Below are 70613 nucleotides of genomic sequence, written 5' to 3'. Positions count from 1 at the left end.
GGCTGGTTCCTCCTCGGCTTTCATCGCCTTCCCCCGTGCGGTAGCGGGATCTCTCCGAGCGGCCGGCAACATGGCGGCTGCAGCGGGTGGGCTGGAGGACGCGGAGCTGCGGGAAGCGCAGCGGGACTACCTCGATTTCCTGGACGATGAGGTGAGGCTGGGGGGAGGCGGGTGATGGATCCTCCCCCCTCTTCCTTAGGGAGCTGGGGAGCGCGGTTCCCGTGCCCTCCAGCTCTGCGGGGATCCTCTCCCGGGAGGGAGGTGCGGGAAGGGGGGGGGGAGCGCGGGGGGTGTCTCAGCCGGTCATGCCCACTGAGATGGTTTTTGGGTGCTTTCCTCTTGCAGGAAGACCAAGGGATTTACCAAAGCAAAGTCCGGGACATGATCAGTGACAACCAGTACCGCCTCCTCGTCAACATCAACGACCTGAGGCGGAAGAACGAGAAGAGAGCCAACCGGTGGGTGCGGGGCGGTGGGGTTCGACCTCGGCACCGGGGCCTGGGTGGGGTTCCAGGGGTCCAGCCCTGGTTCTGCAGGCCCTTTGTGGAAAGGAAGGGATAAACCTTGTGCTGTGCAGCAGGTGGACTTGTGTTCTGCCCCCCTGACCCGTGACACCCACCTCATCCAAGCTTGTGATTTGGCAGAAGCCTTTTACAGCAAGCTGGGGTTTCATCCCAGAGTCACAAGGTTGGAAAAGACCTTTAAGATCATCGAGTCCAACTGTCCCTGTCCTGTGCTAAACCATATCCCTGAGCACCTCATCTCCCCCCTGTTAAACACCCCCAGGGGTGGGGACTCAGCCCCCTCCCTGGGCAGCCTGTGCCACAGCCCCACAACTCTGCCAGGGAAGAACTTTTCCCTCCCAGCTGAGCTGACCCTGCCCTGGGGCAGCTTGAGCCCATTGCCCCTTGTCCCATCTCCTGTCCCCTGGCTGCAGAGACCATCGCCCACCTCTCTGCACCCTCCTGTGAGGGCAGTGGAGGTGGGGAGAAGGTCTCCCCTCAGCCTCCTCTTCTCCAGGCTCAACACCCCCAGCTCCCTCAGCCGCTCCTCAGAGGATTTGCCCTCCAGCCCCTTCCCCAGCCTGGTTGCCCTTCTCTGGACATGCTCCAGGACCTTGATGTCCTTCTTATGGTGAGGAGCCCAGAACTGCGCCCAGCACTCGAGGTGTGGCTTCACCAATGCTCTGTACAGGGGTACAGTCACCTCCCAGGCCCTACTGGCCATGCTGGGTCTGACACAAGTCAGATGCTGTTGGCCTTCTTGGCCACCTGGGCACAATGCTGGCTCTTGTTAAGTCAGCAGTCACCCACCACCTCCAGGTCCTCCTCCTCCTGACAGCTCTCCAGTCAGTCCCCCCCAAGCCTGTAGCTCTGCATGCATTAATTGTGTGATATAAATCATCTTAGGATGCTCTGGGGGTATTCTGGACCAGGCTTGCCAGTCTACCCAGGGACGTGTGAGGTTTTTCAGATGTGGTTGGGTTTGGTTGTTGTTGGTAGTGGACCTGACACAGAGCTGTGATGCTCCTGCTAAGCTTGTGGAGCACGTTGGATGCACTGGAGTGTTGAGGAGGAGGGCAGAACTGTGCTGATCCATCAGTATCACCACCTCCCTGTCTTGCAGGCTTTTGAGCTACGCCTTCGAGGAGCTGATCGCCTTCCAGCGTGCCCTGAAGGATTTCGTTGCCTCTGTGGATGCCACCTATGCCAAGCAGTATGAGGACTTCTACATTGGGCTGGAGGGCAGCTTTGGCTCCAAGCACGTGTCACCACGGACCTTGACCGCCCGGTTCCTCAGCTGCATTGTCTGTGTGGAGGGCATAGTAACAAAATGTGAGTCTGGGGCAAGACCCAGGGGTTTTGGGTCCAGGTTTTTGCTCCACCAGGAGCTATGGTACGTCCTGGCAACCTGGGTAAGGGGAACAGGAAGCTTGGTATATGATCTTGAGGTGGTCCTTGAGCTCAGCAAATCCCAGCCATGGTTGACCTTGGGTTGTTTAACATGGCCAAGTGTAGAGTGCTGCACATGGGATATAACAACCCCATGCAACACTACAGGCTTGGGGGAGGTTGGCTGGAGAGCTGTCAGGAAGAGAAGGACTTGGGGGTGTTGGTTAACTGCAGGCTGAATATGAGCCAGCAGTGTGGCTGGGCAGCCAAGAAGGCCAATGGCATCCTGGCTTGTATCAAAACCAGTGTGGCCAGTAGGTCTAGGGAGGTAATTGTGCCCCTGTACTCGGCATTGGTGAGGCCACACCTTGAGTACTGTGTGCAGTTCTGGGCTCCCCACCATCAAAAGGACATTGAGGTCCTTCAGCAAGTGCAGAGAAGGGCAACCAGGCTGGGGAAGGGGCTGGAGGGCAAATCATATGAGAAATGGCTGAGGGAGCTGGGGATGTTTAGCCTAGAGAAGAGGAGGCTGAGGGAAGACCTTCTCCCCACCTAAAACTACCTGAAGGGAGGTTGTAGAGAGGTGGGTGATGGTCTCTTCAGCCAGGTGACAGGAGATGGGACAAGGGGCAATGGCATGAATCTGTGCCAGGGCAGGGTTAGATTGGATATTAGAAAAATATTTTTTACTGAAGGAGTTGTCAGGGCTGGAACAGGCTGCCCAGGGAGGGGGCTGGGTCACCTTCCCTGGATGTGTTCAAAAAAAGGGTAGGTGAGGTACTCAGGGATATGGTTTAGCTTAGGATGGGAATGGTTGGACTCCATGATCTTAAATGTCTCTTCCAACCTTGTGATTCTGTGTCCCAAGTGCAGTGTGGCACTGGGAGACCCTGCTGACAAGGGTGGGACATCCCTGCCCCTGACTGTCCTTTCTTCCATCCTCAGGCTCTCTGGTTCGCCCGAAGATTGTCCGGAGTGTCCATTACTGCCCAGCTACCAAGAAGACCATTGAGCGCCGATACACAGACATGACATCCCTGGATGCTTTCCCATCCAGCTCTGTCTACCCTACAAAGGTGAGGTGAAGCAACACTGTGGGAAGCATCAGCAGGTCCTTCTGGGGAGAACGTGCCAGCTTTGAGCCCAGGGTCTCAAAGCCCTCTGCATCCCTTCTCCTTCTGCCAGCACAGCCCATGGAGTAGAGAGAGGACACATCACACATCTGACAGTCCCAGAGAGCTACTAGGGGGATAGGAAGACACAAGGCCACCAGACCCATTAGTTCAGATGTTAATTATGATCTTTGTTCTGCTGGAGCATGGTTTCTTGGGAGGGTGTCAGCCACTCTTGTTGCTGTTGAGAGCTGGGTCAGCGTGGACATGCCTGCGCTGTCCTGGAGGCTGTGTGCACCCTTGGGTAGAGGGTTTGCTCTGTATTTGGGAACAGAGGAAGGTTGACCTGAGCTTTGTCCTCCTTGCACACAGCCTGCTGTGTGGGTGGTGTGTCACCAGTGCCTGCAGCAGGGACAAGGCTTGGAGAGACCTAATGTAGTGTGGTGGTGGGTATCTGCAGCTTTAGACTGAGGGTGCTGTGGAGCTGGTAAACTCCAGCAGCCCTGATCACACAGCCCTTTGCAGCAGTCTTGTTGGGTGATGCAGCCCATCTTCCCAGCCACCTTTTCTCTCCCTGTGCTCCTGGAAAATGGTGCTAGTCTTTTTATTGGGGTTCCCTCTCTAGGATGAAGAGAATAACCCCCTGGAGACTGAGTTTGGCCTCTCAGTCTACAAGGACCATCAGACCATCACCATCCAGGAGATGCCTGAGAAGGCCCCAGCAGGACAGCTGCCACGTTCAGTGGATGTCATTCTGGATGATGACCTGGTGGACAAGGTGAAGCCTGGGGACCGTGTCCAGGTGGTGGGGACATACCGCTGCCTGCCAGGAAAGAAAGGGGGTTACACTTCAGGGACTTTCAGGTGAGTCTTCTTGTGTCTCTGCTTCAGCCCTCCCACCCTTCTTAGTGGGGTCACAACTCTGGAAGATGAGGTCTAGGGCAGGCAGGTGGCCAGCACAGAGCTGGGTCAGACTTTGGCTTAAATCACTTGGAAGCTGTTTGCACCTTGCTCCTCAGCATCAGCCTGTAGCTGTGAGATCCAGCTGTGTACAGAGGGGGTTGGATGCTCTTAAAGATGCTCCACTGATGGCCCAGTGCAGTCAGACAGAGGGGGCTGCAGCTCTTGAAGCCTTCCAGCCCTCTCCAGGACTTCCTAGAGCAAATAGTGGGGAACTTTCTGCTGTGTTGTTGCTGTGACCCATGAGCTCTGTGGGGTTTGCAGACCTGATGGTGGCTGTGTCCCTTCTCCAGGACCATCCTCATTGCCTGCTACGTGAAGCAGATGACCAAAGACATCCGGCCCCTCTACTCTGCTGCTGATGTGGCCAAGATCAAGAGATTCAGCAAGAGTCGCTCCAAGGTATTTCAAGCTGTACTTCTAGAGGGCATGCTCATGTCCAAGTATGAGGTTTCAGCTGGAGCAGCTGTAAGGCTTGGGGTGTAGCTAAGGAGGTGTCTTGTTGGGTTGCAAGGAGCTCTTCAGCCCTCTTAGAGATGTTGCTGGGGTTTCCACTCAATTTTCATGGCATTTTCTCTTTAGGCTTTGACCAAGTCCTTGTTTTTTTGTGTTGCTGCTTCTGTCCCACTTAGCTTAGCATCCCATAGCTGTTGGGACAGAGATCTGTCTGTGCTGTGTGTGTATTGGCTCTGCCAGCTGGTTGCCAGAGAATTCCCTCTGCAGGAGAAGCACAACCCTCTTTCCTCTTCAAACCTCAACCCAAAATGAGATACCCAGGTCTACCCCAGCCTGGTCTTAGGCTCAGACCTTTGTTTTATAGTCTGGAGAATACAAAAGACTTGGTCTCACAGGGGTTGTTGCTTCCAGTGCTTGATTGGGTGACTATGACATCAGGATGGTCTAGGACTCTAGGACTTCAGGGCCCTGTTGAAAGGGAAGTCTAGTAAATGGTCTTCTCCTTTCTAAATGATTTCCATCCACGTGGTTCTGCTCTGATTGCTACAGTCCACCTGACCAGTTGTGCTCTTCTGCCTTTAGGATATCTTTGACCAGCTGGCAAAGTCCCTGGCACCCAGCATCCATGGGCACGAGTACATCAAGAAGGCCCTGCTCTGCATGCTGCTTGGAGGGGTGGAGAAGGTCCTGGAGAACGGGAGCCGCATCCGAGGAGACATCAACATCTTGCTGATAGGTCTGGAAGGGCTGGGCAAAGGCAGCCTCAGCTGGTGGTGCTGGTGGGGGGAGATGAAGGAGCGTTTTGCTGGGCTTAGTTTCATAGAGTAATTGAAGTTAGATGGGCCTCTGGTCCCACCATGTGTGTGGGGAGAGACTGTCACTGGCAGATCAGATTGCTGTGGGACTTCACAGAATCACAAGGTTGGAAAAGACCTTTAAGATCATCAAGTCCAACTGTTCCCATCCTGTGCTAAACCATATCCCTGAGTACCTCATCTACCCACCTGTTAAACACACCCAGGGATGGGGACTCAGCCCCCTCCCTGGGCAGCCTGTGCCACAGCCTCACAACTCTGCCAGGGAAGAACTTTTCCCTCCCAGCTGAGCTGACCCTGCCCTGGGGCAGCTTGAGCCCATTGCCCCTTGTCCCATCTCCTGTCCCCTGGCAGAAGAGACCATCACCCACCTCTCTGCACCCTCCTGGCAGGTCAGTGTAGGTGGGGAGAAGGTCTCCCCTCAGCCTCCTCCAGACTCAACACCCCCAGCTCTCTCAGCCACTCCACTTGTCTACTTAGTTCTTGAACATCTCCAGGGATGGGATTCACTGTTTGACCATGTGCTTTTTCTCCTGCCATCTAACTGGGATTTCTTGTGTTCCAAGTTGTCCCTGTTGCCTCTGGTCCCATCACCAGGCATGTCTCAAAAATCTTAACTCTATCTTTTCGATTTCTTCCTGTTGGGCTCTTGAGGAGGGAGAGAAGGTCTTGCTTTCTGAAGGCTGAACCAACTTTTGTCCCCTTCCCCCTGCCTGCCCCCAATACTCTTGCACAGCATTCAGGTGGTCCATGAGCAGTGCTGTGCTCTCATGGCCAAGAGACCAATGGGACCTGGTGGCCTTGAGAAGAGCTTGGCCAGCAGGTCCAGGGAGGTTCTGTTCTCCTCCCTCTCTGCTCTGCCCTGCTGAGGCCACAGTTGGAGGTGGGTGTCCAGTGCTGGGCTCACCAGTTCAGGGCAGACAGGGAAGTGCTGGAGAGACTCCAGCAGAGGGTATGAGAATGATGAGGGGTCTGGAGTATCTCTGATGTGAGGAAGGGCTGAGAGAGCTGAGGCTGGTCAGCCTGAAGAAGAGAAGACTGAGAGGGGGTCTCATCAACACTGATCAATATCTAAAAGGGGGTGTCCTGAGGATGGGGCTGGAGTCTTCTAGTGGTGCCCAGCGACAGGATAAGGGGCAACGGGCGTAAACTGGAGCACAGGAAGGCCCATCCCAACAAGAGGAAAAACTCCTTTACTCTGAGGGGGACAGAGCCCTGGGACAGGCTGCCCAGAGAGGTTGGGGAGTCTCTTTTTCTGGAGAGATCCCAAACCTTCCTGGACAGGGTCCTGTGCAACCTCCTAGAGGGGATCCTGCTTTAGCGGGGCAGGGGGTGGGGGGAGTGGAGTGGATGATCTCCAGAGGTCCCTTCCAGCTCCCACCACTCTGGAGTTCTCTGATGTGTGGTTATTAAAAACAATCTTCTCCATTTCAGGAGACCCTTCTGTTGCCAAGTCCCAGCTGCTGCGGTACGTGCTCAGCACCGCTCCCCGTGCCATCCCCACCACCGGCAGAGGCTCCTCTGGCGTTGGCCTGACTGCTGCTGTCACCACAGACCAAGAAACAGGTGAGGAGTGGGATGGTTCCCTGTGGGAGCAGTCAGAGGGATGCTCATAAACACCTGAGAGGGACTCTGCAAGGTCCAGGGCTGCTGTTCCTTCTGCACTGACTCTGGCAGGACTTGCTCCATCCAGATGCTCTGTGGAAATGATAGTGGTGGTTTGGAATGTTGATGCCTGTTAGTTGGTGATGTTCTCTCCTCCTTGTCTACTTGGTGCCTCAGCATCAACCAGCATCTTCACAGAACCACAAGGTTGGAAAAGACATTTAAGATCATTGAGTCCAACCATTCCTGTCCTGTGCTAAACCATATCCCTAAGTACCTCATCTACCCATCTGTTAAACACACCCAGGGGTGGGGACTCAGCCCCCTCCCTGGGCAGCCTGTTCCACAGCCCCACAACTCTGCCAGGGAAGAACTTTTCCCTCCCAGCTGAGCTGACCCTGCCCTGGGGCAGCTTGAGCCCATTGCCCCTTGGCCCATCTCCTGTCTCCTGGCTGAAGAGACCATCGCCCACCTCTCTGCACCCTCCTGGCAGGGCAGTGGAGGTGGGGAGAAGGTCACCCCTCAGCCTCCTCCAGAGTAAATCTTGTCTTCTCCAAAGTGTCCTCCTCCTGCTGTCAGGTTGGGTAGGAGATGGACAGCCCTCTAGGGTGCTGCTGCTCTTTGAGGCCAAGTCCCCAGGATGGTGATGCAGTGCAGAGAGGAGTGGCAGGACAGAACATACTAATGCTGGCTGCTGACTGGTGGTTGACCCTCTTCTTCTCCCCCTACCCCAGGCGAACGGCGCCTGGAAGCAGGGGCCATGGTGCTAGCTGACCGGGGCGTGGTGTGCATCGATGAGTTTGACAAGATGTCTGACATCGACCGCACGGCCATCCACGAGGTGATGGAGCAGGGCCGCGTCACCATTGCCAAGGCCGGCATCCACGCCCGCCTCAACTCCCGCTGCAGCGTCCTGGCAGCCGCCAACCCCGTCTACGGCCGGGTGAGTGCTGCTGTTGGCCAGTTCCCTCTGTGAGGAAGGATGTTGGGAGCTGCTTTGGTGGAGGAGGCACCTGGTGAAACTCAGGAGGTTCCTCAAAACCGGTGACTTGTTTCTTGATGGGACTGGGACACATCAGGCGGTGAAGACCTGGTGGGTGTGGTTGGTTGTTGATGCTCTTGGTCCTGCTTGAGCAGAGAAGGGCTTGGTTCTGCCTGGATATCTCAGGACAGCCCAGTGGACCTTCATCCTGGTGATGACCCTCAGTCTTGCTGTTTTAACTAGGATCACAAAAATCTGTCTTCTCCTTGCCAAGGAGAACTACAGACACCTTCCAGGGTGGGGAAAAGAGGCCTTCTTGCTGCAGCAGGCTTGATTTAGCCTGGTGCCTGGCTGCCTGGACATCCATCCTTTAAGGCCTGGCCTGAGGAGGTCCTTGCAGCTTCCCTGGCAGCCAAAACTGTGTCCCATGAAGGTCTCCTATAACCCCTTACATTGTCCTCTTGCAGTATGACCAATACAAGACACCCATGGAGAACATCGGCCTGCAGGACTCCTTGCTCTCCCGCTTTGACCTGCTCTTCATTGTGCTGGACCAGATGGACCCTGAGCAGGACAGGGAGATCTCAGACCACGTCCTGCGGATGCACCGCTACCGCAACCCCAACGAGCAGGATGGGGATGGTGAGTCACCTGTAACTGGGACCTCTTTGCTGCTCGGTGCCTGTCCTTCCTTGGTGGGCTGTCACCCCTTAAGCAGCTCTTTGGGTTCAGCATCCCTGGCTTTTGTTGAGGATTGCTTTTTGGTGGCTTATGGAAGTTGTTCCAGAGGCTTAAAGCTGGTTCTCTGTGACCCTCCCCTCTCCAGCCCTGCCCCTGGGTAGCGCCGTGGAGATCCTGGCTACGGAGGATCCTGACTTTGTGCAGGAGGAAGAACAGGAGCTCCAGGTGTATGAGAAACACGATGACCTCCTGCACGGGCCCAACCGTCGCAAGTAAGTCCTTCATCCCACATCCCCTGGAGCTCTCTGAGGCTTTCCAGTGCTGTGAGTTGATGGGTTTGGATGGATTGATTGGTGGTTGGTTCCAGTGATGCTCCAGATAGTCTGTGGGGAGGTATGTGGGGAAGCCAAGGGAGCTCTGCTCTCTGATGCCAGGCAGGTAGGGAACATCACCTGGAACTGGCTTCCTCATATGCCTGGATGCCCACCAAGGGTAAAAAATGGGAAGCTGACTTCTTCAAACACCCTTTGTCCTTGTGCATGCCCTTCCCCCCAGGGAGAAGATCGTCAGCATGGAGTTCATGAGGAAGTACATCCACGTGGCCAAGATGATTAAGCCTGTGCTGACCCAGGAGTCAGCGAGCTACATAGCGGAGGAGTACTCCCGCCTGCGCAGCCAGAACCAGATGAACTCAGACATTGCCAGGGTGAGCCTGGGGAGCTGCCCCCTCTAAGGCCAGGAGGAGGGAAACTGAGGCAGGGGGTCACCTCTCCCTGTATGGGGTGTTTTCCATCCCAGACCTTTTGTTCTGCAATGGGGGTCAGCCTCACAGAGTCACCTCTTTGTCTCCCCCAGACCTCTCCTGTCACAGCCCGTACCCTGGAGACCCTGATCCGCCTCTCCACAGCCCATGCCAAGGCCAGGATGAGTAAGACTGTTGATCTGCAGGATGCTGAGGCAGCTCTGGAGCTGGTGCAGTTTGCCTACTTCAAAAAGGTGTGTGTGGGATGTCCCTTGGCACTCAGGAAAACTCATCAGAAGGGGGTGGATTTGGTGCAGGCTGAACACCCTGGGCTGCTGGTGGGGCCCTTTCCAGCTGATGGTGTGGGGATGGGGCAGCAGTGGGATCTTGGGTCCCTCAGGGTTGGCTCTTGGAGAACATCTTCAGGGGAAAAAGAGGGCTGAGTCCCTTCTGCCATTTCCACATAGGTGCTGGAGAAGGAGAAGAAGCGCAGAAAGCGGGCAGAGGATGACTCAGAGACCGAGGAAGAGGAGGAGGAGTCGCAACCCAAGGAGGAGCGCAGGATCAGGAGGTAGGAGCCCAGAGCAAAGGAGGAGGGGAATGTTATGCAAGGAGCACCAGCCTCTCCTGAGGTTGCCCAGGCAGTGCTGGCCTTGGGGAAGTACTCCATGTCTTGCTCAGCACTGTGATCATCCATCCCAGTTTGTAATGGGGGGAGAAGAAGGCTCTGGGGACATCTTACAGCAGCCTTCCAGTCCCTAAAGGAGCTATGGGGAAACTGGAGGGGGGCTGGTGAGAAGGGCAGGGAGTGCCAGGCCCAGGGGAATGGCCTCCAGCTGCAGGAGGGGGATGGAGAAGGGCTGGAAGGCAGAAATCCTTCCCAGGGAGGGGGGATGCCCTGGCACAGGGTGCCCAGAGAAGCTGGGGCTGCCCCTGGATCCCTGGCAGGGTTCAAGGCCAGGTTGGATGGGGCTTTGGGCACCCTGGGCCATGGAACCCAGATCCTTCTGTCACAGTCCATAACCCTTGGGGCTGGTGCTAGCTTGGGTCCTGTGCCATGGGCAGGGCTTGTGTCTGGAGGGTCACTGGAGGTGCCCTGCTTGGTCTTGGCCAGATGTCTCCAGGATCTTGGAGTTCGGGGGGTTGTGCAACCTGAAATCTACAGTTCAGTTGGAGCAGGGGTGACCTCTTCTTCCCCCACCCAGGAGAAAGAAGGCACGCACAGAAGGTGGGGACGACTCCTACGACCCCTACGACTTCAGCGATGCCGAGGAGGAGATGCCAGAGGGTGAGTCTCTGGGCTTTCACTGGCTCCTGGTCCCTGAGGGTGCTGCTGCCTTCTGCCCTGGTGGGTCTGTGCCCATAGAATCAGACTGGGCTGGGTTGGAAGGGACCCCAAGGATCACAGAGCTCCAACCCCCTGCCACAGGCAGGGCCACCAACCTCCAGGCCTGGAGCTACACAAGGTTGCCCAGGGCCCCATCCACCCTGGCCTTGAATGGGGAGCAGTGATGCTTTGGGGTCCCTGGGGTGGCACCATCAAGCCCTACCAACCAAGAGGAATTTTTATCTTGCTTTTAAACCTTCCCTGACCATGTAGGATGTTTTTTTCTCCTGTCTGTCCTCTCCCAAACTGTTGGAGAAGTAGCAATGTTGGGAGGGAGTTTGGGATCACCCACCCCATCCTCAGGTCAAGTGCTTTTGCTCTCTGGATGCTTGGATAGGTGGAAGGTAACTCTCCTTTCTGCTCCAGTCCAGGCACACACTCCCAAAACACCTGAAGCCTCAGCCACTGGTGAAGCAAAGAAGACAGATTTGGCTGAGCCAAGGTGAGTGGGGCTGGATGTAGTGTCTGCCCCTGCATGTCCCACCCCACCCTGCTGGGTCGAATTGTCCAGTGCTGGTGGTTGTGGGTGCTTCTAGCTCTGTTTTCAGCTCTCCTGATGGAGATTGGGAAGAGTTTGAGGCACCCTGGGCTGGGAAGGAAGGGCAAGGACTGGTGTGTGGTCTCTGAGGGGGTTTGCTTCTCACCTTGCCCCACCAGGTTGAAAGCATTCAAGACTGCCCTCCTGGAGGTCTTCAGAACATCCCGTGCCCAGTCTGTGGGTCTGAAGAGCGTGATGGAGTCCATCAACCGCGACAACCCCGAGCCCTTCTCGCTGGCTGAGGTGAAGGTGGCACTGGGTCACATGCAAGATGAAAACCAGATCATGGTGTCTGACGACATCATCTTCTTAATCTGAGGCTCTTGAGAGGCAGAGCCCAAGTTCTTATGAACTCCACATCTGGAGACTCTCTTTGCCTTTTGACTTCAGCTCTCTCCTGAACGCTTCATCTGGCCAAGTTGAACTTTGGGGAACTCAAGTCTGTGCACTTTACAGTCCCTCCTCACTGCATTGCTGGTGCCAAAAAAAATAAGCTGGGAGCTCTGAAATCTCTCCTACTGTTGCTGCCTCCAAACTGGAGCATCTGGGAAGAGGAGCTGGAAGGAAAAACTTGGGTGCAAATTATCATTGCTCTTAGTGCCTTGGTTAGGTTATGGCTTAGTTGTCCAATGTTCAGTAGCATTGGTGGTAAGAAGCAACAAGAGAGCTCCACTCTCAGCAGTAAAGCTTTTATTTTTCCCTTTTTCCCCCCTTTTTTCCCCAATTTCATAGCCTAGATCTGCTTCTCTTATGGTTAAAGATGCCCGACACCTGTCCCTCATGGTTAAATATGCCCAACAGCTGTGAACAGCCTCTTCTCCCACTGATCGCCTACCCATCTTGGGCAGGAGGACTTCTGGTGATGGTGGGGCACATGCAGCCTGACCTGCTCCGTTGCCTGTGGGTCAGCTTCATTTCCAGATTTCAAAGCCCCTTGTGGGGAATTTTGGCCCCAAGGACATGGGAAGGGCTGGACTGCTCAGTAGTGCCCAGGAGATGTGGCCCTGGCACTGTGGGGCTTTGGCCTCCAGCTGCTTCTGCCTTCTCCACCTTGGGGCTGTGCCAGCATGAATATAATGGGACCACCACAAATAGGAGGAAGCCAAGAAAGGTCAAAGCTGCTGGTAGCTGGGATTCTACATCCCTGCACATCCTGCCATCACCACAGATCTTCCTGCATCCTGAGGAAGGTGACCACAAGCTACTGAGATGGTAAAAGCCTTCCCTTGCTCTTGAGGAGGTGTTGGTTGGACCCTGTTGCTTTCTGGTGACACATCAGTGACTGCTGCTTGGAGAGAGGCTGTTCCTAGAAGCCAGCAGGCTCCCATGCGTTGGGATGGGTGCAGTCACACTGGTCTCACCTTCTTGTGACACCAGAGCTGCTGAAGGTTTGGGATGGGTTTAAGTTGGGTTTCTTTTGTTGCCTTTTTTATTTGGTTTGGTAATTTTAAGGTTAAGCTTTGGGGAAGACCCTGATCAGCACAGGCTGTTTGCTGGTGTCCATGCCCATCTCTGGGCACCTGCATCATTCATGTGCCCTTGTTTCTGGAGGCCTTAAATACCCCTTGGAATAATAAAAACTTCAAGATACTCTTTCTCCTGTGACTTGCTGCTGACTTGGATTTAAACCTCCCACTTCCTGGGATGCAACTGTGGTCTTACTGGGACCTGTGCAGCTGTGGGAAGCCTCCAGGCAGATACTGGCCCTTTTGGGCTCAAGGATGGGGTTAGATGTGTCATTCCACTGCGGATCAGGTGCTTGCAGAAATGCCCTTGGTGTGGGTGGGTGGGGAATGTGGGCATCCTGCCTCTCCCACCACAGCTATATGGCCTCTGCCCACCTGGAGCTACACAGCCTGGTGATGGAGAGGACTTGGTAGCATCTCACTGCATGGGGAGTGGGGGAGTAGTGATGGTTTGAAGTTGGTTTTAAGCTGCATCCTGGGCTGCATCACAAGGAGTGTGGCCAGCATATCAAGAGAGGGGATTCTGCCCCTCTGCTCTGCTCTGGGCAGACCTCACCTGCAGTGCTGGGTCCAGCTCTGGAGCCCTCAGCACAAGAAGGACATGGACCTGTTGGAGCATGTCCAGGGGAGGCCACAAAGATGATCAGAGGGCTGGAGCAGCTCTGCTGTGAAGCCAGGCTGGGAGAGCTGGGCTGGTTCAGCCTGGAGAAGAGAAGGCTCTGGAGGGACCTTCCAATACATGAAGGGGCCTGTAGGAAGCTGGGGAAGAACTGTTCCTGAGGGCATGGAGTGATAGGATGAGGGGTGATGAGTTTAAACTAGAAAAGGGGAGATTTATGTTGGATATTAAGACAAAGTTCTTCCCTCTGAGGGTGGTAGATCACTGGCACATGGTGCCCAGAGAGGTGGTGGAGGCCCCATCCCTGGGGACATTCAAGGTCAGGCTGGATGGGGCTCTGAGCACCCTGCTCTAGTGAAGATGTCCCTGCTCACTGCAGGGTGGGACTAGATGGGCTTTAAAGGTCCCTTCCAACCCAACACATTCTGTGACCTCAGACCTACAGCTCTAGTCTGGCTCATGAAGCTGCAAGGATGGGTGCAGGTGAGTAGAACACCCGTGGTTGGAGTTGTTCTGTCTCAGTGGTTTTATTACTCAGTCCTGAGCTTTGTGGGGCTGGGGGGGAAGCTGGGCCAGCATGCTCTGCTCCTGCATGGCCACCAGCCTGGTAGCTCCTCACTGCAAAGCCCCCAGGCAGGATGGGCAGGTCAGATACACCCAGGCACCTTTTGCAGGGTGTAGGTGTTGGTTTCTTACCAACCCAGCAGTGGGCAAAGGAACCAACCTCCTTCTTCTGGAAAGATTTCTGCATGCTTATTAAAAGCTCCCCAGCACTTCTGTTCCCACAGTGCTGGTAGAGGAGGGGATATTATCACCTCCTCCCTCGCTCCCAGCTTCTACTTGGCTTTTGGAGGCTGTTTCTCTTTGCAGGTCACAGCAGGGAGCAGTGATGGCTTTTAGCCAGGGTGGATTTTGGAGCCATCTCCTATTCAGCTGAGTCTTGGTGTTTTCCCTCTCCTGCCAGCTGGGAACTGCTAATACCGCATTTCCCTCGGCAAGACACCAGGAGGAGCTCCAGGGTAGGTAAATTTCTGGTTTAGTTTACTCTCCTATAGCGAAAGATGTAGCTGTGGCCACCACAGAGTATCCTTTGCAATTGCCCAGACCCTTAGGAGAGGGGTCTTTGCCGACTAGGGATCAACAAAGCCCTGGTGCTGGGAGAGAAGCTGACCTGATGACTCTGAGGATGGTCCACAGCTTGCTGGATGGTTTCTATGGGAACCACAGATGCCAGTGGAGCAGCTGCCTGACAGCCATCAGCTCCTCCAGCATCCCTGCTCCTGAGTACAAGGGTAAATCCTCGTTGTATGAGGGGTCAGGGATGAGCCTGGGCAAAAGGAACTTGTAGCTTAGGGAATGGAAGGTGTCAGATAGAGGTTTGTGAGGATGTGTGGGCAGAAGCACCACACAGACAAGGAATGGCCATGAAGGCAACTCCATTTAGTTCCTCTCTGCCCCCCCTGGGCTCATTTAGAGAAATGAAATGTACCTCCCCTACTAAGAGAGGCTGAGGGAGCTGGGCTTGTTCAGCCTGGAGAAGAGAGGGCTGCAGGGGGACCTCAAAGATCAGAGAGCTCCAACCCCCCTGCCACAGGCAGAGCCACCAACCTCCAGGCCTGGAGCTACACAAGGTCACCCAGGGCCCCATCCAATCTGGCCTTGAACACCCCCAGGGTTGGGGCATCCACCCCCTCTCTGTGCAGCCTATTCCAGCACCTCACCACTCTATTAATTTGCTAATATTCACTAATATTTATCTAATTCTATTTGGTTTTTCATGTCACTTCCAGGTTTCATTATTGCTGATGGGAAAGAACTGATTGAAAATTCCAGAGTGGATGAAAATGATGGTGGAGTTGGTGGTACTCACAAAGAAAAGGAGACTGTAGAAGATTGTCATTCTCAAGAAGCTCATCTTGAGTGATGTTGGGGTTTGGTAGGGGAGATCCCATGGGAGGACAGTCTGGAAGAGGATTAGTGAATCTTGAAGAAATAATATCAGACTCAGAGTTGGGTTCAGTCCTGTTTAATATCTTCATTGATGACCTTGATGAGGGAACAGCATCCACCCTCAGCAAGTACCCGATGATCCAGAGCTGGGAGGAGTGGCTGACAGGCAGCACACTGCGCTGCCATCCAGAGAGACCTGGACAGGCTGGAGAGCTGGGCAGGGAGAGACCAGATGGGGTTCAACAAAAGCAAGTGTAAAGTCTGGCACCTGGGAAGGAATAACTGCTGGAATCAGTACAGGCTGGGGGTGACCTGCTGGAGAAGAGCTCAGTGGAGAAGGACCTGGGGGTCCTGATTGATGACAGGGTGGCCATGAGCCAGCAGTGTGTCCTGGGGGCTGAGAGAGACAATGGGATCCTGGGGTGTATCAGGAGGAGTGTGGCCAGCAGGTCAAAGGAGGGGATCCTCCCCCTTTACTCTGCCCTGGTCAGGCCCCACCTGGAGTATTGTGTCCAGTTCTGGGCTCCCTGGGATAAAAAGGACAGGGATCTCCTGGAGAGAGTCCAGAGGAGGCTACGAAGATGATTAAGGGCCTGGAGCATCTCCCCTGTGAGGAAAGGCTGAGTGAGCTGGGGCTGTTCAGCCTGGAGAAAAGAAGATTAAGGGGGGACATTATTAATGTTTATAAATATCTTAAGTATGGGATGCAGGGGGAATCAGCCAGCCCCTTTTCAGTGCTCTGTGGGGACAGGACAAGGGGCAATGGCTGCAAGTTGGAGCACAGGGAGTTCCACACCAATATTGGGAAGAACTTTTTCACAGTGAGGGTGACAGAGCCCTGGGACAGGCTGCCCAGGGAGGTGGTGGAGTCTCCTTCTCTGGAGAGATTCAAGACCTGTCTGGATGCCTATCTGAGTGATATGTCCTAGGGAGCTGCTTTGGCAGGGGGGTTGGACCCGACGATCTCTCAAGGTCCCTTCCAACCCCTACAATTCTATGAATTCTATGAATGTTGGATTCCTTTAGGTTAAGATTCATCTGATACAGACAGGATGAAGTCTGAGCATCAGCAGCAGTTCAAGATTCATTTGGATTAAGATCAGTTGTGGTTTCAATGTGCCTGTTTGCACTCTGCTGAATCTGAAGCAAGCCTGGATCATCAAGCTCAGGGTGTCTTTGTTTTAGGTGACACACCAACTTGAACCAGCAGATTGGATTCCTCCTGGGAAATCTTGGAGTATGGGTACAGAAAACTGGCAAGGTATTAAAAAACATAAGTGGGAGAAAGCAAAGGAGAAACCAGGGAAAGACATTGTTCCTAGAGAGCTGCAGGGACAGGAAATCCAGCCAAAGCTGCACTCAGTAAAGCGACAGCAAAAGTCCCAGGTAAATCAGGCCAAGCCAAACTCATGCTGTTCCTTGACAGGATTTGTGGCTAGGGAGTGATTGTAGGTGGGTTTTATCTTGATGTTAGAAAACCCATGTGCCTAAATTGCACTTAGCTCTCTCATAAGCGTGCTAAAAAGTGGTCTAGAAATGAAATGATGAAGTGGTGGTTGGCTCTGTGATTGGAAAATACCTACTTAAAGAGTCGTTGTGGTATGGGGAAGGTAACAGAGCAGCACTCCCACAGGAGGTGTCTTCAGTCCAGCACTGCTCACCCCTTTGATTAGCAGGCTGAGTAATGGAGCAGAATTATCTTCCTACTAATCCTGGCAGGTGATGGCCAATTGAGAGGGCCAGGTTGGAATTGAGGAAATAATATGAAATAAATAGTATCCAGGTCAATCAAGGTGTGTATAAACCTTTGAAGTTGGGGAACCTTCTGCCTTGGTCAAAGACTGGAGACTGACAGGGAGAGAATAGTCCTTTTGGAAGAGATTTGTCCTTGAACAAGAGGATCACATGCTAATTGTGAGCCAGTAAGTGTCATGTTGGTGTGTAGATCCTCATATGTTGGGATGTATAAAATGTTGTAGAGTCTGAAAGGCATTTTAGTGTCAAAGAAAAAAAAAAAAGCACCTTTTTTTGCCTTGGTCACAGAAGAGAATGATGAGCTTAATTGTAGTTCTTCAGGAATGGATTAGTTTATGGTTCATGTAGAGGTGCTGTGATGTTGGGGCTGAGCAAGAGGTCATAGCTGCACTAAGCTCCTTTCTAAGATCCCTGGCTGCCCAGAGAGGTGGTGGATGCCACATCCCTGGAGGTGTTCAAGGCCAGGTTGGATGGGGCTCTGGGCGACCTTGTGTAGCTCCAGGCCTGGAGGTTGGTGGCCCTGTCTGTGGCAGGGGGTTGGAGCTTTGTGATCCTTGGGGTCCCTTCCAATCCAGACCATTCTGTGATTCTATGATCCCTTCCAGCCCAGTTTCCTGCAATGCATAGTGGAAAATGTCACACAGGATACTGAAGGATGTGATGTTTCTGTAACTCTAGTTTGGCTGTGTGATGCCATACCAAAACACTATACCCTATCAAGACCTTGGCCAGAAATCTCTGTCTTTGTGGCCTGATCTATAGAAGACCTTCCAGGCAGCAATGTACAGGGTGTGAATGCAAATGCAGGCTACATCACCTGAGGAACAGCTGTAGGTGAGTGAGGGGCAGCTGGGCTTTCCCCAGAACAGCCCTGATAACGTGCTGACTACAACTTGCCTTGCTGGGAAGGAATGAGGTAACAAATTGGTCACATCAGCATGACCCAGACCAGCACCTGACTCTTTAATTGATTCCTGGAAAGTAGGTGAGTCCTTAAACTCCTGCTGGGAAATGGGGAGGGTACAGCCTCTATTGAGGGACACCATTCTCAGCCTGAGATTGAAGCCCACAGGTAATAAAAATGATGATGTGGGCACTGCAACTTGGGCAAGCAAAGCACTTAGTCTCACGTTCCCTGTTGCCTCCTCTCAGGTCGTGTCATTAATAATTTACCCAGTCTCATCCCCGTGGTGTGAGAACAGAAGCCCCAGGTCTGTCCCTTGTTTTGGGTTGGGTGGCCTGAATCAGGGAGTTTGTTTCTATCAAAAAGCCTTGTGCATCACCCAGCCCATGACCAGGGCTTGATCTTGCACTCAGGTATCTCCCTGGTGCCTTATTTAACACACTGTGACTTTGCATTGTGTTTTTTTAAGCCTTTATTTCCCCCCTGCTCTCTGCAGGGCTATTGATGCTGGAGATGAAACACCCCATTAATCCACCTTCTATGGGATGGATGAGCACCCAGGATGCAGGGACTAGGGGTAAAAATCCCCACACCAGCACCACCCACACCAACTAAATCCCTGCTTCCCACTCAACCCACATCTCTGGCCAAAGTGTGAAGCCAAAACAGGGGTTTCAGCCAAAGATGAGGTTTACCCATGGCCCATAGAGGGAGCCCGGAGATGCCTCCAGTCAAGCTGTGGTGGCTGTTGTGCTGGAGCAATGCCTGTCGCCAGCCCAGCGCAGAAGTTTCTGCTGCCAGTATCCATGGCACACTCAACCAGTAACATTTTCCCTCAAAATTTGGTCTTTCCAGTTTGTATCTCTTGGCTGTGGTCTGCATCGTGGGTCATGAGTCTCATCAGTGTGACTGAGTGCTGTGGGTAAGCATGGGGTGTGTACAGTCCGCTCTCTAAATCAGAAGGCAGGTGATATGGTGTCCACACATCATGGAGTGAAAAACCTGGCGTGGCCAATGAGGTGGGAGTCAGCTGCTGGAGGTTTGAGCCCAGCCCTGGCTTGTGCTTCAGCTGATCTCAGTTCTGTAATCTTTGTTTGTCCCCAGCAGCCAGAGATTTTGGGGGCTGTGATTTCAGCCCCATCACCTGCTTTGCTGCCCCAGGATGCGAAAGGTCCTCTGATGCTCTTTGGCTGGGCTGGCGCAGACACCTGCCCCCAAAATGCTGCATGTTTTCCCAATGGAAATGGTGGTGGTTTGATGGGATGCAGGGACCTCAAACACCCAGGCTGCACAGGGGGGTGTGGAGTCTCCTTCTCTGGAGAGATTCCAGCCCCGTCTGGATGCCGACCTGTGTGCCCTGTCCTAGGGACCCTGCTTTGGCAGGGGGTTGGACCTGATGATCTCTGGAGGTCCCTTCCAACCCCCACAGTTCCCTGACTCTGTGACACAATCCGGCTGTCCCAGGGTGTGAGGCCCCGGCAGCAGCCACACGCTGGCAGGGTGCCTGACGGGCCGGGGCTGGGCCTGAGGGGAGGAGCAACATGGCGGCGGCCCGTGGTGGGGATAGGCCGAAGCGCCCTCAAATCCCTACAAACACAGGGTCAACGCTCGCCACAGCTCCCGGGGCTGATCCTCTTCCATGCTGAGGGTGATTCTGTGATACTGGCCTCAAAGGTGGGGAAGGCTGCTTGCTCTGCCCAGTAGCAAAGTCAGTGCAATGCAGGTCACTGCTCGGTGCCCGGTGTTTGTTCCTGTAGGCTCCAAGGCATCCGAGCTCTTTTGATTTCTGCTTGCTCTGAAGTTTTAATGCCGTGTTTCCTTCCAGGCTGCCTCCTGGGAGGTGTGGAAACTTGTCACGTCCCACCAAGCAGACAAAGCAAGGAGATTCAGACTGGACCCCTTTGCTTTCTACCTCCTCCTCAGAGAGGAGTCAAGATGCAGCTGGACCCTACCCTCCTCTCAGAGCAGTCCCATCCCATTCCAGATGGGTGCGTGTGGAGTTACCCAGGAGTAATTAACTCTCTCAGCTAATCTCTTTTGACAACCACACCACTGAGATTAGCTTCTGTAGTACTCTGCGATACTCAGGAGTAACACAGTTACCCAGGAGGTCCAAGCAAAGCACAAATTCACTTAAAAGCAAATAGGATCATTAAGCTTGCAAAGGAATCCACCACACACGACATATTCAGAGTGGAGGGCTATAATTAGTAGAATTTAGCAAAATTAGAAACACTGTTAATCTTATGTGCCAAGAATAAGGTAAGAGATTGAGAGAGAGAGAGAAAATGAGAAGGTATAACCACCCAGGGGTCCAGTGCTGGTGGGCATAAAGTTGTGTTTCTTGGATGGTGGGTGTGCACCAGATATCCCAAATCAGCATCTTTTATGCTTCCTGGCCCCACCCTTCTTGGGGCGACCCAGCGTATCTTGCTCAGTATTGAGTTGTAGATGTTCTGGAAATGAGTCAGTGGGGAATGGGGGTCCCAGGTGGTCATTTGACCCCTGCAACTGGGCTGATGGAGCGGTGACCCCATTTGGTGGCCTTGTCAGGACTTTTCACAAGAAAGCACTTGACCTGTCCCTGTTCCTCATCGGATAAGGATGAGGAATATCCTGCTTATCGGGGTAGCCACTGTCTGAGGGGCTGTCCTTGCAGGGACTGTGGCTAGATGGTTTATAGAAAGAGGAACCCACCTGATCACAATGTCTAAGAGGGGACCTGATCGATAGTTATCAATATCTGAAGGGTGGGACACAGGGGGAAATGGCCAACCTCTTCTCAGTGTCTGTGGGGACAGGACAAGGGGTGATGGCCTCAAGTTGGAGTACAAGGAGTTCCACACCAATCTGGGGAAGAACTTCTTTCTGGTGAGGGTGAGGGAGCCCTGGGCCAGGCTGCCCAGGGGGGTGTGGAGTCTCCTTCTCTGGAGATATTCCAGCCCCTTCTGGACGCCAACCTGTGCGCCCTGTCCTAGGGATCCTGCTTTGGTAGGGGGTTTGGACTCGATGGTCTCTGGAAGTCCCTTCCAACCCCTATGATCCTGTCTGGTTTGTCGGGGCAGCTGCCTTGAGACCACGACTCCAAAGCCTCTGTAAGATGAGGTCCCTGGTCCACCAAAGCATCATCGTGCCTCTGTAGGTTCTGTCATGTCATGCAAGACAGATCGTTTGAGACAAACTGCTCATTCTGGGAGGGAATTTAGTATTTGAAGCAATACAAAGCTGAAATATTCAGAGAAGCTTAGAAGAATGTGGCATCCAAGCCCAACCTGAGATCGGGCATGTGTCATGTTGTGAAAACCTAAACCTAAGTATGTAATGAATCCTGGGGTGCAAACGGTGGTTTTCTTTATAGTAACTCAAGTGTAGAAGAGTTCTTGGTGAACTTAAAAATATCTCTTTGATTTCTAAGCCCCCATCACTGCTCCAAGCCCTTGCTACACGAGATCTTTCTGAGGTAATGAGTATTTTCCTCCCTTTTTGATGACTCATTCTCAGTGACCTCTTTCTGATTGAATTTTCAGCGAACTTCAACTCAAGTTGCAGGAAATTGCAAGTCAGAGAGGGAATCCTTGCTGAAGTTATAAATTGCTGAAGACAGCAGATGTGAATGGAAAGCGGTGGTCTGGGCTGTAATAAGCCAGTATATGGTGTGATGATGTCACTGCTTCGTTGCACTAAGTTTCCATGTAAGTACTTGTGAAATCCAACCCATTTTCATGGCAATGCCCTCTTCCTTTCCCTGCAAGCCCTCAGTGGAAAAAAAGAAGAAAAAAAGGGTCATTTTCAGGGCTATAAAAGTGGATTTCTAGTAATTCTACCCTCTCTTGATGTTCCACACCCTTGTTTCAGTTGGTGCATTCGTGGATTTATAGATGTGAACAGTCAGAATAGGACTGTGCTTTGCAAAATGGATGTTACCCTCAGGTGAACTTAGTAACCTTAATTTTAAAAAAAAAAAAATTATGTGAGATGAGTGGCTTGTCTCTGAACTGTCAGTGGAATCAGACCACAAAATCATGACAGCATCCTGCAGTGACATAAAGCGCGAGTCGATGGAGATTTCTGCCCCTGTTTCTCAAGAGAGATGACAGAGCAGGGACTGGGTTAGTCCCTCCTCATTGGAAAATGCCATGAATCAGTTAATTTTATGGAGTACTGAAAATTGTGTGAGGAGCCCTATGCTCCTATACCCCTCTGCCAGCATGGAAGAGGTTCCTCTTTGGGAGAGGCTCCTCCAGGGGTTTTTCTCAACAAAGAAGTTGATCAAACTGGTTACATGTGGGGTTTTTTTGGCAATAATAATAGTGTTTACTCCCAAAAGAGAGCTGCTGGTCCTTCTGGACATGTACACTGGTCTTTCCTCTCTGCTTTTTGGCTGATCCTTGCTGGGACACAGACAGCAGAGTCCTTGCTCCTGCTTCCCCTTTTATTTTCACCGCTCTCTCCCTCAGTTATGAAATGGGGATTATTCTCTTGGGTGATTAAAACCCATTGTTTTCCATGAACACAAAGAAACAGAGGAGAAGAACCAGGTAGAGGAACCCAAATAATGTGTTGCCCCTGACCCACAGGTCTTTCAGGGGTATCCAAGGAGGATGGTCAGCCCAAGTCCAGATGTGAGACCCACCACACATGCCAATGGGGGAAGCTTTCTCTGCATTGCCATGCTGGCTACAGGGATATGGGACTTGTTATGACACCCTGGGAAGAGAATTTTGGGATTGTGCAAGACTTATTATGGGATGTTTAGAAGGAGGGGGAAATTTGGGGAAAGGAAAGGATTGGGATGGATCCTAGAGAGCCTGCTTTCTAGGGACCCTGCTTTGGTGGGGGGTTTGGGCTCAATGATCTCTGGAGGTCCCTTCCAACCACTAAAATTCTGTGAATCCATGAATCCATGAATCAGTGAGGAACAAAGAGGAAAATGAGAGGGAGGGACGATAGAGGCTGATCACACATAAGTGGGATGGTGGTCAGCATCTTTGTCTGGCTGAGTTCTGTGCCTGACCACCCCAGTATGCCCTCCCTTCTGATTAATTCCTTTTCTTATCTTTCCCCACCTCTTCTTTTTTGGTGTAATTTCACTCTTTGACCTAGATGCAAATGCTGTGAAGTCTAAGGGCCAGCAGCTAGAGGTCTGGTGCACGAGCATATTGTGTGAGTCTGTATGTCAGCATGGAAATGCAAGACACACCAAACTGGGCTAGCTCCAGGTATTGGGGTATCTGTAAGTCTAGGAAGGACACTGGAGAGACCAGAAGGTCTTTAAGTTTGCTATTGGGGATACTGGGAGGTCTAGATGAGAGATTGTGGGATCTGGGGGTTGGTTAGTTGGTCTTAAGTTTGGAGCAGCTGCCATGGGAGAGACACTGGTGTGTGTTTGTGTCTGTGCATGAAGCAATGGGAAGACTGGGGCACCCAGCTACTCAAGAGATGGTCTAAGGCCAGTCACTGGAGAGATCCATCACCTCTCTGGGCAATCTGTGCCAGCGATCTACCACCCTCACAGTGAAGGACTTTGCCTTAATATCCAACCTAAATCCCTTTTTCTAGTTTAAAACCATCACCCCTCATCCTATCGCTCCATGCCCTCAGGAACAGTTCTTCCCCAGTTTTCCTACAGACACCTTTCAGGGACTGGAAGGCCACTATAAGGTCCCCCCTGGAGCTGCCCCTGGATCCCTGGCAGGGCTCAAGGCCAGGTTGGATGGGGCTTTGGGCACCCTTGTCTAGTCAGAGTGTCCCTGCCCATGGCAGGGGGTGGGATGAGATGGGCTTTGAGGTCCCTTCCCCCCAAACCAGTCTGTGATTTGATGATTCAATGATTCTATGCATTGCCCTGGGCACCTACTCTTCCCCTACCCGGTCACCACAAGACATCACCTCATCTACCAAGATGAGGTAGAGTTGGGCAATGCAGTTGAAGCAATGGGAGATTAAACTGTAAAGTTCCATGTCCTACCCTGATTTTGAAACTGTCAGTGGGTATTTGACTTTGCACCTTGCTGATCTCTCTGCCAGTGGGTTTGTGTGAGGCATGTGGAAGTGCATCTGCAGATGCTTGTGGTGAGGATGTTTAATACTAGAAAGAGGGGGTGGGAAAAAAAAAACCAAAACCCTGATTAAACAGGTTTTTTTCCTCTCCTTTCCTTCCCTTATCTTGTCATCTGCCTGAATAAACTGTGCTGGCTGATATGGGATTCTGATGCCCTCTCTTTTTCTTTGGGTAGGCGGAAGGAAGTGGAGTAGATCTCCTAATCTCAGGTCAAGTAAACCAGCAATACGCTGCAATGGAAAGGCCAGCAGCAGCTGAACACCATAAAAAGGAGCCCACAGCTGGCTTTGAGACACAGGCACAGTGGGAGAGTTCTCAGAGGAGAACATCTCTTGTGCTCTCAGAGAAGGACATCTCTTGTGCTCTGTCACCGCGTGTGCCTGCCGACAGCAGCAGAGGGTTTGCCATGGCTTTTGCCACCTATGCTGTAGGGGTGAGTACTTATATTTGGCATAAGTGTTAAGGTATATTTGGTGTAAGGGTTAAGGTGTATTTGCTATAAGACAAAAAGTATAGTGCAGATCTTAGGATCATAGAATCACAGACCCGGTTTGGGTTGGAAGGGACCTCAAATTCATCTGGTTCCACCCTCTGCAGTGGGCAGGGATATGTCCCACTAGCCTGGGGTGCCCAAAGCCCCATCCAACCTGGCTGTGAACACTTTCAATAATGGGGCATTCAGAACTTCTCTGGGCAACTGGTTCCCATGTCTCACCTCTTTCATGGTAAAAAACTTGGGTGATACAGTCTTTTTTGTCATTGCAAATGTCAGTGATTTAAAGTTTCAGCCTGGGTGGTATTTGCAGCACTCTCAACTCTTCTGATTTTCTGAACAGCTTTGCATTTATTTGTCTTATCTTCCTTAAATCCCATCTCCTGGAAAAGACCTAAGAATCTCAGATTTCTTTGAGAAAAGGGTTGTTATGAGCAGTCAGCATGATTTCACCAAGAGGAAGTCATGTTTCACCAACCTGATAACCTTTTATGAAGACATAACCAGGTGGATAGGTGATGATAGGGGAGTGGATGTGGTTTACCTTGGTTTCAGTAAAGCATTTGGTGCTGTTTCCCACAGCTTCCTCATGGCTAAACTGAGAATATGTGGTCTGGAGGATTGGGTAATGAGGTGGGTTGTTAACTGGTGGAAGGAAAGAAGTCAGAAAGTTGTGGTCAGTGGGACAAAGTCTGGCTGGAGGCCTGTGTCTAGTGGAGTCCCTTGGGGGTTGGTACTGGTACTGTTCAGTACATTCATTGATGACCTGGATGAGGGAACTGAGTGCACTGTCAACAAGTTTGCTGATGACACAAAACTGGGAGGAGTGGCTGACACACCAGAAGTCTGTGCTGCCATTCAGTGAGATCTGGACAGGCTGGAGAGCTGGGCAGGGAGAAATTAATGAAATATAACAAGGGCAAGTGTAGAGTCTGGCGTCTGGGGAAGAACAACCCCCAGGTACCAGTATAGGTTGGGGATGGACCTGTTGGAAAGCAGCACAGGGGAAAGGGATCCGGGAGTGCTGGTGGACAACAGGATGACCATGAGGGCACATTGCTGTCCCCTCATTGCCAAGAAGGCCAATGGTATCCTGGGGTGTAGTAGAAGGAGTGTGGTTAGTAGGTTGAGAGAGGTTCTCTTCCCCCTTTATCCTGGTGAGACCACACCTGGAATGTTGTGCCCAGTGCTGGGCCCTCAGCTCAAGAAGGACACAGAACTCCCTGAAAGAGCCCAGCACAGGGACACCAAGGTGATGGAGGGAGTGGAACCCCTTCCTCATGAGGAGAGGCTGAGGGAGCTGGGCCTCGTTAGCCTGGAGAAGAGGAGACTGAGGGGTGACCTCATCAATGTCTATAAATATGTAAAGGGTGGGTGTCAGGAGGATGGAGCCAGGCTCTGCTCAGGGATGGTAGTGACAGGACAAAAGGCAATGGGTGCAGCTGGAGCAGAGGAAGTTCCGTGTGAATATAAGGAAAAACTTTTTCCCTGTGAGGGTGATGGAGCCCTGGGACAGGCTGCCCAGAGAGGCTGTGGAGTCTCCTTCTCTGGAGACATTCAAACCCCTCCTGGACATGTTCACCTAATCTAGGTGATCCTGCTCTGGTGGGGAGCTTGGATTAGTTGATTTTTTGAGGTCCCTTCCAAGCCTCAACATTCTGTGATTCTGTGATTGCCAGCAGAAGGTTGCTGTGTGTCCAGCCTTCCCTGTCCTGAGAAAGCATACCACTTACCAGGTTTCTAAGCTTGGGCATGGGGTCAGCTGAGTCCTCATCCCACCTTGTCAATCATAAGACATTGCTGCTTGACTGCAGAGGGGAACCTTTCATAGCTTGTTGGAGAGATGCTTTCCCTGAGGCAGAGCCAAGTATGAGTCAGAACTTGAATCAGAGGTTAGCACCCATTGTGACCATCGCCCACCTGTAGAGAGGTCCCTTCACCTGAGTAACAGGAGATAGGACAAGGGGCAATGGCATGAAGCTGGGCCAGAGCAGGTTTAGATTGGACATTAGAAAAAAATTTTTTACTGAAGAGTTGTCATGGCCTGGAACAGGCTGCCCAGGGAGGGGGCTGAGTCACCTTCCCTGGATGCGTTCAAAAAAAGGGTAGATGAGTTACTTAAGGATATAGTTTAGCTTAGGATGGGAATGGTTGGACTTGATGATCTTCAAAGGTCTTTTCCTTGTGATTCTGTGAGGAGTATTATTAACATTGTACTATTTGCTGATGGTGTTCTGTCTTGCCTAAATAGAAGTATGAAGATGGTCCAGTGTAGTCAAGACTTGGGTCTCTGTGCTCTCTCTCTTGACTGAACCGAGCCAATGGCAACTTTCTCTCTCACAGTTCAGATCACTGCTCTTGGTGCTGGTTCTAGCACTCACCGTAAGGAGCTCACCCCATGGGAGAGCAGATCGTCTTCGACACAGAAAGGACGCTGGTTCTATGAGGCTTCATGAAAACTGTCTGAACCAGAAGGATCTCAAATTCCCTGCAATGGTGAGAGTTGACGTGCGTATCAGCAATTCAGATCATGCCTTTCAGATGATCCATGACGTCAGGAACCGGTCTCTGTCTCCTTGGGATTACAGGTAACTCTTTAGTTGTTATCTAAATTGCAATACCTGCACTACACACGTTTGCTGTGGTGAGCAATGGCTGATTCTTGTCATATGCCTGGAGTCCTGTGACTATGGCAAATACTTCTTGACATGCACTTTCATGTTGATGTCAGCTGAAATTTCTCTGAGTAACAGTTTGCAGTGCAAGGAGATGGCATTGGAATGATTCCTAATCATCTTAAGGAAGGATTATTATGCCAGTACATTTTTATTTTACATTGTCCTAACTGAAAGAAATTTTTGAATGTTGAAGTTGAAAGAAAACCAAACAAAAATGAATAGTTCACTCTCAACCAGTTCTGTATTTCACCCAGCTCCGTTCCATCTCCTAAAGAATGATATGACATTACTACTCTCCCCAAATTCACAGAATCGCAAGGATGGAAAAGACCTTTAAAGATCATCAAGTCCAACCATTCCCATCCTAAGCTAAACCATATCCCTAAGTACCTCATCTATCCTTTTTTTTAAACACATCCGGGGAAGGTGACTCAGTTGAGTCCATTTCCAGGAAATTATTAAAAAACCATTGAGGATAGGAAAATTCTTTGGCCCCATCTCATAGTGAGCATCCACAGGTAGATACTATGATGCTTCCATGGCGATAAACAAGAAGATCCTGCCAAACCATGTTGTCCTTGTGCATAAAACCCTTTTGTGTCCTCATCCCCAGGCTCGACGAGGACCCCAACCGCTTCCCCCAGGTGATCGCTAACGCCGAGTGCCGCTTCTCCGGCTGTGTAAACCCACTGGGACAGGAGGACCACAGCTTCAACTCTGTCCCCATCCAACAGGAGATCCTTGTCCTTCGGCGGGAGCAGCGGGGCTGCCTGACAACCTACCGCCTGGAGAAGAAAGTCATCACCGTGGGCTGCACGTGTGCCACTCCGATTGTCTACCACCAGTCCTAGGAGGGATCGGTAGGACAGGCAGCATTGGGAAGAAGAAACTCCCTCTCTGAACATCCCTTTGGAGAAAATGGCACAGTCACCCATCTGGCATCCCAGAAAGCCAACGTGCCATTTCCTTTCCAAATCTGAGCCAATGACCTCCTGAGAGTCCTGGCTCTTGCTGTTGTTTATTTATGGATTTTAGAATAGGAATCACTGACAGCTGGTGATAGAGGGGCAAGAGGGGGATGGAGAAGAAGTTTCCTTAGTGACTCTATGCAGGGAGGGAGTAAGGTAGTGCTTTTCTGTTGGTTTGTTTGCTTTGGTTTTGGTTTTTTGGGTGGTGGGGTTTTTTTTGTTGGGGTTTTTTTTTAGCTGGGTTTTTTTTTTGCAGCTTATATAATTTTGGTCAATCAAATTACGGCTTCAAAAGTCATCATTGGCAGTCAATTGCCCTAATGTATACATGCCAACTAGCACTGCCACAAAAAATCCCTCTTCCTGCACCTTCTTCGTCCATCCCTCCCTTCCTTATCGCTCAGCCCCTTTTGCTTCTCTGCCCATCACTGCTCTGATGTAAAACTGACACAAGTGCCTCCAGGTCTGATTCTCATTGCACTCTGGTTTTATGTCACTCCATGGGGAGCAGTGGCTGACTTAGTCCAGAGCAGTGTGGGAGAGAATTGAACCCCCTTGCGCTGAGCGTTAAAACAGTGAAGAACTACTGAGTGTTTATATTTCTATTTATCTCTTCTATTTATATTTGTGGATTTATGTGTGCTCAGAGTATCCCAAAATGATAAGAGAATCACAGAATCACAGGGGTTGGAAGGGACCTCGAGAGATCACTGGGTCCAACCCCCCTGCCAAAGCAGGGTCCCTAGGACGGGGCGCACAGGTTAGTGTCCAGATGGGGCTGGAATATCTCCAGAGAAGGAGACTCCACACCCCCTGGGCAGCCTGTCCCAGGGCTCCCTCACCGGGAAGAAGTTCTTCCCAATATTGGTGTGGAACTCCCTGTGCTCCAACATGCAGCCATTGCCCCTTGTCCTGTCCCCACAGACCACTGAAAAGGGGCTGGCCATTTCCCCCTACATTTTATATTTAAGATATTTATAAACATTAATAAGGTCCCCCCTTAGTCTTCTCTTCTCAAGGCTGAACAGCCCCAGCTCAGTCAGCCTTTCCTCATAGGGAAGATGCTCCAGGGCCTTAATCATCTCTGTAGCCTCCTCTGGACTCTCTCCAGGAGATCCCTGGCTTTTTTTATCCCAGGGAGCGCAGCACTGGACACAACACTCCAGGTGGGGCCTGACCAGGGCAGAGCAGAGGGGGAGGATCCCATCCTTTGACCTGCTGCCCACACTCCTCCTGATGCCCCCCAGGATCCCATTGTTTCTCTCAGCCCCCAGTGCACACTGCTGGCTCATGGCCAACCTGTCATCAACCAGGACCCCCAGGTCCTTCTCCACAGAGCTCCTCTCTAGCAGGTCATCCCCCAGCCTTTACTGATACAAGCAGTTATTCCTTCCCAGGTACAAGACTACACTTGTTTGAATCTCATCTGGTTTCTGTATTTATTTAATAACTTATCCAGTGAATAAAATTTCTATTTTGTATAAAAGAATGTTGTTTTGCAGTAGCTCAAAATGAAAGCAGGGAATGGGTTTGTGCTGCAGGATCACACAGCTTTCAACAAAGAACAGGATTTCCCCTAGTGCAGTGATGTAAAAGGGAATGCAAGAGAACTTGCAGCCTAAGGAGATGAAAAGATGGCAAAAAATATTAATAAAAGGGCTTAAAGTGGTGAAGTGAGGTTATACAGGCAGTGCTGAAGGAGTTGGCAACGGAGCCAGGTTCTCTAGGCTTTGGGGGTGGTGGGAAAAGAGGTGGGAGACATCGGGTTGCAGGGCTGCAGCTGAAATTTAGGGTGGTGGTCTAGCCTGGTTCATGTGAGCAGGGAAAGGCCTGGCTTGTGCTTTTCCAGAGAAGATTTCATCTTTATAAGAAACCACCTCCACCAGCTGCATGGTGGCTGAGCAGGAATGCAGAGAAATGTGCAAAGATGGCTTTGTCTCACCACTCTTTAACCACCCAGATGTCAGGCATCGGGGTCTAAGTGGTGGTTGAGGATTTCCCCACATCAAGGGAATAATGATTAAACAGTTCCAGGGCAGGGTAGCCTGCTGACCTGTGGTGTCCTAACTTTGGAAAGGAGGAATTACCCTTTCTCTCCCTTGGCTGCAGAAGGAGCACAGCCTAGCACACTATTATTTTTTCAGGTTGCTGCACTGTTGCTTTTCTTTGACACTACTCATCATCCAGACCTGAGTCAACTCTCTGATCTGTCACTTTGGTTTCCGCTGGTGGAGGCTTTAAGCCTGTATTTCCTCACTCACCTGCATTTAACACAGTGTAAACCTGCACTGTATTTCATTATTGCTGCACAGAAGATATTTTAAATTAGCTACACAGAGTGAAGGTACACCCTGGGTTTCTTTCCCTCCCCCCTCCCTCCAGAGTAGGTGAGATGAGTCGTAGGGTCTAAATGACTCCTTTGCTGCTTGTTTGTTGAGTTGGCTGTATTCCCTGCCCTACAGGTCACTGGAAGCCGGTTCAACAAGCCCTGGGTAGCTGGATAAGGAAAACATCTCATTCAGTTACAAGCATTTGTACTCATTTTGTGGCAGCAGCTGTTTCATTATGACCACCAAGCTCTTTTTGTGGTGCGTTTTCCACCCGCTCTAGTGTAACACCAGCCCTCCTCTTACAGTAACCGCTGACCAGGAAATAGCATGCTGCACACACCACAGTTCCTTACTCCTGACCTATTTATCTCTCTCTCTCTTGATAAACCTAGCTCATGGGGTTGTCCTCACTTGTTTTGAGGGGAGAAAACTCTCCTGCATTGCTCTCTCAAAACATAATAACTTGGGCATTCGGGTCGTGGCAGCTAAATGTGTGTAAGCTCCTGTGCTGATGTTCTTAAACATCTGTCAGCTTAGCTTAGGAGTTACTCTAACTGGATGAATTGTGAAATAACTAATTAAGAAAACACAAAGGTGACTACTTAAGGATGTCTCACCCAGGAGGTTTCACAGCCAGCGCTATCAACAGCAAACCACACAGCTCTCAGTAATGCATGCACTTGTATGTGGGCATGGATTCTAAATAAAACAAGCAACAAGGGTCATTTCCTTCTAATGGCATCATTCTTAGACTTGGTTGTAAATACAAGTCTGGCTATTAAGTGCTGTTTTTTTGTGATGAGGTAGGTGGTTGGCTTTCCTTCCCAGCAATCTAAGAACATGACAAACAAGTTCATGTTTCTTGTAAACAGCACAGTCATATTGCCACCAAGAGCAAGCACAGTTCACAGCTGAGGACCAGCTTTTGCTTTTTTTTTTTTCCTCTTGCAACAGTCCCTGGATGCCCAGCTGGACATCTCTGGCTCTGAAATGTAGCTTGGAGCAGCCTTCAGGCACTCTCTTGTTTGACCAGGAGGAGAAGACACAGCTATAGGTGTAGCAGCAGTCCCACGCTGTCTTCTCTTAATCTTAAAGGTTGGTACCTGAGTCTTGTGACCTTTCTCCTATTCCTTTCCTCTTCTGCTTGCCTCTCTCTAATCTCCTTTCCCTGTCCCCTTGGTCACTCCTCCCCTCAGCTGTGCCTGTTCTGGCACCTCAAGCAGGGATCCCCTTGTGTAGCAGCTCTCATGGGATGCTGGAGGGAGCATACTGCAGAGATGCCTGCATAAGCATGGGCTGGAGGGCACAGCAGTGATGTGAACCCAGGTAGATGCCTCCTCTGAGCCCAGACCTTTGACCTGCAGATGTGTTGGCTTGCAGGTGTCAGTTAGGTTTCATCGGACCCTTGGTAACAGCAGATGCTCCTAGGGTTGTTCAAAGGGACTACAGACCAGTCAGCCTGATCAACAAAATTATTGCTCATGCACAGAAATTAAATATGTAAAGAATGCAAAGCTTGCAACCTGAAAGGGTGAAACAACCCAAGATGCAGTTTGTGGTTTTGTTTGTGTTAGTGTTTGGTAAACCAGAGGAGCAACAGCTTGAAAATCCAGGAGCAGACAAGGCTTCCCAGACAGTTCTATCTATGTCACCTCTTACAGCATCTACTATCTGTCCAGCTTGCTTTGATAACTGGCAATGATGAACATGGTTATCTGACCATTTGCTACACAAATCAAACCTCAGACTTCCCTTTCTCACTCACAGGTTGTCAAGCAATCTGGCTGCTGAGCCACTGATGCTCAGATTTTGCAGACTGACATGAAAATGAGACAGGGAGCAGTCTAGACTGGAAACCATTGTGTCAAAGAGGGTTTTGTGGCAATTCCCACCCATCATAGAATCATAGGGGTTGGAAGGGACCTCGAGAGATCATCGGGTCCAACCCCCTGCCAAAGCAGCTCCCCAGATCATATTGCACAGGTCGGTGTCCAGACAGGGCTGGAATCTCTCCAGAGAAGGAGACTCCACACCCCCTGGGCAGCCTGTCCCAGGGCTCCCTCACCCTCACCGGGAAGAAGTTCTTCCCCAGATTGGTGGGGAACTCCCTGTGCTCCAACTTGCAGTTATTGCCCCTTGTCCTGTCCCCACAAACCACTGAAAAGGGGCTGCCCATTTCCCCTGCATCCCATACTTAAGATATTTATAAACATTAATAAGGTCCCCCCATGTCATCCCTGATGACACTGTTAAAGGACACCAAATAAGCAGGAATTTGCACTGAAAGTCTCTGAAAGAAGAATGAGCAAGGTTTACCTGTTGGACATCAAACTGCTAAGAGCTATGCAAGCGTGAAAGAGGAGTCCTGTTCTCCTCAGTCTCTGCACTGATTAGGTGACCTCATGGCAGGGTGCATTGATTTGGACTTATTCTGCACCTTATCACCTGAACAATGCAATGTGAAGGAAGACCTCTTAGTTCACAATACCAGGAGTTAGAAGAGAACTTGTGGTAGGAAGGAAAACAGTCCTCAGGTCAAATGAATCCAGGCAATCATGCTACTAAACGCTTCTCCAGGAGCATGTGCAACATCCAAGCAGCTTGCAGAGGTAAGCATGAAGTTGGAGTGACTCTAAGTAAAGAAAAAAGGGTTGTGTCCTAAGGCACAGATTTCATTGGGCTGGTAAATGGTCCAGGGGAGAATGACATTGCTGAAAGGGGAACTGGGGCATCTTTGCAGCTCGTCAGCAGAAAGCTGTCGGGGTTTCGGTTCTTCAGCTGCATCATCTCTTGCTGACCTGGTTCTGACTTTTTTCCACACAGTAGCTCTCTCTCAGCATTGCTAATTAGTCCCCATTACTCACGTGCCTACGCCAACTAACTGCACACCACTACCAGGTAATAAAGGGAGGGACTTAACAGTAATTTTAACTGTTAGAAGTTATGTGGGATGGTGCAGACCTAACAAAGCTCCTTCTATAGCAAGTGGTAGAATGTTGAGACATTATCTAAATGGAGAAGGCAGTTCTATTTCAATGCCCTGGACTAATATTTGTTTGGTTCCTTGGAGGAGGGTTCCTCCATGTGTTTTTTGGCAGTCTGTTTCCATGCTTCAAATTCTTGGGATAGCCAGCTGGATGAACCTCAGGATGTGCAGGAGACCTTGTTGGAGAAAAGGTAGGAAACAAGCTAAGTTAGGCTCACATATACTGCTAGATACCTCCATGTGGGCAAGGTTATATCAGGTTTATATTAGTTTGAAGGGAACTAAAGGTGTGGATAGGAGTTCAGTGTTGTGATTGCAGATACTGTGGTGACTCTGAGTTAATTAACATTTCCTTGGACCAGTGTATATCTGCTAGGTCAAGGAAGGAAACCTGTGGCTGTGCTGTGACTAGGTTAAAAGCTGACCCACCTGATTTTCTGTGGAGTAGATGAGGGAGGGTTTGGACTGACGAGCACAGATGATGGGAATAACCCCCAGCAACAAAAGTTGGGATGATCACATCTCCAGCTAGCACAGCTGGACTTGGGAAGGATGCTTTTACCCAGGAGGACCTTGCCTCTCATTAGGAACTTGCATCCCTGACTTCTGCATTTCTGTAGCTCCTACATTTGCCGTTGCCTTTGCCAATGGCATTTTGCCAGTGCTTGCTGGTCACACCTCAATGAGACGGCAGCAAACGAAACATCCGCAGGGCAGCCTGCCTTTGAAACATGGAACATATTTCTTTTTATCTCTCTAAGCACTTTTAACCCAGGAGTGCTTTAAATAAACCCACCTGCCACGCTAGACATATACACCTACGCAAGTCCCATCCCGACCGCGGTAGAAGTGCTGTGTCAGTGTGCTCTACATTTGAAGCACAGGCTGGGGAAGGACATGGGGACGGAGAAAATGACGATTCCACTCCACAAAAATCCACCCAACACACTCACACAATTTTCCTCATGTGCCCACGTACTGAGGAACAGAAAATGGGTTGAAATGGGTTGGGCTGAAATTCACAGGTGGCATCGGAATTAAAACTCAGCAGCGGAACCACTGTTTTATTTTGGGGTATGGGGGGGGTAGTGTCTTTCCCCTCAAAGAATATTTTCAATTGTTGAATCTATACAGATTCCTCTCCAATCAGGTAATTAGGTGGATAACTAGGTTGTTGCTCATTGTTTTGGGGTTTCCCCCCCCCCCCCCACCCAGTCACTCTTCAATGCGGATCTATTTGGCATTGCTGGATAAACCATTTTCTTCCAGATATCTTAGTTTCTCTGTTGGTAAGGTGATGGTAATAACACAAGCCTAGGTGCAAATTTCTTATATCACAGAATCACAAGGTTGGAAAAGACCTTTAAGATCATCAAGTCCAACTGTTCCCATCCTAAGCTAAACCATATCCCTAAGTACCTCATCTACCCAGCTGTTAAACACACCCAGGGGTGGAGACTCAGCCCCCTCCCTGGGCAGCCTGTGCCACAGCCCCACAACTCTGCCAGGGAAGAACTTTGCCCTCCCAGCTGAGCTGACCCTGCCCTGGGGCAGCTTGAGCCCATTGCCCCTTGTCCCATCTCCTGGCCCCTGGCTGCAGAGACCATCGCCCACCTCTCTGCACCCTCCTGGCAGGGCAGGGGAGGTGGGGAGAAGGTCTCCCCTCAGCCTCCTCTTCTCCAGGCTGAACACCCCCAGCTCCCTCAGCCGCTCCTCAGAGGATTTGCCCTCCAGCCCCTTCCCCAGCCTGGTTGCCCTTCTCTGGACACGCTCCAGGACCTCAATATCCTTCTTATGGTGAGGAGCCCAGAACTGGCCTCAGTTATATGATCATAACCGAATGACTTCTTGTCTTACCAAAAAGGCTTCTTTAGAAAGAAAGGAGAATACCACAGGTTTATTCACTAAGTTTTATTACACAGAGATAAATAAGCAGATACATTATTACTAACTTTTCCAACAGCATAAATAGAATTACATAAATAGACCTTTCAAAGTGTAAACTTAAAGATGTGTAAAGAATTCCCATTACTTTTTCAGTGGGCACATGAAGGTGCCTAGATTCTGAAATCACAGAGTTCAAAATACTTTTTTTTTTTAATATATATAACAGAAGCTTCTTAATTTTTAATTTATTCTGATATATTCTATCTAACCATTATAGCTTGATTTGCTTTTGTTTATGCTGAATCAGCCCCTTCATTTAATCACTTTCAGGCAAGGAAACTCTCCTCTGTGGCTCCCTGCTCTCCCACTTCTTTCTCCCTTTAAGCCTGGTGTCGGATCAAGGGGGTGACACACGTGCAGCCCACGGTGATGATTTTCTTCTCCAGCCTGTATGACTGGTGGCAGCCCTTCTGTTCCCTCCGGAGGACCAGGATCTCCTGTTTGATGGGAACGGAGTTGACGCTGTGGTCCAGCTGCCCATCCAAATTCACACACCTGGAGTGGCGGCACTTGGCATCCGCGATCACCTGGGGGAAACGGTTGTGGTCCTCATCGATCCTGGGAGTTGACATGAAAGGAAGTATTTGAATGGGAAATGCTGCTCCATCTCCAGAGGCCTGAGAGTCTGGATCACTATGAGCTCCCAGCTTGTGAACATGTACCACCTGGTGGACTGCCTGTGAAGGGGCAGTAGACCCTCCACTACTCTAGTTTTTTTAAGAAATAGAATGTAGGTAAGTAAATACCTCAGGGTTTTTTTAAGTGTGAGCCATGCATGCCAAGGATCCATGCAGCTGGCCCTTGCAAAAGACTTACTTTAAATAGTCACTGACTTGGAAAGACTGATTAGAAATTATTTGAGCATCCCAACATGTCAGACTGACTAACGACCCAAAGACCTTCAGCTCCCCTCCAAAACATGAAATGGTCTTAGGGCTTGATATTGATGCTATTAAACCACCATTGAATTTGGTGCAGTGTTAGCCTTCCAATGTATTTTTTTTAATGATGTCTTAGGTAAAGAATGCTTTTGAAGAGAAAGCTTCTCAATATACAAATGGATTAATTAAATTACAAGAAATAAATTACTTTTCCTTCTGCAATTCATGTTTTTGCTCTGTGCTCCTTTCTGTATTGGTTATCCTTCAGAGAGGATTAGATGGACTGTGGATACCTTCTTTATTCCCAAAAATCTCTCAGCAATGAAACATTGACAATACAGATGTGGACCTAGCCTCTGCATTATTCTTCACCATTACAGCCAGTGTATTTCTAGCCTAGAGACCATACCTGTAATCCCAGGGAGCCAGAGAGCGTCTGCTGACATCGAGTGTTGTTTTGGTGTCCTGATTCATGCTGCTGATGCTTATATTGACTCTCACAGTCTGAGGGAATTTGGAGTCTTTTTGGGCCAGGCATCCAGCATATGCTTGCTTGAAGAGGTTCTCTGGCTTGAGTCCAGGTTGTATCACCTTCCCATAGGCAGAACTGCTGGCTGACAGCACAACCAGCACCATGAAGAGCAGTGACCTGAACTGAAGAGAATTGATGCATTTTAGGACACAGCGCAGGTACGTCTGCTTGTAACAACACAGCACACCTAGTGACACCTCTGTGGGGCTGGGAAATCCATCCACAGTCAGACTAGCTGGTAGTATACTGCAAGTTTGAGTAGTTACAGAAGATCCTGCCATACATCACACGTCCGTGCTTGCTTTCACTAGCTAAGTCTTACAGTGCAACAGGTAGCAAATTACACCCTGTTGTAATTCGGTGAGTAAAACAAGTAACCAGTTGTTCCAAATAAAGTAATACAGGAGACAGCAGAAAGGATATAACAGCAAAAAAAAGACACTCTAAGGTCGAGTTTTTAATGCACTTCTTGACTCTGGGGTATGTAGCAGTAACCCTGTTTGGTGGTATACCCACACAGTCTCACTGCTGCCCCATGCTGATGTTACTCAGCAGTGTCCTGCTTTAGTTATTTCCAACTACTAATGGTTTAAACAACCATTTAAACCACTGCTATTCCTGGCAGACATCTATTAGAATTTAAATATGTCTCTGTCAAATTGAGGGGGAACAGGGTGATGGGAGAGGGAAAGAACGAAGCGAGTTCTTACCAGAGAAGCATGAAGGTTCAGAGACATCTTCCTGTCTTCACTTGCTGCAGGTGATGCTTGTGCTGGGATCTGTTGAACTGAAGGTGTCTGGGCACGTTTGCAGGTGGGCTTTTTATAAGGGCTTCTTGTGCTGCCCCACTTAACCATTAATTGTGGGTTGTTTTTTTTTTCAAGGGTATAGGTGTATATTCCACTACGCACGTGAGAGGCAGGATATGGGCTCCCCCTTTCTTAGATCTGTGTCAGTGTGCTCAGAGTGACATTACCCTCAGCCATGTCACTCTTGTAACAACGACACACAAAAAAGAAATCAATGATGCCATTGGAAAACCACCAAAAACTGTCACGCACTACAGCAAGCAGATGCAAAGTATGTGACTGGGATTAGAGTCATCACCTAGTCAAACAAAAGTTGATGAGCTTCATGGTATTGATTTGGGATGCTGTATTAAAAACACTAGTGTCCCTGGTCTGTTTTCTCCTATGTTAGGCTGATGTCTTTTCATCCTGAATTGAGGATCAGTCTGGATCAGGCTATTTTTATTCATCTCTATACCTGAGGTGTGATTATGTTTGTTTTGACCAGAATGTTTTGTGAAAGAGGGTTTGCAAATTCAGTCATTCTCTGTCTGGAAAACAAAGCAAAACAAACAAACCCCCATGACCATTGATTTTGAGCTTGCTTCCTTTTCATTTCACTTCAGGCTCTTGTGCTGTGAGATGGGGCTGTGATCCTAGGGAAAGGTGGTCCAGGAACTGTGATGGATCTAGTTAAATCTTCCATTCCTAAGTTAGGGAGAGGACAAAGGGATTCAAGAGAAACCTTGTGAAGTCTGAGAGATGCAAAATGACTCATCTGGCAGGCAGGAGAACTGGAAGGATCTGCAGGCACCTCATTCATGGCATATAATTGATGGCATGCCACACTTGAGGGAGCTAAAATACTTCTTATTATGTAGCACCAAGGCATTATAACTCCCTGTGCCCTAGCCCTGTGTGCTGGGTGACAGGGATCAATGATTCTTTATAGCTCCTAATCCCACCCTGCTGTGTCTCCATCCTTGTAAGGCAAATATACCACAGCTGTAGCGTGCAGTCTTTAAATCCATATGCTGAAGCAGATGGACTCCATGTGACAGAGTGACAGTCAATCTCCCTTTCTCCTATTCAGGGTTCTTCTTCTAGATTTTCACTAAGATATGTAATGGGGCTGCAGATGTGGAGAGGTTGGGCTTCTTCAAGGCTGTCCCCTCTTTTGACTTTGGGTCATTGTTGTTGCTCAGGCTGGTAGCAACTGCCTCCATTTTTGTTCTTCTTAGGCAGATGTCCTGATGAACCCAGAATGCTCATTAAAAGCTGTGGGCTTGACCCTGAAAGAAATTTTACCTACAAGGAGGGATGTCTGCATTCATTCTTCTGTTTTCAGGGAGTTAAATTAACAGCCCTCTATTGTATTTTGGACACTGGGATAGATGGGATGCTCTGGGACAGGGTGTTTCTGTGGCATCATTCGATATCCTTTGTTGAGAGCTCAGACCTCTACAGTTACACCTATCAGCAGCAAAGTTGGGATGTGAGAAGTTTGGATAAAGGAGATACTGGATTAGGAACTAGAAACTTGAAGTCTTCTCCCAAGGAAATATCCCAACTGACAGCCTATGGAGTCTTCTCACTTTTTCTCTCCAGCAAATACTTCATGGCATAGCTAATAAATCAACATTTCCCAAAGGAAAAACTCTCCATTGAGAGTGCTACAAAACTTGGCACACAGAGAGAGGGGTTGGCTTGAGTCTCTCAGTCTCAGGTAATGATGCTGATGGTAATGAACTATGAGCTATAATAAACCAGTTGTGCCATCTTTCTAATGAGGTTCCTGAGAAGCTGTTTGGAGAGTAGATGAGTGAGAGACTGACACTAGAGTGCTGATACTGCTTGTAGGTGGAATTTGGGAGATTCTTGAAGAAGGGGATTATGATTTAGAAAGGAGGGGGTGGATGTTGAATTCATCCTTCTCTTTAACAGGTCTACTTTAGGAAATAACTCTCATCACTTTGCTCTAACAGTGGGTTAAAAGTATATAGGATATGCATGGAAAAGTTACACCCAGTGTAAGAGTCTTGTTCTGCAGAAGTGTGCCCTTTCTCAGGTCTAATTTTGGTGATGCTTTCAGATGCAATGAAGCAAAAAAAAGTTCTGTTTTTTTACATTTGATTACTTTTTCTCTGTAAGTCCAAATTTTACTCACCTTGTATCATCCAAAGGAAGATGCAAACAAGGGTAGCATTTAGTTTCCGGCTTCTGGGATGGCTGTGACCTATATCAGGTTGTTTAAAAGATGCTGATGCTTGAAATGTTAAATGTATAATTCAGTTTCCCTCTTAGAGTTACAGATGCACAGGTTAAAGGAAATGGTTCCCTCAGAAGGGGTTTTCTTTAACAACGTTTACTGAAAAAGCCATTCAAAGTGGGTCAGTTAGTTTTCCAATTTTAGAAGCAAGAAAGATTTCAAAAGCTTGCAAGGTAGCAGAAGGTCAGGTTCAACCAGCCTGACTCTAAATCCAGGATCCTCTACTCTAAATATGCCAGTGGTTTGGGTTACACCACTACGTGAAAGGTGAATAGTGAAGCTTGCAAGCACAGCTCATGTAACAGAACATCACAATGGGGGGAAAAAACAACCAAGAAACCATGGCAAAGCACCCTTCCATGGTTTATTTTGAACCATGAGTGCATTCTTTTGCAACTGTCACGGGTAAGATGAGAGGGTCTCAGGACCTCAGCATTCAGGGATGGAATAAACCTTCAGCAGCTTTGCAGATGATCATAAGAAAGGGAGCAAGGAAGACCCAGGGAACTACAGGCTGGTGAGCCTCACCTCTGTGCCTGGGAAGATCATGGAACAGATCCTCCTGGGTGACATGTTGAAGCACATGAGGGATGACTGCATGATCTGGGACAGCCAGCACGGCTTCACCAAGGGAAGGTCGTGCCTTACCAACCTGGTGACCTTCTCTGATGGAGTGACAGCATTGGTGGATAAAGGGAAGGTGACTGATGTCATCTACCTGGACTTGTGCAAGGCCTTTGACACAGTCCCCCACCACATCCTTATCTCTAAATTGGAGAGAAGTGGATTTGATGGGTGGATCATCCAGTGGACAAGAAACTGGTTAACAGACCATAGCCAAAGGGTGGTGGTCAATGGGTCTGTGTCCAGGTGGAGGCCGGTGACAAGCGGGGTCCCCCAGGGGTCTGTCTGGGGACCGGTGCTCTTTAACATCTTTATCAATGACATGGATGATGGAATTGAGTGCACCCTCAGCAAGTTTGCGGATGACACCAAGCTGAGTGGTGTGATTGACACAACAGAAGGAAAGGAAGCCATCCAGAGGGATCTTGACAGGCTGGAAAGATGGGCCCAGGGGAACCTAATGAGGTTCAACACTGCAAAGTGTCAGGTGTTGCACTTGGGATGGAAGAATCCCAGACACAGATACAGACTGGGAGAAGAGCTTCTTGAGAGTAGCCCTGCTGAGAAGGACTTGGGGATTGTGGTGGATGAGAAACTTAACATGAGGCAGCAGTGGCTCTTGCAGCTCAGAACAGGGATGGGATCCTGGGCTCCATCAGCAGAGGGGTGGCAGCAGGGACAGGGAGGGGATTGTCCCTCTCCGCTCTGCCCTCAGGAGGCCCCAGCTGGAGTCCTGTGTCCAGAGCTGGGGCCCCAACACAAGAAAGATGTGGGGCTGTTGGAGAGGGGTCAGAGGAGCCATGAAGATGATCAGAGGGCTGGAGCAGCTCCCCTATGGAGAGAGGCTGAGGGAGCTGGGCTGGGTCAGCCTGGAGAAGAGAAGGCTGTGGGGGGACCTTACTGCAGCCTTCCAGTCCCTGAAGGGAGCTTATAGGCAGGAGGGGAATCGGCTTGTTCAAAGGACAGAGACTGGCAGGACAAGGGGGCTGGAGTGAAGCTGAAGGAGGGAAGGGTTAGAGGAGATATTAGGGGGAAGTTTTTTACAGAAAGAGTGGTGAGGGGCTGGAAGGGGCTGCCCAGAGAGGGGGTGGGTGCCCCATCCCTGGAGGTGTTCAAGGCCAGGTTGGATGGGGCCCTGGGCAACCTTGTGTAGATCCATGCCTGGAGGTTGGTGGCCCTGCCTGTGGCAGGGAGTAGGAACTCTGTGATCCTTGGGGTCCCTTCCAACCCAGACCATTCTATGATTCTATGACACCAAATTGAGTGGTGCGGTTGACACCCTAGAGGGACAGGATGTCATCCAGAGGGAACTGGACCAGCTAAAAAGGTGGGCCCATGAAGTTCAACAAGAAGAAGTGCAAAGTCCTGCAATTGGGTTGGTACAATCCTTATTATGAACACAGGGTTGGGGATGGTGTGATACAGAGCAGCCCTGAGGAAAAGGACTTGTGGTACTGATGGACATAAAGCTGGACATGAGCCAACAATGTGCCCTTGCTGAATGCAAAGGGCATCCTGGTCTGCATCACCAGGAGTGTGACCAGCAGATTGAGAGGGGTGATTCCCCCCCTCTACTCTGCTCTTGTGAGACCCCACCTAGAGTGCTGTGTCCATCTCTGGAGTTCTAAGCACACAAAGGACATGAATCTCTTGGAGCAGGTCCAGATGAGGCCACAAGTATGATCCAAAGGCTGGAGCACCTCTTCTATGAGGACAGTCTAAGAGAGTTGGGCTTGTTCGGCCTGGAGAAGGCTCTGGAGACACAGAAGACTTCCAGTACCTTAAGGGACCTCCAGGAAAGCTGGGGAAGGACTGTTTGTAAGGACATGTAGTGATAGGATGAGGGACAATGATTTTAAACTAGAGCAGGGCAGGTTTAGATAAGACATTAGGAAGAAGGTCTTCACTCTCAGAGTGGTGAGACACTGGCACAGGTTGCCCAGAGAAGTAGTAGAGGTCCCATCCCTGGAGACATTCAAGGTCAGGTTTGATGAATCTCTAAGCAACCTGCTCTAGTGAAGATGTCCCTGCTCACTGCAGGGGGTGGAAGTAGATGGGCTTTGAAGGTCTCTTCCAACCCAACACATTCTATGATTCCATTATTCTATTTTTCCTCCCAAATATCTGAGGTAGAAATCATGACCTCCTACTGCACGCCTAAATTTTCCAAACACAGATAACTCAGTATCATGGTTATTCATTAGCTGTGGTGGCTTTCCATGTGTGATAGATGTTAGGTATCTATTGGTATCTATTAGTAACTGGGGCATCAACATAAAGGAATTAGGCAGCTCAGTCTTTTATGGTTGCTCTTTGGAGGAAAGGGGGAAAGAAAGTGCTTCCAGATATGTGAGTCTGGCTTACTGAGATGCAGGAATGTTATGCCTGCTCTGTAGTAATTAATAGATGATTGATACATAATGTGAATGTACTCTGGGTAAGTGGAGAGGGGCTTTACGCCACCATGAGGTGGGAGGAGCTCTGATTACAGTTGGACCGTGAGCAGCAGCAGTATTACTACTTGTGTTATTGCAGTGTCCAAGGGTCCCTTACAAAGCTGGGGCAAATTAGCTCCTGACAGCTAATGGAAGGGACAGAATCTCCTGGTACTTGCCTGCATGATAAGGAAAGTTTGAGAAATACAAGGACTGGCTGATCAGAGGGGATCTAGGCTGAAACCAGATCACCAGAGCTGGTAAAGAGCACCAATGATTTAATGTGTCTCCTTATTTATTTGGTTTGGTGATTGTCAATGATGTTAATGGCCAGATAGTTTTGTTATCAATTCTTTAATTATCCATGCTTTATTTTCATCACTTCACAGAATCATAGAATCACAGAATCATTAATGTTGGAAAAGACCTCCAAGATCATCCAGTTCAACTGTCCCCTACCACCTCTATCACTTACCAACACACATCCCTAAGTACCTCATCCAACCTTTCCTTGAACATCCCAAGGGCTGGGGACTCCACCACCTCCCTGGGCAATACATTTCACTCCCACTTATAAGCTGCAGAAGAAGAAACCCTTTATGCATGAAGTTGGCTCGTATTCAAGCTGGTGGAATGGTTTATACAAACAATTAACTGATGTTGTCTTCTCGCTTCCTGTGTCTCGCCCACACTTTGGCCCTAGCGAATGGCAGGAAGCAGAGGGAGAAGGACTTGGGGGTCCCTGCTGTTGCCCTGCACCCCAACAGCCCCTGCCTGCAATGCAGGGCTATTGTAATTAAAATTTATTTGAAATCAGGTGGATGCTGAAGGTCACCAGGAAATCCTTGATGCATGCATTCTTATCTCAAAAGCAGCTGCCAGCTGCAGGGTTTTTTGGTCTCTTTCACCTCCAGCTACAGCTACTTTTATGACTATTTCTGCAGAAAATAAGAAGTAGCTGTACTAGAGTGCCCAGAGTTTCCAAAATTGAAAATCTAAGGCAAACAGGGAGAAAAACATAACACACACTTGTCTGGAGAACATTTGAGAGTCAGTTCCATTGGGGGAGCAGGGGGAAGGGAAGAAAGATAAATTCTCCTTGTGTAGTTTTATCAGTTCTGGCTGTTAGAATTTGCAACTACAAGTTTCTGACAGATGGACACAGCTTGTGGATCTGTGTATCACCCCTGGCTTCAGCAAGATGACAAAGTGAGCAGTGCAGCAGGTACACAAGGTTATCTATGAAGTTGTGTGTGCTCCCCAGGCTGATGCAAAAGAGGAGAGATACTAGAGTATGGGATTCTTCATTTTGTGCTTTCAGTTGCCTCATGAGGGTGAAATTTAGTCCCTGGTGTGGTGAGGCTTATGTCTTTGGGAAGGCTTCCAGACAGCATGATGCAAACGAGAACATGACCCTGAAATCTTCAACCATTTCTGGATGGGGACTGGGACATGGTGGTGTAGTTTTGTGTGGCTGGGGTCTGGTGGAGCAGGCGGCTGCAGGGGGGTGTTCAAGGAGCAGCCAGAAGCTCTCTGCAGGCCCCACAGAGCAAACACCAGCCGGCTCAAGGCCGGAGTCGTTGCTGACCAAGGCCCAGCCCATCAGCCATGGTCACAGCGCCTCTGGGAGTCACACTGAGGAGAAAAAAACCCACAAGCAGCTGCTTTTTTCCCCCAGAGAAGGGAGTGAGAAGATGTAAAGAACTGTGCAGGCACCAAGGGCAGGGAAGCGGGCAGGAAGGAGGCCCATGGAGAGGCCCCAGGCAGGAGCAGGGGGAGACAGACAGGAGATGCTGTAACTGCATTGCAGCAAGCCCTTGCCAGCACTTGCAGTCTGTGGAGAGAGACAGAGGCACAGAGATGAGTGAGGGAGAGAGACCCATGTCAGAGCAGGTTTACGAGGGGGTTAGCTTGTGACTCTGTGGAGGACCAGGCTGGAGCAGTCTGGGCCTGAGACACTGAGAGACACTGTGATTGATGACTGCCCCATAGCAGTGACCCACGCTGGGGCAGCTGGGGAAGAGCTGAAGCCCTATGGGAAAGGACTCATGTTGGACAAGTTTGTGGAGGACTGTCTGCCATGGGCGGGACCCCACAGTGCAGCAGGGGAAGGGGGTGAGGAACTGACTGAAACCCCCTCCCCCAGTCCCTGCCCCTCCCTGTGCCACAATAAGGGGAAAGAAGGGAGAGAAATCCTGACTAAAGTGAAGTCTGCTGAGAAGGGCGGGGTGGGGGGAGGTGCTTTAAGATCTGGTCCCACTTCTCATTACCTGACTCTGGTGTCACTAGGTGTGCAGTGCAGAGTTTTCTTTCCTTTATTCTGTGTTGAGTCTGTTTTTCCCGTGATGCTGATTGCGGAATGATCTCTCCCTGCCCTTATTTGGACTCTCAATATCTATTTTCTCCCCTGTCCAGCTGAAAAGGGGAGTGATAGACCAACTTTGGTGGGCGTCTGGCCTCCAGACAGGCCTAAACCACCACACATTGGTAAGACGAGGCAGCATTGCTGAAGAACAGCAACCTCCCTCCAATCTCAGTTCTCATTTGTACTCTCTGCTGCCCCGGGCTGTGGTGATGCCCATGAGGTTTGGGATCCAGCGCCTTGAGCTGCTCAGTGGAGGGGAAGTGGTCCTGTGCGGCACCTGTGAACTCTCGTGGTTTTGGTAGTGATGAAAGGCAACGGCGTAGGAAAGAGACTTGTGTGCTGCTTTTGAGAGGTTGGTGCTACGTGCCAAAACGCCAGTCCTTAGCCAGCAGCTGCTCAGCCACCAGCTTGTGTTCCACTGCCTACTGCTTTCCAACCACAGGTTCAGAAAGTTAGTTTATATCACCAATGGACTCAGTGTACCTATCTCCCAAGGCTTACACTCAGCACTGCCAGGCAGGTTTGATATGGCAAGCTGCAGAAATAAAGACATTTCTACTGTGGCTATTTGCCCCACTGCTGGGTAAAATATGAAAACCTCAGTCATCCATCATCTCATTTTATGAAGTCAAGCTCTTTTTATTTTCTTTTCTTCAGAAAAATGACTCTTGGCCACATTTTGTGTGCAGGAAAGTGTCATAATTGAAAAGTATTAAGAATAACTGACTCAGCGTGGCTTTCTTGAGTTGGAAATGTGCAAATAAGGATCCTAATTTTCAAGCCCTTTCACCTAACTGGGGCTTGAGTTGTCTTTTTTTGCCTTTTCTTTTAAATAAGAAAAGGAAATTAATCATTTTTCCAAACGCGTGCAGACTTTAACCGCAGTGATTGAAAGTTTCCAGAACTATCCCAGGCAGAGGTTTCAGAGAATAACCACTGCTGACAGTCTCCTTCTCTGAGACATGCACCCTCTGCTGCGGTGGGGTGGGGTCACAGGGTGGGTGACAGAAGCCTGCTGTCCTCTTTTAACCTGAGTGATGCCTTTTAACCAGACCTGGTTCTTTCCCTGCTGATGACATGGGTACAGGGGCAAAATGAAGAGGTGTACACCAAATGGATCTCCTTGAGTAACTTCTCTGTTGAAATAGAGCACCACTGCTGCTTCTAACAGATCTTTATTCAGGGTGAACTGACTATATTGACCCCAAGTAGGGCTAGGAAAATAGATTCTGGTCCTGTCTGTATTTCAACCAATGTGCAATCCTGCATGATCATTTATTTCCTGTATAACAGCTTCTCTATCAATTCTGGAGGTTATCATCTGTTCCCAGTGCTTGCTTGCAGACCCTGGTCTCTTAATTTCCCACTGCAAAGACTAGGCAAGGAATGACAGCCGACAAGTTAACCCCAAAATGGATATAGGGGTGAGAAGGACCAGTATCAAAGCCCAGCAAACCATAAGGGTTGAGAGCTTTTCTTTCTTCAGTCCCCTTTGAACCCAGAGTAGATGGGACCACAGGAACATGCATCATCCTAGATCAGGAGAAGGAAGCAATAGTCTGAAGGAATGAAGAGTCTGTGGTTCCAACGATAGAACCAATGGTCAGGTCATAGAATCATAGAATTGTAGGGGTTGGAAGGGACCTCCAGAGATCATCGGGTCCAACCCCCCTGCCAAAGCAGCTCCCTAGGACATATCACTCAGATAGGCGTCCAGACGGGTCTTGAATATCTCCAGAGATGGAGACTCCACCACCTCTCTGGGCAGCCTATTCCAGTGCTCTGTCACCCTCACTGGGGAAAAGTTCTTCCACATGTTGGTGTGGAACTTCCTGTGCTCCAACTTGCAGCCATTGCCCCTTGTCCTGTCCCCACAGACACTGAAAAGGGTCTGGCTGATTCCCCCTGCATCCCCTGCTTAAGATAATTATAGACTTTAATTAGGTCCCCCCTTCGTCTTCTCTTCTCAAGGCTGAACAGTCCCAACTTACTCAGCCTTTCCTCATAGGGAAGATGCTCCAGGCCCTTAATCATCTTCGTAGCCTGGGTGAGACCGAAGACAAGAGTACTGCAGTTTACTCTGACTTTGTAAGCACGAGATTGTATGATCAGCATTGTTGTAGAGTCCCTTAAAGGACACAACCCACAGCCCCAAAATCAACTGAGTGTGTCTCATGATCCCGCCCACAAATGAAGAGGTCACAGGATCCCATAATGAAGTAGCCCACATCGTGTGAAAGAGTCAGCTCTTGGATACTTGAGGATCTTTTGATATTTCTGAGTCCAAAGCCTCACCCATCCAGCAAACAGTATCTATACCATATCAACATGAGAAGATATGGACAAAACCTTGGCTGACCATGGCTCATCCAAGCTGTATCTAGGGCAGAGAGTCAGAAGGAATAAATTAGGATGCAAATTATTTGCTTGCAAAAGACTTGATCAGCTAATTCACTTGTTTGATAATTTATTTGCAAAAGACAGCTCTGCCAGAGTGGAGTTTTATCTGAGGCTGCATCTCATAAGCCTCCCACCCAAGGAGCTCTGTGGCCACAGTTCTCATAAACGCTGCTATAAATCCTCCTTGTTGTTAGTTGTGCCAGTCTAATTCGGTAGAAGATGTTATGAAGCAGTGCACAGACAAAGGTCTCACATGGACTACAGAGGCACTGCAATGACCCTCTTTTGGTCTTTGCCTCACTGTTGTTCATCTGGGAAGTAGGAAATGTCTGGTTTCTCCACCAGAGAAGCTCTGGGCAATGGATTACAGACAATGGTGGAAATGTTTGGACAGGACAGCAAATGATGCCCTTTCATAGGACACCATGAACCCATGTGGAGTAGATGCTCCCACAGAATCACTAGGTTAGAAAAGACCTTTGCGATCAAGTCCAACCATACTTGTCCTCTACTAAACCATATCCCTGATCACCTCATCTACCTGTCTCTTAAATACATCCAAGGATGGTGTTCTGGTTCTGGCCAGGCCAGACTTAACCTCCCCAAGCAGCCAGCACAGGTGAGCTGAGATAGATAGCACAGGTGAGCTGAGTTATCTGGGGTTGTTTTCCACCCCACCTGACATCACTCCCCCATAAAAGGGGCTGGTTGGGGGAGGGGTACTGGTTGGCTGCCTTCAGAGCAGTTGGAGTGTGGTGGGTGTGTTGGACTGCTCCTCATGTTGCAGAGCACTCTATGCTTCTCAGGTCAGTAAGTTACTCTGTGTTGTCACTGGGTGTGAGTGTAATTTGTTATGATTGTTTTACTTCCATGGTGCTTTTTGTCAGTAAACTGTCTTTATCCCAGTGTATGGAGGCTCTGCCTCTTTCTTTGGAAGTGAGTGAGAAGCTTGTGGTGCTCAGCCATTTGTTGGGGCTGAGCCACCACAGTTGGTGACCCAACCACCTCCCTGTGCAGCCTGTTCCACTGCCTGATAACCCTTTCAGTGAAGAACTTATTCCTAATGCCTGATCTGAACCTGCTCTGATGCAGCTTAAGGCCATTTCCCCTTGTCCTATCACCTGTTGCTTGGGCAAATAGATCAACACCCACTTCTCTACAACCTCCTTTCAGGTAACTGTAGGTGGTGATAAGGTCTCCCTTCAGCCACCTCCAGGCTGAACATCCCCAGCTCCCTCAGCTGCTTCTTGTAAGGTTTGTTTTCCAGCACCATGGATTTATCATCTGTGGACTAATGAAGTTATTTGCATAGTTATGAATGCATGATTATTGTGGTAACAGTCCAGATATGATCATCTTTGTATCCAAACTTCATTTCAAAAGAAATGTGCCATTTTAAAAATACCCATGCTTGAAATTAAGTCTCTCCAGATACACTAAACCTTGGAATAGAATACACATACTCAGGAATAGAGGAAGCTATTGCATTAAACAAGCTGAATGGGGTAGGCAGAAATCAAATTTAGGATTGAAGGTGGATTTTCTGATTGCTCTGTACATTATGTGTATAAGCCATACTGCGTGGAGGAGTGTGAAGCTTGTGTAAATACACAGAGTCAGATGCATAACTGCAAGGAAACTGGTTTCCCTGAAATAATCAGTTAAGGATTTGCTAAAAGCTTTTTCAAAATATGAGCTGAATTTTACTCTCCCTTCTTTCTTCCCTTCTTTTTTTGTTCCTTTGAAGACTGAAATCACAGAATCACAGCATTGTAGGGGTTAGAAGGGACCTCCAGAGATCATTGAGTCCAACCCCCCTGCCAAAGCAGGGTCCCTAGGACAGGTCGGTGTCCAGATGGGGCTGGAATCTCTCCAGAGAAGGAGACTCCACACCCCCCTGGGCAGTCTGTCCCAGGGCTCCCTCACCCTCACTATGAAAAAGTCCTTCTGCATGTTGGTGTGGAGCTCCCTGTGCTCCAAATTGAGGCCATCACCCCTTGTCCTGTCTTCAGATATTAATGTGGAATGTGCCTACCTGAGGAGGTAGCTCTTGCTGCTTTCTACCACCTTGCAAAGCCTTACTCTGCACATCCCTGCAGGGATGTGTCCCCAGTGCTTCCAGCTCCCTTGATGCTTGGGCATTTCTCTGGCTTGCCACTGGAGATAGGATTCAGCTCTTAAAGCAGCAGGGCAGGAGATGCCAGACAGCACAAGGCTTCTGTGGTACAAGAGCTGATGACTGATAAGCAACATCTATACGACAAGCGGAAGGAGACAAGCAGGCAGAGTACCCAAATGTCTCATCATCCCAATCTGAAGTTTGTTTGCAAAGGATTCAAGAAAGGTTTTACCATATAAAGTTGCACTAGGCAAAGCAAAATTTTAATCAGATGGTGGGGTAATTGCTTGTCTGTCTTATTTTCTTTCTTGATAGCAAAGGGAGGCATTGGCAGAGGCTTTCTGCAAATGAGTAGGTGACCTTTGTTCCCTTAGGGGAGAGAAAAGGTGTTTTAAACTGGATTAAATAGTCTCATGCCCTGGCAGAACCTGGAGTTATCTGAGGAAAGAGCAGGTAAATAGTATCTGGTCAAGAGATGGGTCTTGGTCCTTCCCCTCATGGGAGAATTATGAGAAAGGGTAGAATGCTGATGCTCTTTCCCTTGGACAGCAAGCGTGGGCAGTGCTTGATAACGATGCTCAGAAGCTTTTTGGATGATAAATATTGAAAGACTGACGTAATGAAGTGGATTACATCAGGCTTACTTAAACATTCTGGTTTGTATTTTTGATAAGAATAAATAGAGACATATATAGTTCCTTTGGAAAAATGGCCTTTTGGGGTGAATGTAACACTTCCTGAAAACTGACAGTTGTGACAACTAATGCCCAATAAAACTGCATTTTATTTTGCAGACTGTTCTCAAGCTGGATTTACACTGTTCTGCCACTTACTGTTAACAAGGAGTTTATGGCCATTACCCCATGTCCTGTTGTTACATGACCTTGTGAAAAGTCCCTCCCCAGCTTCCTTGTAGGCCCCTTCAGGTACTGGAAGGCTGCTCTAAGATCTCCCTGCAGCCTTCTCTTCTCCAGGCTGAACAACACCAAATCTCTCAGCCTGTCCTCATTGGGGATGTGCTTCAGCCCTCTGATCATCTTTGTGGCCTCCTCTGGACCTGTTCCAACAGTTCCATGTCATTCTTATGTCAGGGGCCACAGAACTGGACACAGTACTGCAGGTGAGGTCTCACCAGAGCAGAGGGCTAGAATCACTTCCCTCAACCTGGTCATGCTTCTCTTGATGTACCCCAGGATCCAATTGGCCCTTTGAGGGTGCACTCAATCCCACTGTCCATGTTGCTGACAGATGTTGAACAGTGCTGGTCCCAGTACCAATCCCTGAGGAACACTGCTCATCAACAGTCCCCATTCAGACACTGAGACACTGACTGCAACTCTGAGTGTGACCATCCAGCCATTTCCTTAGCAAGTGAGTACTTCTTCCATCAAACCTGTATTTATCTAATTTATTGACCAGGATGTTGTGTGGGACAGTGTCAAATGCTTTGCAGAAGTCCAGATAGATGATGCCAGTAGCTCTTCATTTATCCACTGATGTTGTAACTCCATCATAAAAGGTCACCAAGTTTGTGAGGCGTGACTTGCCCTTGCTGAAGCCATGTTGGTTACCACTGATCACCTCATCTTGATTATCCATGTGCCTTAGTGGAGCCTTCAGGAGGATCTGCTCCATGATTTTACCAGGCACACAGGTGAGCCTGTAGTTTCTTGGGTTGTCATCTTTTCCCCTTCATGAGAATAGTTATGTTTCCCCTTTTCCAGTCAACAGGAACTTCACCAGAGTGTCATGACCTTTTGAATACAATGGATAATGGATTAGCAACTTTATCTGCCAGTTCCCTCAGGACCTGTGGATGGATTTCACTTGTGCACCTTCAAGTTCTTTAGATGGGCTCAAACCTGATCTTCACTTACTCTACTTTCTCCCAGTTCTTACCATTGCTTTCTCCAACTTTGATGGTGTGGCTGGAGCCCTTACTAGTGAAGACTGAGGCAAAGATGTTGAGCACCTCGGCCTTCTCTACATCCCTTGTGACCACATCTCCAGTTTCCTTCTGGAGAGGGCCTACTTCTTCCCTAGCCTTCCTTTTACAACTCACATACCTGTAGAAATTCTTGTTCCCCTTTATGTCCCTGGCTGGATTTAATTCTTTCTGGGCTTTAGCTTTCCTAAAATGGTTCCTGGATACTTAAACAGCCTCTTTGTATTCTTCCCAATTGACCTGTTCGTGCTTCTGCTCTAGAGACTTTCTTCTTGCACCCACTAAGTCCAGAACCTACTTGTTCATCATGGAGGCCTCCTGACATTTTTGCTCATCTTCCACTTTTTTGGGATGCACTGCTCCTGCCACAAAGAGGTTCTGCACTGGCACCTCTGGCTCTCAAGGAGTTTTCTTCCTCCTGCTAGTCCCTGTCCCAGCCGTTTGCCATTTCTTACCAGTGTTGGGTTCAGCTCTGGCTGGATCTGCTGGTTGGGGAATGGAAGTGTGTGCAATGGAGGAGTTTGTCTTTCACTTAAGCCTGTGGAAAAAAAAAATCACACTGCTCTCTCCAGGCCCCTTCATTACTGTTGTGCCAGGACTAAATATGCTGCTCTTGTCCTACAGATCTCAGTGGAGAAAGGAGCAAGCTTTTGTCCTGCAGTGCTTACTCCACGGTGGAGAAAGCCCAACCACATTCAGTTCAATGATAAATGTAGCTTCTTGCTTTGAAAAACATTTCTAAGGAGACCAAAATGGCTCAAATCCACTGGAAAGCAAAGCAAACCAAAATGTTTTTTCTTTCTTTTTATCAGATAATGTAACCTTGAAAGAAATTGGACTTTTGATCCTAAGTGAATCAATATATTTTGTTCAAGATCGTCATACAACAAAAATATGAGCTCTGAGTATACACAAAGACCTTTATTTTTACTAGTTGTTAATACTTTTAATTTATGGCAAGGTAAAATATTGCTTGGTGGAAGCTCTGTGTACACTAACACACATAGGGGAAGGTTATCCCTTGCCCCCTTACTCCAAGGCAAAGGATGCTCACCAAGAGGGAACATCACATCACAAAGCCAAAGCACAGAATCACAAGGTTAGAAAAGACCTTTAAGGTCATCAAGTCCAACCATTCCTGTCCTGTGCTAAACCATATCCCTGAGTACCTCATCTACCCATCTGTTAAACACCCCCAGGGGTGGGGACTCAGCCCCCTCCCTGGGCAGCCTGTGCCACAGCCCCACAACTCTGCCAGGGAAGAACTTTTCCCTCCCATCTGAGCTGACCCTGCCCTGGGGCAGCTTGAGGGGAAATGTCCCCTTGTTCCATCTCCTGTACCCTGGCTGAAGAGACCATCATCTACCTCTCTACACCCTCCCTTCAGATAGTTGTAGGTGGTAATAAGGTCTCCCTTCAGCCTCCTCTTCTCCAGGCTCAACACCCCCAGCTCCCTCAGCTGCTCCTCAGAGGATTTGCCCTCCAGCCCCTTCCCCAGCCTGGTTGCCCTTCTCTGGACTCACTCCAGGACCTCCATGTCCTTCTGATGATGAGGAGCCCAGAACTGGACCCAGCACTCGAGGTGCAGCCTCACCAATGCTCAAATGTTCAATTCTGTCTTGTTTCACGTATTTTATTTTCCCTCACTTTGTGGAGCAAGAAAGCACTTGTTCCCCACTCAAAGTTTTGACAGGATTTTTCTGAGGTGCTTGGCCAGACAGTTGGCTGAAATCTATTTTCCTTTTGAAGTTGTGGGGCTGCTTCCACTTAGGTGGAACTTTTTCAAAGGGCAGAAGCTGGCAGGACCAGGGGAATAGAGTGAAGCTGAAGGAGGGAAGGGTGAGAGGAGAGACTGGCGGGAAGTTCTTTCCAGAGAGAGTGGTGAGGGGCTGGAACAGGCTGCCCAGAGAGGGGGTGGGTGCCCCATCCCTGGGAATATTCAAGGCCAGGTTGGCTGGGGCCCTGGGCAACCTTGTGTAGCTCCAGGCCTGGAGGTTGGTGTCCCTGCCTGTGGCAGGGGGGTTGGAGCTCTGTGATCCTTGGGGTCCCTTCAAACCCAGACCATTCTGTGAGTCTATGTGCTGCTTTTCCTGGGTTGTTCTTATTTCAATTTTGAGTTTGATTTTTCCTTGGTTGTTTTTTTGGAGGTAGTTATATTTTTGTTTGCCTTGGTTTTATTTTGGGGGTTTGTTTTTGGTTCTGGGCTCTGTGTTTTTGTCTTTATGGTTTTGTGTCTTTTAGTTGTGTTTTTATTTTGTGTGGTTTTTTCATTGTGGTTTTTATTTTTATTTTTGTTTTTAATATGAGTGTGGAGTCTCTTTCTCTGGGGACATTCAAATGTCACCAGGATGTGTTCCTGTGTGATTTAGTCTGGGTGCTCCTGCTCTGGCAGGGGGGTTGGACTAGGTGATCTTTTGAGGTCCCTTCTAACACTTAACATTCTGTGGTTCTTTGATTCTGTGAAGAGAAGATCACCATTTTAATGGTGAAGAATCCCTGGCTGAAAGACCAGGAAGAGCAGCCCTAGGACTAGCCAAAACTGCTGTCCCTTGGGTTAACCCCAACCCAAGTTGTGTTGATGTAAGGGAGGCCATGCATAGGCAGATGCAGTGTCTGGATGTGCTTGGACATGCCATGCCATATGCTGAGGCAGTGTCTTGGCAGGGGAAGTGTTCAAACCCATGCTGTGGCACACAAGAGAGTCTCAGCTAAGGGAAATCCAGCTAGTTTATTATCAACACAGAACCTCTCCCTTACAGACTTTTAATTACTGACTTGGGTTTTGAGAAACAGAGGAAAACTATTGAGCAGACACCTAGGGAAAAACCTTCCTCCCCTTCTCCAGGCTCAGGTTCAACCCAACTCGTGTCTTCTCCAGCCCCTTTGTCACCACACACCATGCTCAGTCCTCCTAGTCCCTTTGGTGAGTCCTTCAGGGGTCCCTGTTCCAGTGTGGGCTGCCCATGGCTGCCCTCAGAGATGCCTTCTCTGTCACCAGCACGCCTCTGCATCAAGATGGACTGACCAAGGTACCCATTATCTTGGGAACCTTAGTCAGATGTTTGTAGTCCCCTTGCTGCACACACAGCCCTGTGCAGGAAGGGACAGGGTGTCCATCAGGTGCCTCAGAGCCCCCTTGTTTCTTTGAGGATTTGGCCCATCACTGCTTCCTTCCCACCACTGCTCACACAGTCTCCTCCTCTCCGTCAGCTGTCTGGGACCTGGGTTAGTAACTGGCCTCCTCCAGGGATTTGTTTGAATGCAGTGATGTGGTGGTGGCTGAGTGTGGGCATGGCCAGAGGGGTCCAGCAGGTCTCAAGGAGAAACAATGTCCCTTGCCTCAAGTTCTTTCTGTAGCAGAAATACTTCTAAGTATTGTGCTGGGACTGCTGGATCTTCTGTTAGGGCTGTTTCTTATTTTGGATGGGACCACATTCCCAGGTATTTCCTGCCATGGGAAATATGCCTTGGCTAGCTGAGGATTGCATATCCTGATGCTTTCTTTGCCCACTGTGGTAGGATGCTCTGGGTATCTATTGCATAATCCAGTGCTGGAACCTGCAGGCAAACCCTGTGCAGATTGTGGTGTTACTGCAGGGCAGTGCTGAGGCTGAGCAGACTGGAGGAGCAGTGAGAGAAGAGATGTTAAAATAATCCCCTGCTGAGTCATCTCCAGGAACTGATTCAAACTGGGAACAGGTTGCCTGAAGAGCTAAGAGATCTCCAGGGATCTGGAACTGTGAAATACTTTATCCCTGCCCATGTGGTGGTTACAGTCCATGAGCTGTCAGTGATGATGCAGTCCTTGTTCATGATGAATTGTGTTTCTGGCATGAGAGGGCAACTGGATATTTTAGAGCAATTTGTCTTTTGACCTGAATTTGCTGAAGCTTTTACATTCAGGAATGCCAGCAAACCCATGCAATGTGCATACTCCTCCTTGCCTCTCAACCCCTCTTCCCCCCAGCGTGTGATGGGGATGTAATATCTGGTGTCCTTTGTTAAGTCACACACATGAGATCCTGGCCAGACTGTGCTCCTGTGTGTCTGGATCTTCCAAAGAATGACATTGGCTATGGATACCTAGCAGAAATGAAGTTGGGCTCTAAATTATCCCCTAGGGAAAAATCAGGGACTGGGAATACGTGGCACCCCATGGAGCATGGCTGTCCCATAGCAAAGACCCAAGCTGCTTGGGACACACTGACACCAGTCCTTGCTCAGTACAGTTTGCATTCTCCTCTCTATCCATCCAGAAAAAAATATAAAGCCATCATGGATGGTGAACACAATGAACTTATGTTAGTGTGAATCTCTTCATTTATTTAGTAATAGCTTTGCACTTTTTTTTTGGCAGGGTGAGGGCAAGGAGCATCTTGCTGAATTGGAGGTGTAAGGTTAAGACACCTAAAATCATTGCCTGGCCCTAAGAACAGGCCAGGCCCTGTCAGCAAAGCTATTTTCAAGTTGTTTGGCTGGTTTCCTTCAGATGCTGAAGTGTGGTGTGGATAGGAAGATTCAGAAGATACCTCACATGAAGATATGTGAGGTGATGTGTGTGTTGTGGGCTGAAGCAGCTATGGGATAACTCATTTGCTGTTTCCTGTCAGTCACAAACCTTTACCCTGTAGATTATTGTTACTTACAGCTCGTGTTTTTTTGCATTACATAAAGAAAAGACACTTGGACACAGTTTCAAGGACATGTTACCCTTGTTCTTTGTGATTTTATTGTCCTTTGGAAGTTTACATGTAAATCAGTTGGACTGCTCAGTAAATTAGTGCTCAGAAAAAGGGTGGGTGTGGATGCATGTTTGGGAGGGGAGGGAAATAAAGAAGGTTGCATGTTAGGGTCCCATGGATCCATGTTGACTTAGAAACCTGTTGAGCATCACAAAGCCAGTGAGCCTTGTGTGTGTCATTTGGTGGCTGTGGTAATGCTGGAGCAGGCATGTGTATATGCCCTTGCCAAACCTTTTCAGCTGGCTCACCTCACCTCAGATGCACCCCTCTGGAGATGTTCAGAAGGGTGGCAGATGCATCCAGGAGGGAAGGGCTGGTGGGGTCAAGCTGAGGCGAAGGGAGAGATCTTCCTGGCTTGATGTTTTCAACACTGCTATAGCTGGTTGAAGGGGACCAAACCTCCAAGGAAGACGGGCTTGGTTCCGTTTGACCAGCCAGAGCAGAGCATAGCTCCTGACCATGTAACTCACTTGGCTTTGTGGCACCTTACCTGCAAGGGGAATTAGGTAGATTAGGCAAGAGCACTGGTACCAGCCACTGCTTGGAGGGAGAGAAGAATGATACAGCAGTTAGGGGTGCTAAGCCACACCAGCTTAGGAGACCTCATCACATTCTACCTTAGATGAATTCTGGTACATGCATTTTGGCTCAGAACTGCCCAGGGTCCATGTGATGCTCCAGTTCCTGGGTGGTTTTTCTGGACTAGGGTGAATTTCTCATTACTGCATACGTTGAGAGTCTCTAAGGATGGGGATAAGCCTCAGGAGACAATTCTGGGTACCTGTCTAGATGTTGTGTGGACTCCAGCCTTGTTTTGGAATCTGGTCCCAGCTCACAAGGCTTGGCATGGGTTATGAGGAAAGTCTTCTGAATCTTGGAGGGCTGGTATTTTCCCATCCAGCGTGTGTCTGGAGGATTCTCTTCATACAGCTCTTTTCTCCCTGCTGCTTTCTCTCTCCCTATTTGTTTATTTTAAATAATGAAAAAGGAAAAGCAGGGGGGAGGAAGGGAAGAAAGATGCCTCCTTTGTCAATTGAAGGGAAGTCACCTGCCAGTTGTCAGTCAGGCATCACTTTTCAGAGAGCCGCCCCCAGCCCCTCCAGCTGTACCTGGGAGTCTCAGCGAGGAGACAGCTGCCAGAGACCATGAGCAGTGGGGCATGAGGCAGCGTCCAAACAGGACAAAAGCTGCATTTTTCCAACCCCTGCATAGGCTCCTGTCCATGTGCATGTGGTTTTTCAGGGATCTGACACATTTTTCTATGAAAACCAGTTTAATTAGGGCAGGATTTCCCCCCTCCCCTCCCTGCTTTATTTCCCTTTGCCCTTTCTGTGCTCAGCGTTGGGAGGAATTTTGACTTGAATAACCTCAGGACTCCTCTGCTTGCTTCATACTTTGTCTTTTCTTCTTCAGGGCTATTCATTAGCAAGGAAAACATCAGCAACATAAACTCCATGTTCCCTATAGAGATGCCCACCCTGCTGCCTCAAGAGTAAGCTCAGGCAAGCGTTCAGCTGCAGCACCCATTGCATGTGCTCTCACATCAGCACCAGACTGTTGCATCCCTGATGGAACTGAGGAAAAATCAGACCTGTCCTTAAGTTAATTTAACCTTCAGGTAGGATCTGAGTGGCCCAACCAGAGGTTGGAAGGAGGAACAGAGTTAAAACAGTAGCTTTGACACCCCCACCCTGAGCTGGGCTATAAGCTTTCCTAAACCTTAGCCCTGTGTCTGCATGACTAGTCTGCATTATTTCTTCTCATGTGTCCTTGCAAGTGTGTGCCTGTAACTTAATCCCAGCCTGTGCTGTGTGGCAGGAGTTAATCCTGATCACAGGCTCCAGCGGAACAGACCGGAGACAGCTGCAGGGAGTAAAATGAGGGATGGGATTCCACTCCAGATTTAAACCCCAAAGTCAGGGCTAGGGACAGGTTCAGCTGACCAGCCAGAAGGGTTGGCTTCATTTGCTGACACGTAAGCATCTGGCAATATCTGAGGAGCTGTAGGGTGCCTGAGACAGCCCAGTGTGACATGCAAGTCTGGCATAGGACATACCTGAAGAACAGCTAGAAGTCAGCCAGCTATTCCTAAGATGTTACTAGGAGCATAATTTTAGGCAATTAAATAAAGTCCAGGTGTCTACAGGCTACAGGGTGTCTTCAACATGTTAGAGATGAAGAGGCCATTGGGTGCAGAAAGGTGGTGTTGTGCCTGAGACCTGGGCAACAGACTGACCAGCAAAACCAGGGAGAGCACAGAGGTCTGGATTCATCCCCCTGCCTGCTCTTTCCAATCGATGCCCTTTGATCTTGCCCAGGTATTGTGATCAAAATAAAAGGATTGTTTTTCTCTGTTTCTCTTCTGAATTAGTCTTCTTCTAAACTAAGAGTTAAACCTTCAGAAGGAGGACAGGATGAAGCAATGTTTGGTGTGTGTGCACCTTCTTGCATTACATTTAGGAGACCACAGGGCTTGGGTCAGATGCAGAAGCCTTGGTTTTGATTCAGACTGAAATTTTGCAAAGCATCTTGGGGACTGAGGTACATAAATGTCATTGGTTTCAAGGCCTATATTGGTATATTTAATAGTGCTGAGGTACAAGCACAGGAACTCGGTGGTTTCTGCTGTGTGGAGCACAGTCTGTAGCACAGTTTTGACCTGTGTCAACTTAGCACTGACCCTAACAGTTCCCAAGCTCAGCTTTGGAATTAAGGCAGACCATGGGCCAATCCCAACAGGGAATTTGGGATCTACCTAAGAAAGTGAGAGATCTCAACAGCCATTGTTTGCCCACTGTTTTGAGGGCAAGACCGTGAGCCCTGGCACTATTTAGTGAACCAGTAGTACAGATGGTGGAACTTGGCCTCCTAGATGCCAAAGCCTTTTTGGAGTATGAGAACAAGGAATACAAGCTACTGCCATAAAAGCTAGCTGGCTCCAGCATTGCCTACAGCAGAGCATGGCTAACCTGAGCTCCACAGCTGGCCTGGGGGTTGGATGAGTTCGTGGTTATGAATTTGCTGGATTGTTATGTCTACCTGCTTGCTACCTCTTGTAGCCAGGGTAAAAGGAAATTGTGAACATTAATCATCAGAACATTATCATGTCCTTAAGCTTCTAATGATATCTGGTTTGTTGAGGATATTTTGGGTTGGAATTCCTACAGTTTCCCATGGGAAATGAGCATCTGAAAACCTTTTGAAACCTAAGAGTTTTGAACAGTCCCCATCATTAACGACAGTCCCCATCATTACAGAGCTTCAAAAAAATCTCTTAGCTGCTTCATTAAAATAAATTAAGACTGACTGAAATGGTTTGAGCTCTTCAGGTGCATAGAAGAGGATAACCTGGTTGTCTCCAAGATATCTCCAGGCTGTCCTAGATGGCTGAAAGGCACCTGGCCCACTGTCATGCAGTTTGCAAGTATTACACCAAGCTTGTTGCTGTGCAGTGTCACTAGAGCAAATAGTTAAGCAGAGCTCAGAAGAGATACAATAATGGAGATTTAAGAAATAACCCCACTGTTTTTGAGAAGGCTGTGTGCCTGCTTTGCTCCAGTGTCACATCAGCCAGGAGGCAACTTTCCACATAACCCAGCCTGCTCTGCCTACTGCACTGAGATCACAGAATCATAGAACATAGAAGGTTGGAAGGGACCTTTAGAGGTCATCTAGTCCAACCCCCTGCAGTGAGCAGGGACATCTTCACTAGAGCAGGTTGCTCAGAGCCCCATTAAACCTGACTTTGGATGTCTCCAGAGATGGGACCTCCAACACCCCTCTGGGCAACCTGTGCTAGTGCTCCACCAACCTCATCTTGAAGAACTTTTTCCTAATACCCAACCTAAATCTCCCCTTTTCTAGTTTAAAACCATCACCCCTCATCCTATCGCTCCATGCCCTTGGGAGCAGTTCTTCCCCAGCTTTCCTACAGGCACCTTTCAGGGACTGGAAGGCTGCTATAAGGTCCCCCTGGAGCTTTCTCTTCTCCAGGCTTCTCCAGTCCCAACTCTCTCATCAGTACAGATGGTGTACTGAATTAATCTTGATGAATCTACTCCAGCAATTCCTGTATGGGTAGCATTCATTTAAATGCCATGAAATATTACCTTGCTATGAATTACTGAATGTTCTGTCACTGATGTGAGACCTACATCAGTCAAGTATATTCAGTTTCTCTCCTTGCAGGACACTCCTACCCAGTACTGTGAAATTCTTCCTCCATGTCACTAAATCCAAAGCATTTTCCACCAGCTGAGAATGGTTGACAGTCACAGATTTTCAGAATCCCTGTGAAAAACACTTTCATGACAATGTAAATACTTCTCTTTTAAAAAAATTAGACGGCCCCTATATTCAGATGGGTGGTTTTTCCAGAGAAAGATGTGTGGAATACATCCTTGGTATCATATGTGCATGGATTCAGGAGTTTGCAAGCTTTTCAGAGTTGCAGATCCCTGTGTGCTTTCCACTGGGACCCAGGGCCCTGTAGGGTGACCATAAGGTGCTTCACTGTGTTTGGAAAGTTAAAAATAAAATGCAGTTACAGGAAAGGATTTGACTCCTTGCTGGGAGCAGAGGACACTGGAGATGTCTCCCTGAAACCACACACTTCCTTACATTCCATAGCAGCCTAATCCATATGGGGATATAAAGAAGCATGTCATCTCATAAGAGAAGTCTGGATCGTGACCTCTGGGCAGCAGGACAGTTGTTCACTGTCCCCTTCTGAAGACGTAGTGTTGCTCCTCAGATGTGTTGCTCCTCAGCTGGTGGTCTGCTGCTTCCTTGGAAAAGCAGTGGCAGCAGAAAACCCCTGGTAATTTCACTGGTGGCCTTGGTCAGTTTGGGATGTTTTGGAGGTGTATTTTCAGGTGGTTCAGCTTTCCCAGTCCCCATTATTTGCAAGCACTCCTAAGCCTGTCATCAAACAGTGCTGGAGGCTGGAATCTCACCTTTGTGCATGGAGGTGCATGTTGGGGCACGTCTTGGACTGGGAACAGCCTGCCCAGGGAGGGGGTTGAGTCACCTTCCCTGGATGTGTTGAAAAAAAGGGTAGGTGAGGTACTTAGGGATATGGTTTAGCTTAGGATGGGAATGGATGGACTTGATGATCTTCAGAAGTCTTTTCCAACCTTGTGATTCTGTGACTTGTTTCAGTAGCACAGAAATCCTGAAAAACTAAAGTATGCTGTAAAAAAAAACCCAAATCACATGAGTGAGAGGTGATAGGTTGGTTGGTTTGGTTTTCTCTAGTCACTTCATTATTGTTATTACTCCTTTTGAGGCAGGGCCTTGAGGAACTCGGTGAGGAGATGCTCATACGTGCTCAGGGAGATGGTCCATGTCCTGGAGAGCTGCCTGGACAAGTAGGGAACGCATTCAAAACCAGGCAGCAGCTTTTAAGTTGTCAAAGCAGGGCCAGCTGAGTTCAGGTTGCTCAGCACCATGTCTAGCTGAGTTTGAAACTCTCCAAGGATAGAGATGCCTCAGGCTTTTTGAGTCTCTGCCCCAGAGTTTCACCAATGTCACGGTGAAAAAACACGTGTGCTGGTATCTAATTGGTCCTTCCTGAGTTCTGACATGTGTCTTGTCCCTGTGTACCTCTGAGAAGGGTCTGTCACCACACAGAGGTCAGGACATATGAAGAGATTTCTCTATTTGATGATAGAAAGGATGAGAAGAGGTGAAATATAGGGTACCCTGGTGTCCACCTCTATTCTAAGGGCTCAATTTGGGTGCTCTTGTCTTTGCTGGGGCAGGCACACCCAGGGATGCTGGACATGCACAAGGGGAGTTATGTGATCCTTGGGAAAAAGCTGGTTGGAATCAATTTGTCTGTGTACTGGCTCCATGAACATTATTTCTTTCTAAGTTGAAGCCTCTCTGAGGACAGGAAAGGGGAGGGGGGAGTAACCAGGGTAGTCATACACAGCCAGTTCGAACACATATATAGGGCAGGAGGAGAAAATATGTTTTCTCCCCATCTTATCTTCCAAAAGAACAGGGAACAATCTCAGTTAATTAAAAGCACTAAAATCCAGGTGGGAGGAACCCTAGGTTTTGAAGGTAGACTCTAGTGAGAAGACACTGGCCAGGCACAGACTAGACAGCTGAGCAGCACTACATGTGCTCCTCAGAAGCTGCAGGTCTCCCTGGAGCACAGAACCCTCTCCCCAGCTTTGCTGCCATTCTCCAACAAAGAATGACATTCTCATTTTGTTGTGTGTTCAAGAAGTTGGGTCAGAGACGCTCTCCATGCCTACAGGGTTGTCCATCCTTCCCTGAGGCAGAGGTGTTCTCTTACATGATGCTAGTTCAGAGATGTCTCTTGCAGCTTCTTCCAGTGGCTGACAGCACTGAGATGCTCACATCTCATGCACCTCTACCCCTATTTTTAATCCCTGTCCTTACATCATGTGTGTCTGAAAAGGGTTTATGGTGGAAGTCCATAGAATCATAAAATGATAGAAGGTATAAAGTTGGAAGGGACTTTTAGAGGTCATCTAGTCCAACCCCACCCCTGCAGTGGGCAGGGACATCTTCACTAGAGCAGGTCGCTCAGAGCCCCATCCAGCCTGACCTTGAATGTCTCCAGGGATGGGGCCTCCACCACCTCTCTGGGCAACCTGTGCCAGTGACCCACCACCCTCAGAATGAAGAATTTTTTCCCTAATATCCAACCCAAATCTCCCCTTTTCTAGTTTAAACCATCACCCCTCATCCCATTGCTACATGCCAGGTACTCGAAGGCCTCTATAAGGTCCCTCCAGAGCCTTCTCTTCTCCAGGCTGAACCAGCCCAGCTCTCCCAGCCTGGCTTCACAGCAGAAGGTGCTCCAGCCCTTTGATCATTGTTGTGGCCTCCTCTGGGCACGCTCCAACAGGTCCATGTCCTTCTTGTGCTGAGGGCTCCAGAGCTGGACCCAGCACTGCAGGTGAGGTCTCCCCAGAGCAGAGCAGAGGAACAGAATCCCCTCTCTCCATCTGCTGCCCACACTCCTTGTGATGCAGCCCAGGATGGGGTTGGCCTTGTGGGCTGCAGATGCACATTGGTGGCTCACGTCCAGCTTCTCATCCACAAGTACTCCCAAGTCCTTTTCCTTATGGCTGCTTTCCAGCACATCATCTCCTGACCTGTATGGATAATGGGAATTGTCCCAATCCAGCTGCAGGACCCTGCATTTGGCTTTGTTGAACCTCCTGAGGTTCATCTGGGCAGACTTCTCCAGCCTGTCCAGGTCCCTCTGGATGGCATCCTGTTCCTTCAGCACATTAACTTCACCACTCAGCTTGGTGTCATCAAGCCAAGCCATCCCATGGCACTGCTCGTCGTGACGCTCGGTTGTGGCTGAACTGGTCAATAACCTACATTTTTACTTAGAGCCAGACTTGAAGGGCTAAACAGTCTGTGGCTCTGGCAAGGCAGGGAACGGGATTCATATGCTCTGTGTGTGTTTGAGTAGGGAAAAATCTGTACACAGCTGGCCCATGGTACGTGGGAAGCTCACAAAGAAGGGAGAGCCCTGTTTCTCTCCTGATTCCTACATTTGACAGTGAATATCTTGGGATGGGTAATCACAGACTCACAGAACTGTAGGGGTTGGAAGGGACCTCCAGAGATCATCAGGTCCAACCCCCTGCCAAAGCAGGGTCCCTAGGACAGATCACACAGGTCGGTGTCCAGATGGGGCTGGAATCTCTCCAGAGAAGGAGACTCCACAACCCCCCAGTAGTAGCAACCCAGCAGAGCTGGGAAAACTTGTGGTACTTGCAAAGACAACCTCATAGTTCATACAACATTAGTAGCTGTTCTTTCCCAGGGATTTAGAGGCTGTTGAGTCTGGGAATGTCCCCAGTTTATTTTCACTGAAAGCCATTGTGATTCTGATATTATAAATGCTGCTCTAAGTGGTTTTGCTCATATAGAAAGACTTACTGACTACACTGAGCAGATGGGTGGCTTTTGTGGGGAGTCTTTGGGTTTGTGTCAAAGCACGATAAAAGACCTCCTTCCTTTGAGATTTCTAGAACAATGCAGGGCAGGGAATTTCACCTACTCAGTACTTTATTAACCTCAGGGACCAATAGCACAAATTCATGTGAGTTTTAAAGAAAGATGAGTCACGCTGTGACACAATATAAATGATATTGCTTAGAAGTCCACAGGATCAGGAATGGGACCAGCATTATATAGAGAATTTATTACACCAACTGCAGCACAGGTGTTAAACACTCCTGTTCTTCATTCTTTTTTAGGAACACTAATTACATTTTAATTTGAGATTAAGAGCTCAGTGTAATATTTACTCCCCAGCTACACGAAACCTTTTGACTCAGAAGAGAGAGGCAGATGAGTCTTCATGACATCAGGTTAAAACTCCCAGAGATTTTATTCAAACTGTGACTCAGTTTGTGGGTTCCTACTCGTTTGGGTGCTGAAATCTGTTTACATCAGTTATTAACAATAATTAATTAATATATGTTTCTTCTTAAGCTGGTTAGCTGATGTGTGGATCTGTGTGGGTTTTATTATTCACTATTATAAGCATGTTATCAGGTAGGTAGGACCAACCCTGTTTCATCTCTGTGCTGTCATTTGGGGCCCTAAACAAGTCTGGAGCAGGGGCTACTGCAACAGGAAGATATTTTGTCCATTAAGGAAAAAAGGCCCCATTGCCAATGAGCTTCAGGGTAGGGTTGCAAAGTGACCCCCAAACCTTTGACACCACGTTCTTTGCTCCTCATTCCAATCACACAGAAGTTTTTGATTGGAAACCTATCCCAGTAAGTGTCTGGCAAGGAAACTGAGGCACAGCAGAGGGAAGTGGAGAGAGGTGACCAGCACCAGATCTCCAGAATCCCCACCACATTTGCTATCAAGTGTGTTACAGCAGCTTCATGAATTATTAAGCATGACTGAGGAGCTCAGGTAAGTGAGATTCAATTCATTGGGTGTTGGACACAGAGAAGTTGTACAAGCAACCTCACTAAGGGCTGGGTTGCTGGCAGCTTTGACAGGGACATGTGGGTACCATCACAGACCAGCAGTGGGTGGCCAGAAGCTTAACTTAGAGGAGACTGAGGGTAAGAGAGAGGAGTCCCACTCCCACAATAGGAAAAATGTAAATATGCTATCTAGAAAATAGGGAAGGAAATAAAAACTTCAATAAAATTCATGGTTGGGGGATTAAAAGGAAAAAAAAATTGATTAAAAAACCCCAGTGTTCAGACATGAGCATCAATGCTCTTTATCAAACCCTTCATTATGGCTTCTGACCCTTGCTCAGCCACCTAACCTCCTGTGTCCTTATAGGAAAGACTAACAATCCTTATCCAAGATCAATACTTTCTGAAGATTTTCCCTTTTTTATCATTTTTTTAATCATTTTTTCTTTTTTTTTTTCTTTTTTCCCCTGCAATAAACTGAAGAGCAAAGATTTTGCACAGATGCATTTTCTAGACTCCTTTAATACATAAGGAGAACACACTGTCCTTCAAAATTATGTATGTCTGCTTACTGGCAGCATGTTCTTAAATTCTCAAACCATCATACAAATTCTGGGACCAGATAGTGGTTTCAGGGGGATGACTGATGAAGCAGAACCTTGTTGTTTGAAAGCTCCTTGTTCCCAAACATGTAGGTAGGCCAATATTCCTTACTTAAGTACATTGCCCAGAGAAGGCTGGGGAAGGGGCTGGAGGGCAAATCCTCTGAGGAGCAGCTGAAGGAGCTGGGGGTGTTCAGCCTGGAGAAGAGGAGGCTGAGGGGAGACCTTATCCCCACCTACACTGCCCTGCCAGGAGGTTGTAGAGAGATGGGTGTTGATCTCTTCGCCCAAGTGACAGGTGACAGGATGAGGGGAAACAACCTCAAGCTGTATCAGGGCAGGTTCAGATTAGACATTAGGAAAAAGTTCTTCACCTGAAAGGTTACTGGGCATTGGAACAGACTGTCCAGGGGGGTGGTTAAGTCACCATCCCTGGATGTATTTAAAAGACAGGTAGATGAGGTGCTTAGGGATGTGGTTTAGTAGAGGACAGGTATGGATGGAGTCAATCATAGAATCACAGACTGGTCTGGGTTGGAAGGGTCCCCAAGGATCACAGAGCTCCAACCCCCCTGCCACAGGCAGGGCCACCAACCTCCAGGCCTGGAGCTACACAAGGTTGCCCTGGGCCCCATCCACCCTGGCCTTGAACACCCCTAGGGACGGGGCACCCACCCCCTCTCTGGGCAGCCTGTTCCAGCCCCTCACCACTCTCTCTGTAAAAAACTTCCCCCTAATATCTAATCTAAACCTTCCTTCAGCTTTAATCCATTCCCCCTTTTCCTGCCATTGTCTACCCTTAAAAAGTTGATTCCCCTCCTGTTCCTCTTCTCCCTTCAGGGACGGGGAGGCTGCAGTGAGGTCCCCCCACAGCCTTCTCTTCTCCAGGCTGACCCAGCCCAGAGCCCTCAGCCTCTCTCCATAGGGGAGCTGCTCCAGCCCTTTGATCATCTTTGTGCCTCCTCTGAACCCTCTCCAACAGTTGGATGATCACAAAAGCTCTTTTCCAACCCAGTGATTCTGTGATTATCCAGTACACTGTGGGTTGGGATTTTAAAATCTTAATGTAGGAATAAATGGGACTTTTCTGATGGTGCTAAAACCTACCTTGAGTGAGACTTGTATTAAAGTACTTGAGGGAAATGGGACTGTTGGGAGTAAAAGCTCACTAAGCTGGCTTGCCAGACCACACTGGTATCATGTTTAAAAAATAACAACCAACCAGCAAACAACATGCAAACCCAAGAGGATTGAAGAAATATGGGTTTGGAACTTATCAATAAATCAGTAGGAATTGTGAAGCTGAATGGGAAACATATACAAATGTCAAAGATTTACAGGGGTGACAGTAAAAGCCTGTGGATAAGGAAGCCAATGGGGTAGAAATACAACCATTTAGAGCCGGTATCTTTCGTTTTAACAACCAAAGAATGTTATATTCATTGCAAACAGCAGATATGCAAACCAAGAGCCAACAGATCATGCCTTTTTGAGCCTCTGAGAGTAACTCAATCATCTGAGACATATCCAGAGCCACATCTGTCCCTGCCTGGTGCAAGGAAGGGAAGGAGGAAAGAATGGGGCAGCTGTCCTCTGAGGGTCTCTGGGATCGAGATGGTTGGCCACTGAGGACGAGATGGGAGGTGATACTCCCAAAACAGGGTCTCTAATACTCCTGGCATTCGGGCACTCGCTCCTCTGGGCTCTCTGTCAAGTTTCTTTTTCCACCCTAGATTGCAAGATGAATGCTTTCCTCTGAGCAGTTGTTCCTGGAAGCTGCTTAGCCTTTCGTTTGCCTGTCTACACATAACAATCATAGTGAGGTGCACTGATGTGCCAGCAGTGCAAAGAAGGGAATGGGCAAGTAAGAGGCATCCCATTGACCTAAAAGGGAGAAGAAAACCCCAGCATGGGACCTAAAAGGGGATGGGATCAAAAGGCACGAGGCAGAAACTCATGTAGAGGGTTTTTTTCTTGCCTGTCTTGCAAATTTTCTGTGTGACCACGGGCAAATCAGGTTAACATTTCAGTCCTGAGAGCCACATTAATGTTCTGAGGGGTATGTGTGTGCAGCAGAGCTGATTACTTTAATCTAAACACTGTCCTAACCACAGCTTCCAGGAAGCTTAAAACTCAGCAAAGCAAGTTTTCATCTGTCTGCAAAATACTGCCTATCTCTAGCCAGAGACTATATTTAGGCACTTGGGTTTTGGAGGTGTTTTATAGGCCTGGGTTTTTCAAACTCTGGTGGGGTTTGATGAGGGTGTCTCAGAGTTTACTGAGTTTCCTCTGTAGATGATGGGAATGAGCTCTCTGCTTGAAGGCAGCAGGGATGAGGCCTCAACGAGCACCTCTGAAACATCCAGGTTGAATGGGGCCCTGGGCAACCTGGTGTTGCTCCAGGCCTGGAGGTTGGTGGCCCTGCCTGTGGCAGGGGGGTTGGAGCTCTGTGATCTTTGGGGTCCCTTCCAACTCATGCCATTCTCTGATTCTGTGATTCAGTCCTACTGTGCCTGTATCAAATGTCTTCAAAAAGGGAGGCATGAGGCAGAGGACAGAGCTGGAGAAAGTGAGTTGCCCAAATGCATTTGGAAAAGCTGTGTCAGTCACCAGCAGTCCTGCCAAGGTGCCTGTCCATCCTGCTGGCCTCCTCATTTGATTTTCTACCACTTTTCACTCAATATCTAAAGCTATTCGTGTTATGCCTCTCTCTTTCCTCTATCTGGTCTAATACATGATGCTTTTAAACTGACACCTTGGCGCTGGTTTAGCCCCATCGTGTTTTATTTAGCCAGTCTGATTCTTTGCACCAGAGCAGAATAATTGCCCTAGAGCAAAGCCTGCTCACCAGTATTCCCAGATTATGTGGATTATGGTTGGGGAAACTGAGGCACGGAGCTGAAATTGTTCGCCTGGGTCAAACCAGAGAGCCTGTAGCAATGCCCACACAGGTCAGCACAGCCTCCCTTGGCCCTTTGCTTTCCCTTTTCCATATCTTGAAGGCAAGTGAAGTTAGAGAATAGTGCAATTTAGCATAAGGGTCCTTTGAGAAGCTGACTTTAAAAGATGGGGGAATCTCTTTTGTCTTCTTTCTGCTTCAAAGACTGGGAAATTTTGGGTGATCTCATACCACAAACCCTCCCCCATCCTGACGTTTTCTCCTGGAAGCTGGAAGGCTTCCAGGAGAAGTGGGTGCAGAGGGTACAGCCTTGGGGAGGAGGACAATGCCCTTGCTCTGGTTTCTTCTTTTGTTAGTTCCTTCCCATGTGGGCCAAGTGCAGGGAGCTGGGGTGTTGAGACAGGAGAAGGATGAACCCACATTGGGCTCTTGATAGCATCAGTCATGCATTCCCAATTAAAATAAGCAGTACTGCTAACACAATAGAAATACAAGGAATGATGCCCATGGAGGGCAGGGATCTAAGAGAGGGTCCAGGACTCCAGAAGGAGCCAGTGTTGCTCTGCACTTAGACTCCTCACTTAAGGGTCTAAGGGTGATGAATTTGGACCTATGTGTGTGTCTGTACCCCTGCTTTCCATCTTTGAGCTGGGAAAAGCACTTCCTTGTCTAATAAGGGTTCTGGGGTGATAAAGGTATCATGACCTGTGTGGTGATGACATAGTTTCACAACTGGCTTTGGAAGACAAGGAGTCACTAGTGGAAACTTGCTGGTGACCTCTGATTTCAAGGTGAGAAATAAAATCAGGGTGCTTTCCCTGGAAGGGTTAGTCACCCCTGGGCACCCTTAGCAGTCAAAGGAGGCTCCTCAGGAGCAAGATGACATCACAGGGGTTCCCAGATGATGACACCAGTCCTCCAGCCTGTGCTGACCAGCTGAGATGCTACAGTCCCTCCTCAGTGTTCCCTGTCCTAAGGTTTCCCTTGTGAACTGGGAGATCTGTCCCACACAAACTGTCCCACCCTTGTGAATCAACCCCTTTTTTTGGGGGAAGGAAGATGTTCCTGAAAACCACACACCCCCTTTGGTGGTGTGTGGCTTTCCAGGCAGCATGGTATGATTCCTGGGAACTTGGTGGTGAGTGTGGAGTCCTGTTTGGACCACATGGGCACCACACCCCACCACCCTTCCCTTTTCCATCCTTGCCATCTCTTGGCCTGCCCAGAGCTCCCTACATTCCCTTATGATGCACAATCCCAGATGTGTGGTGGTGGCTCTTGCCTGTACTCTCTAGGCTGAGCCATAAATATCATCAATTATCATGCTGCAGGAGACATTGCATTAATATAAAATCAAATCAAATCAAATCTGAGATATTACCTTCAGCAAAGAAGCAGTTGATCTCTTGGTCCTCCTCTTCTTGGTGGCTCCATAGCACCCCAGGGGTGTGTTATCTGGGCTGGCATCTTCAGCAAGGGATGTTTTCCTCCTCTTTTAAGTTTTCCCCAAGGAAGCAGGAGCTGGTGTGGTGAGAAATGCTGTCCAGCAAGCAGCCTACGCCTGGGGGGTGCTGAAAAAGTCTCTTAGCAAAGGCTGAGGCTAAAAAAGCACTTGAAGCAGCTTAAACTACTGACCCCTCTGCAAGCGTGTAGGGGGGAGGTGGGAATTTCTCCCTCCCCTCCATACTACTGTTTTCTCATTCCAGTAACAATCACATCAAATTCCCTTCCCCTCAC

General features: G+C 49.0%; 3 protein-coding genes across 3 annotated transcripts; 2 read left to right on the top strand and 1 right to left on the bottom strand.

Moving 5' to 3' along the window:
• Positions 1–70: 70 nt before the first annotated feature.
• MCM3 (minichromosome maintenance complex component 3) lies at positions 71–11488 on the top strand (the record flags this gene model as incomplete). The annotated part of the gene is made up of 17 exons (XM_084262093.1): positions 71–151; positions 346–458; positions 1627–1835; positions 2838–2968; positions 3630–3868; positions 4258–4366; positions 5003–5156; positions 6670–6801; positions 7575–7783; positions 8290–8464; positions 8649–8775; positions 9059–9209; positions 9359–9499; positions 9713–9816; positions 10451–10533; positions 10999–11074; positions 11290–11488. The coding sequence occupies 17 exons, from the start codon at positions 71–73 to the stop codon at positions 11486–11488; spliced, it is 2433 nt and encodes an 810-aa protein (XP_084118219.1).
• Positions 11489–24331: 12843 nt separating this feature from the next.
• Positions 24332–27947, top strand: LOC311190257 (interleukin-17F-like; the record flags this gene model as incomplete). The annotated part of the gene is made up of 3 exons (XM_084262128.1): positions 24332–24358; positions 26762–27006; positions 27710–27947. 3 exons carry the CDS (start codon positions 24332–24334, stop codon positions 27945–27947), a joined length of 510 nt encoding a protein of 169 aa, XP_084118254.1.
• A 7700-nt stretch (positions 27948–35647) lies between these two features.
• On the bottom strand, positions 35648–37572 carry LOC311189974 (interleukin-17A-like; the record flags this gene model as incomplete). Its single annotated transcript, XM_084261790.1, has 3 exons — positions 37451–37572; positions 36618–36862; positions 35648–35885 (listed from the first exon to the last, which is right to left on the bottom strand). The coding sequence occupies exons 1-3, from the start codon at positions 37475–37477 to the stop codon at positions 35648–35650; spliced, it is 510 nt and encodes a 169-aa protein (XP_084117916.1). The 5' UTR covers positions 37478–37572.
• Positions 37573–70613: the final 33041 nt, after the last annotated feature.

This window comes from Gallinula chloropus (assembly GCF_964237585.1).
Source record: "Gallinula chloropus genome assembly, chromosome: 3".
NCBI lineage: Eukaryota > Metazoa > Chordata > Aves > Gruiformes > Rallidae > Gallinula > Gallinula chloropus.
Note: the sequence above shows the minus strand (reverse complement) of the source record. Positions and strands in the feature narration are given on the sequence as shown.